Source organism: Hordeum vulgare, chromosome 5H, assembly GCF_904849725.1.
Source record: "Hordeum vulgare subsp. vulgare chromosome 5H, MorexV3_pseudomolecules_assembly, whole genome shotgun sequence".
Lineage (NCBI taxonomy): Eukaryota > Viridiplantae > Streptophyta > Magnoliopsida > Poales > Poaceae > Hordeum > Hordeum vulgare.
In genome coordinates, this window is record NC_058522.1 from 38,759,110 (window position 1) to 38,831,198 (window position 72,089).

Sequence of the window (72,089 nt, forward strand, 5' to 3'; positions counted from 1 at the left end):
CTATCATTCACGAGAAAGGGGCCGGTAATTGGAATGCCCAGTTCCACGCTTAAATCGAAAACATAATTGTAAAACAAGACTCCCCCGGATTGATGTTAGTATGGACGGTACCCGAGGATTTGGCTAGCCGTGGAGTGTGATTGATTGGTGGTGGGGGAGTTAAAACTTTACTTTTCTGTTTGGCAACCGCCTATAGCATGAGTAGCATGGAAGATATTGATAACTCTTGGTCATTGCGTTGACAATGAAAGCATGCCACCCAAAATTATTATCTCTGTTTTCAAAGCTTGAGCTCTGGCGACTCTGCAAATCAATGCTTCCCTCTGCGAAGGGCCTGTCTATTTATTTTCCTGTCGAGTCATCCTCTTCTTATATAAGCACCAATTAGAGAGCACCTCTGTCATCTTAATGCTTTGCTTTTGATTGATATTGAGTATGAGTATGACTGGATCTTCGTTGCTATGAATTACAATGTTTAGTCAGCCCTTGATCTTTGAAAGTGCTCTCCATTTATGTTTTGCGGTCTCAGAAAGAGCTAGCGAGATACCACCTATTCATATTGCTTCATGCTTGTTTTGATTGAAGTGTTGGTATTTGAAACTCATTATTATTTGCTCGTTAGCTGATTATGCCATTGATATTAGTATACCGTGAGACCTTTGTGTCACTTGCTTACGTGGTTAACTTGTGATCTTGCTGAAATTCTGGTTATGAGTTAAACATAGTTGCAACAACAAGATCAAACAGAGTTTGTCAAAGTTTTTCTTTCTCTCTCTCTGTTTGTCAACTTTGTTGCTTGACGACAAGCAAGGTTTTAAGCTTGGGGGAGTTGATACATCTCCATCGTATCTACTTTTCCAAAATCTTTTGCCTTTGTTTTGGACTCTAATTTGCATGATTTGAATGTAACTAACCTGGACTGACGCTGTTTTCAGCAAAATTGCCTTGGTGTTGTTTTTATACAGAAATGGAAGTTCTCCAAACGTCCTGAAAATTTACGGAGATTATTTTTGGAAAATATGAAAAATACCTGCACAAAGAACCACCTGAGGGGGTGGGCGAGTGGGCCACAAGCCCTCTAGCCGCCACCCCCCCTCCCTGGTGGCGGATGGCAAGCTTGTGGGGCCCACGTGTCTCTGCCGCCCCCAATCTCAGCTCTATAAGTTCACTTTCGTCCCAGAAAAAATAAAAAGAGAAGATTTCGTCGCGTTTGCGATACGGAGGCGCCGCCACAACCTGTTCTTCATCTGGAGGGCAGATCTGGAGTCCGTTTTGGGCTCCGGAGAGGGGAAATCGTCGCCATCATCATCATCAACCTTCTTCCCTCTCCAATTCTATGAAGCTCTTCGTCGTTCGTGAGTAATCTATTCATAGGCTTGCTGGGCGGTGCTGAGTAGGATGAGATCTATCATGTAATCGAGTTAGTTTTGACGGGGATTGATCCCTAGTATCCACTATGTTCTGAGATTGATGTTGCTACTACTTTGCCATGCTTAATGCTTGTCACTAGGGCCCGAGTGCCATGATTTCAGATCTGAAATTATTACGTTGTCACCAATATATATGTGTTTTAGATCCGATCTTGCAAGTTGTAGTTACCTACTATGTGTTATGACCCGGCAACCCTGGAGTGACAATAACCGGAACCACTCCCGGTGATGAACATAGTTTGAGGAGTTCATGTGTTCACCAAGTGCTAATGCGTTGGTCCGATTCTTTATTAAAAGGAGGACCTTAATATCCCATAGTTTCCTTTTAGACCCCGCTGCCACGGGAGGGATGGACAATTGATGTCATGCAAGTTCTTTTCCCTAAGCACATATGACGACACACGGAATGCATGCCTACATCACATTGACGAACGGGAGCTAGCCACATAGCTCTCCGTGTTATAATTATTGCATGACGAATATCATCCAAACAAATCACCGACCCATTGCCTACGAGTTTGTCCTACTGTTGTTGTTGCTGTTACTTGCTCTGCTGTTACTTGCTACTGTTGCTACTTGCTACTGATGTTACTTGTCTTGCTCTGCTGCTACTGTTGTTACTTGTTTTGCTCTGCTGCTGTTACTACTGTTGCTGCTGTTGTTACTTGCTACTGTTGCTACTTGCTACTGTTGTTACTTGTCTTGCTCTGCTGCTACTGTCGCTTGCTACTATTGCTAGTTGCTACTACTGTCACTACTGTTGTTCCTTGCCACTACTATTACTCGTTACACTGCTGCTACCTGCTACCATACTTTTTCTCGCGCCGTTGACGGGAAAGAATATTTTCCGTCCACGGGCAATTTCTGGCGCCATTGATACGACAGTTAGGAATAGTCTGCCATCAACAGATCGTTTCTGACACCGTTGTTATCATACTACTTTGCTTGCAGATACTAATCTTTCAGGTGTGGTTGAATCTGATAAATTCAGCTGCTAATGCTCGAGAGTATTCTCTCATCTCCTGTCTAGCGAATCAACAAATTTGGGTCGAATACTCTACCCTCGAAAACTGCTGCGATCCCACGCGCTGGTGGGCCGTCAACAACATTCTTCTAGTTTCGATTGCCGAAGAGTGCTAGCAGCATTCTTTTGGTGCCGTTGTAGGGGAAGGTCTGCTGTCACAGAGTCAATCATCAGTGAAGGTGAGAAAATAACGATATCCGCCGCATGCCTCCACACTCATTGGACTGCACACATCAATATGTATGATTTCCAACAAGTCACTTGCACGCTCCATTGTTGCGGAGAACGGAGTCTTAGTCATCTCGCCCATGAGGCATGGATCGCACGTGTCAAGTGATTCGAAATCAAGTGACTCCAAAAGCCCATCAGCATGGAGTTTCCTCATGCGCTTTACACCAATATGACCTAAGCGGCAGTGCCACAAAAGGTGGCGCTATCATTGTTAACTCTACATATTTTGGTCTCAGTGTTATGTATATGTGTGTCATCACAATCAAGATTCAATATGAACAAACCCCTCAAATTGGGTGCATGACCATAAAAGATATTACTCATAAAAATAGGACAACCATTATTCTCTGACTTAAATGAGTATCGTCTCGCAATAAACAAGATCTGGATATAATGTTCATGCTTAACGCAGACACTAAATAACAATAATTTAAGTTCATAACTAATCCTGATGGTAACTAAAGTGAGACTGTGCCGACGGCAATTGCATCAACCTTGGAACCATTTCCCACGCGCATCATCACTTTATCCTTCGCCAGCCTTCGTTTATTCCGCAGTTCCTCCTTCGAGTTGCAAATATGAGCAAGAGAACCGGTATAAATACCCAGGCACTACTACGACAGTTGGTTAAGTACACATCAATAACATGTATATCACATATACCTGGTTTGGCGTTGGCCGCCTTCTTATCAGCCAAATACTTGGTGCAGTTGCGCTTTGCGTGACACATCCCCTCGAAATAATAGCACTCTATTTCTGGCTTAGGTCCAACCTTGGGTTTCTTTGTCGGATTGGCAACAGTTTTGCCGCTCTTCTTGGAGTTACCCTTCTTGCCTTTGCCGTTTCTCTTGAAACCAGTGGTCTTATTGACCATCAACACTTGATGTTCTTTCCGGAGTTCTGACTCTGCGACTTTCAGCATCGCGAATATCTCGCCGGGTGACTTGTTCATCCCTTGCATGTTATAGTTGAACACAAAGCTCTTATAGCTAGGTGGCAGTGATTGAAGAATTTTGTCAGTGATAGCCTCTTGCGGGAGTTCAATCCCAAGCTCAGCTAGATGGTTTGAGTACCCAGACATTTTGAGCACATGTTCACTGACAGACGAATTCTCCTCCATCTTGCAAGCATAGAATTTATCGGAGGTCTCATACCTCTCGACCCGGACGTTCTTCTGAAAGATAAACTTCAACTCGTGGAACATCTCAGATGCTTGATGACCCACAAGTATAGGGGATCAATCGTAGTCCTTTTGATAAGTAAGAGTGTCGAACCCAACGAGGAGCAGAAGGATCTGACAAGTGGTTTTCAGCAAGGAAATATCTGCAAGCACTGAAATTATCGGTGATAAGTGATTGTGTGGTGAGCACATTCGTAGCAAGCAACAAGTAACAAAAGTAGCAACGGTGCAGCAAGGTGGCCCAATCCCTTTTGTATCAAGGTACAAGCCTGGACAAAGTCTTATAGGAGGAAAAACGCTCCCGAGGACACACGGGAATTTCTGTCATGCTAGTTTCATCATGTTCATATGATTCGCGTTCGTTACTTTGATAGTTTGATATGTGGGTGGACCGGCGCTTGGGTACTTCCCTTACTTGGACAAGCATCCCACTTATGATTAACCCCTCTCGCAAGCATCCTCAACTACGAAAGAAGAATTAAGACAAAGTCTAACCATAGCATTAAACTAGTGGATCCAAATCAGCCCCTTACAAAGTAACGCATAAACTAGGGATTAAGCTTCTGTCACTCTAGCAACCCATCATCTACTTACTACTTCCCAATGCCTTCCTCTAGGTCCAAATAATGGTGAAGTGTTATGTAGTCGACGTTCACATAACACCACTAGAGGAAAAACAACATACAACATATCAAAATACCGAACGAATACCAAATTCACATGACTATTATTAGCATGACTTATCCCATGTCCTCAGGAACAAAAGCAACTACTCACAAAGCATAATCATAATCATGATCAGAGGTGTAATGAGTAGCATCAACGATCTGAACATAAACTCTTCCACCAAGTAATCCAACTAGCATCAACTACAAAGAGTAATCAACACTACTAGCAACCTTACAAGTACCAATCGGAGTCGCAAGACGGAGATTGGTTACAAGAGATGAACTAGGGTTTGGAGATGAGATGGTGCTGATGAAGATGTTGATGGTGACGAGTCCCCTCCGATGAGAGGAGTGTTGGTGATGACGATGGCGAAGATTTCCCCCTCCGGGAGGGAAGCTTCCCCGGCAGGATCGTCCAGCCGGAGCTCTAGATTGGTTATGCTCAAGTTCCGCCTCGTGGCGGCGGCGAAACCACGAAAAAGCTCCTGTCTGATTTTTTTCTGGACGAAACCCTCCATATAGCAAAAGAGGGGGGCCAGTGGGCTGCCCACAAGCCCCCATGGCGCGGCCTGGGGGGTGGCTGCGCCGTGCAGGCTTGTGGGCACCCCCTGGTGCCCCTCCACCACTTCTTCAACCCACTATTTTTTATATATTGGGAAAAAAAATCTCCGTTGATTTTCACGGCGTTTGGAGTTGCGCAGAATAAGTATCTCAACTTTGCTCCACTTTCAGGCCAGAATTCCAGTTGCCGGTATTCTCCCTCTTTATGTAAACCTTGCAAAATAAGAGACAAAAGGCATAAGAATAGTACCGTGAAGTGAAATAACAGCCAAAGAAGTGATAAATATCAACATGAAAACATGATGCAAAATGGACGTATCAACTCCCCCAAGCTTAGACCTCGCTTGTCCTCAAGCGAAAGCCGAGCTCAATAAATATGTCCACATGTTTAGGGAGAGAGGTGTCGACAAAACAAGATACAAACATGCATGCATCATGATCATGATCAGAACAACAATACCAACATATAATCTCTCATGCTAAAGTGATAATTCCTTCACAAAGTAAAGCATGGATCAAGAACCTTACCGAGAAGTAACAACCGGTAGCCTTTAGTCATTGAAGCAATTGCAATTTATCACAACACCAGAAAGAGTCAAGTAAGATCTTGTAAAGCAAATCCACATACTCAATCATTCTTTCGTTCTCTACAATTGCTACAACTCACGTGGTACTCATGAGATCAAAGTTTCAGCTCGACACAGAGAAAGATAGGGGCTCACAATTTTGCCTCCCAACTGCTTACCTCAAGGGTAATGTCAACAATAATAATTCATGAGTACTTACCTCCAAGTTGACATATGAATATAGATCTTTCCCAAGCATGTGACGGTAGCCAAGACAAAGGCAAAATAAGGAATTGGTGAAGATCACCATGACTCTTTCAAGGGTAAAAAGTAAAGGTACAAGATAGGCCCTTCGCAGAGGGAAGCAGAGGTTGTCATGCGCTTTTGAGGTTTGGATGCGTGTCCTCTTAGTGTGGAGGAATGTCACTTTATATTGCCTCCTGTGATAAAGAACTTTATTATGCAGTCTATCGCTTTTATGTCTTCCTCATCACAGGTTCGTATAAAGCTTATTTTCCACACACTAATAGATCATACATATTAGAGAGCAATTTTTATTGCTTGCACCGATGACAACTTACTTGAGGGATCTTATTCAATCCATAGGTAGGTATGGTGGACACTCATGGCAAAACTGGTTTGAAGGTTTATGGATGCACAAGTAGTATCTCTACTTGGTGCGGGAGGTTTGGCTAATATGAGGTGGAAGCAATCGTCACATGCTAAGGGATCTCTAATCATATAACACTGTTCAGAGCCAAGCAAACACAATTCATTACATTGTCTTCCTTGTCCAACATCTACTTCTAGGCATGCAATTGTTTCTTAGACCAATTCTTTCTAGACCTGTTGACAGTCTTTTGCAGAATCAGTTTAATCTCTCTATTACTTAGCTCTACTTGACCACTAGACTGAGGGTGATAGGGAGACGCAATTCTATGGTTGACATCGTACTTAGCAAGCGTTTTACGGAAAGCACCATGAATGAAGTGTGAACCACCGTCGGTCATTAGATATCTAGGGACTCCAAATCTAGGGAAGATAACTTCTTTCAGCATCTTGATAGAGGTGTTGTGATCAACACTACTAGTGGGGATAGCTTCTACCCACTTAGTGACGTAATCAACAGCAACTAAGATATGCGTATACCCGTTGGATTTTGGGAAAGGTCCCATATAATCAAAGCCCCAAACATCAAATGGTTCAATGACAAGTGAATAGTTCATAGGCATTTCCTGACGTTTGCTAATATTACCTATTCTTTGACATTCGTCACAAGACAAGACAAACTTACGGGCATCCTTGAAGAGAGTGGGCCAATAGAAACCTGATTGCAATACCTTGTGTGCCGTTCTATCTCCCGCATGGTGTCCTCCGTAGGCCTCGGAGTGACACTTCTTTAGGATATGTCCCTATTCATGTTCAGGTACACAACGTCTAATAACACCATCTACTCCTTCCTTATAAAGGTGAGGGTCATCCCAAAAGTAGTGTCTCAAGTCAAAGAAGAATTTCTTCTTTTGTTGGTACGTGAAACTAGGTGGTATGTATTTGGCAACGATATAGTTTGCATAATCAGCATACCACGGTGCACTACGTGAAGCATTGACGACATTCAATTGCTCATCGGGAAAGCTATCATCAATAGGTTGTGGGTCATCAAGAACGTTCTCCAACCTAGACAAGTTATATGCTACTGGGTTATCAGCACCCTTTCTGTCGACAACGTGCAAATCAAATTCTTGTAGTAAGAGAACCCATCTGATAAGTCTAGGTTTAGCGTCCTTCTTCTCCATGAGGTACTTAATAGCAGCATGACCAGTGTGAATAGTGACTTTGGAATCAACTATGTAAGACCTGAACTTTTCACATGCAAACACGACTGCTAAAAATTCCTTCTCCGTAGTGGCATAGTTTCTCTGGGCACTGTATAGAGTCTTAGTAGCGTAGTGAATAACATTCAACTTCTTATCGACTCTTTGCCTTAGAACAGCACCAACAGCATAATCACTAGCGTCACACATGATCTCAAAAGGTAAGTTCCAATCAGGTGGTTGAACAATAGGTGAAGTTATCAAAGCCCTCTTAAGTATTTCGAAGGCTTCCTCACAATCATCGTCAAAGACAAAAGGGATATCCTTTTGCAAGAGATTGGTAAGAGGCCTAGAAATCTTAGAGAAGTCTTTGATGAACCTTCTATAGAAACCAGCAGGACCAAGGAAACTTCTTATCCCTTTGATATCTGTGGGGTATGGCAATTTCTCGATTGCATCAACCTTAGCCTTATCGACTTCAATACCTCTTTCAAAAAAATTATGTCCCAAGACGATGCCTTCATTAACCATAAAGTGGCACTTCTCCCAATTCAAGACAAGATTGGTGTCTTTACATCTCTGCAAGACTCGATCAAGGTTGTTGAGGACATCATCAAAGGAAGACCGGTAAATGGAGAAGTCATCCATGAAAACCTCGACAATCTTTTCACAAAAGTCAGAGAATATAGCCATCATACATCTTTGAAAGGTGGCAGGTGCATTACATAAGCCAAAAAGCATACGTCTATAAGCAAAGGTACTGAAAGGGCAGGTGAAAGTGGTTTTCTCCTGATCAGATTGTGCAACTGGTATTTGGGAGAAACCAGAATAACCGTCTAGAAAGCAGAAGTGTGTGTGTTTGGACAGCTTTTCTAGCATTTGGTCGATAAAAGGCAAAGGGTAATGATCTTTCCTAGTGGTTTTATTCAATTTCCTAAAATTGATCACCATCCTATAGCCAGTGATAATCCTCTGTGGGATCAATTCATCCTTATCATTAGGGACAACGGTAATGCCTCGCTTCTTAGGAACGCAATGCACCGGACTCACCCAATCGCTATGAGCAACAGGATAAATGATACCTGCTTCCAGGAGCTTTAGTATTTCCTTTCTCACTACTTCTTTCATCTTAGGATTCAATCTCCTTTGATGATCAGCAACTGGTTTGAAGTCAGGATCAGTTTTAATCTTGTGTTGGCATAGAGTGGTACTAATGCCCTTAAGATCATCAAGAGTATATCCAATAGCAGCACGGTGCTTCCTCGGAGTTTTTAGTAACTTATGTTCTTCATGCTCTGAGAGGCTAGCACTAATAATAACAGGATATATCTCCTTTTCATCAAGATAGGCATACTTAAGAGTATCAGGCAACTGTTTAAGCTCGAACACAGGATCACCCTTTGGTGGGGGTGGATCCCCAAGCAGTTCAACTAGCAAGTTATTCTTAAGGATAGGATATTGTTCTAAGACAACTCTATCTATCTCATCCCTTTCATCCATATGCATATCATTTTTATGCTCAAGCAAGTATTGCTCTAAGGAATCAGTAGGAGGCACAGCAATAGAGGCTAAGGCAATAGTTTCATCCCTACTAGGCAACTCCTTTTCATGAGGTTGTCTACCAAACTTAGAGAAATTGAACTCATGTGACACACCTTCAAAGCCAACAGTGACAGTTTGCTTCTCACAATCAATATGAGCATTGACAGTATTGAGAAAGGGTCTACCAAATATGATGGGACAAAAGCTATCTTTTGCGGTAGAAAGAACGAGGAAATCCGTAGGATACTTCGTTTTACCACACAAGACTTCAACATCCCTAACAATTCCCATAGGGCAGATAGTATCTCTATTGACAAGCTGAATAGTGACATCTATAGGTTCTATCTCAACAGGTGCAATCTCATCTTTGACTTCATCATATAAGGATTGAGGTATTGCACTAACACTAGCACCCAAGTCACATAAGCCATGATAGCAATGATCTCCTATCTTAACAGAAACTACAGGCATGCCAACAACAGGCCTATGTTTGTCTCTAGCGTGAGGTTTAGCAATTCTAGTAGCATCTTCACAAAAGTGAATATTGTGTCCCTCAACTTCCTCAGACAGAATATCTTTGATAATAGCAATGCTAGGTTCAACTCTAGTTTGCTCAGGGGGTGTAGGTGTTCTAATATAGCCTCTACGTATCACAGTTGAAGCTTTAGAATGATCCTTTATCCTAACAGGGAAAGGTGGTTTCTCAATGTAAGCACTGGGAACAACAGGATCATTATAGGCAATGACTTTCTCTTCAACTGGAGTGGGTTTAACTACATTGACTTCTAAAGGGGGATGATATTTAAACCAATTCTCTTTGGGGAAATCAATATGAGCAGCAAAAGATTCACACAATGAAGCTACTATCTCAGAGTCAAGTCCATACTTAGCGCTAAAGTCACAAAAAGTATTTGCCTCAACAAAGGATTTGACGCAATCAAAAGTGAAATTCATACCCGAATCCTTACCTTCTTCAAGCTCCCAATCTTTAGAGTTGCGTCTAATTCTCTCTAATAAATTCCATTTGAAGTCAATATCTCTCTTCATAAAAGAACCGGTATAATAAGTGTCAAGCATGGTGCGATCATCATGAGAAAGCCGAGCATAGAAGTTCTGAATGATAATTTCTCTCGAGAGATCATGATTGGGGCATGAATATAGCATTGATTTAAGCCTCCCCCAAGCTTGAGCGATGCTTTCTCTGTCATGAGGCCAAAAATTGTAAATATAGTTTCGATCACGGTGTACTAAATGCATAGGATAAAACTTTTGATGAAATTCCAATTTCAACCGATTGTAGTCCCATGATCCAGTATCATCACATAGCCTATACCATGTCAACGCCTTATCCTTCAAAGATAAAGGAAAGACCTTATTCTTGACCTCATCCTCGGTCACACCTGCAAGCTTAAATAAACCACAAGCTTCATCTACATAGATCAGATGCAAGTCTATATGTGATATTCCATCTCCTGTAAAAGGATTAGCCAGCAGTTTCTCAAGCATACCCGAAGGAAATTCAAAGAAAATATTTTCAGTAGGTGCAGCAGGTTGAGGAGAAACCATTCGTGCTTCCGTTCGAGGTGAAGATACCCCGAACAAGCTCTCAAAGGATTAGTTTCCATAGTGACAAGTGACAATAAATTTCAGCACACTATATGAATGTTTCCTTACCAAGTTCCACTTACCAAAGGCGCTTCACTCCCCGGCAACGGCGCCAGAAAAGAGTCTTGATGACCCACAAGTATAGGGGATCAATCGTAGTCCTTTCGATAAGTAAGAGTGTCGAACCCAACGAGGAGCAGAAGGATCTGACAAGTGGTTTTCAGCAAGGAAATATCTGCAAGCACTGAAATTATCGGTGACACGTGATTGTGTGGTGAGAAGATTCATAGAAAGCAACAAGTAACAAAAGTAGCAACGGTGCAGCAAGGTGGTCCAATCTCTTTTGTAGCAAGGGACAAGCCTGGACAAAGTCTTATAGGAGGAAAAATGCTCCCGAGGACACACGGGAATTTCTGTCATGCTAGTTTCATCATGTTCATATGATTCGCGTTCGTTATTTTGATAGTTTGATATGTGGGTGGACCGGCGCTTGGGTACTGCCCTTACTTGGACAATCATCCCACTTATGATTAACGCAAGCATCCGCAACTACGAAAGAAGAATTAAGACAAAGTCTAACCATAGCATTAAACTAGTGGATCCAAATCAGCCCCTTACGAAGTAACGCATAAACTAGGGTTTAAGCTTCCGTCACTCTAGCAACCCATCATCTACTTACTACTTCCCAATGCCTTCCTCTAGGCCCAAATAATGGTGAAGTGTTATGTAGTCGACGTTCACATAACACCACTAGAGGAAAAACAACATACAACATATCAAATTACCGAACGAATACCAAATTACCGAACGAATACCAAATCCCACTTGAGATGGTGCTGATGAAGATGTTGATGGTGACGAGTCCCCTCCGATGAGAGGAGTGTTGGTGATGACGATGGCGACGATTTCCCCCTCCGGGAGGGAAGTTTCCCCCGCAGGATCGTCCTGCCGGAGCTCTAGATTGGTTCTTCTCAAGTTCCTCCTCGTGGCGGCGGCGAAACCACGAAAAAGATCCCGTCTGATTTTTTTTCTGGACGAAACACTCCATCTAGCAAAAGAGGGGGGCAGTGGGCCAGTGGGCTGCCCACAAGCCCCCATGGCGCGGCCTGGGGGTGGCCGCACCGTGCAGGCTTGTGGGCACCCCCGGGTGCTCCTCCGGCACTTCTTCGGCCCAGTATTTTTTATATATTGGGAAAAAATCTTTGTGGATTTTCACGGCGTTTGGAGTTGCGCAGAATAGGTATCTCAACTTTGCTCCACTTTCAGGACAGAATTCCAGTTGCCGGTATTCTCCCTCTTCATGTAAACCTTGCAAAATAAGAGAGAAAAGGCATAAGAATAGTATCGTGAAGTGAGATAATAGCCAAGGAAGCGATAAATATCAACATGAAAACATGATGCAAAATGGACGTATCAATGCTCCATGACGTTCATAGCATCGTTGAAGTCCCGGTTCCAAGCCATACAAGACTGCACATTGAACTACTGAGTAGTCCTCCTTATGTGATTGCCAAGCGTTCAGAACATCTTGGTCAGACGTAGCGGGTGGTTCATCTCCTAGCGCAGCATCAAGGACATAATTCTTTTTCCCAGCTTGTAGGATGAGCCTAAGATTACGAGCCAAGTCTACAAAGTTGCTACCATCATCTTTCAGCTTAGCTTTCTCTAGGAACGTATTGAAATTCAGGGTCGCTATTGCGTGAGCCATTGATCTACAACATAAAAAATTACAAAGTGGACTTAGACTATGTTCAAGACAATTAGAGTTTAACTAATCAAATTACTACTAAACTCCCACTCAAATAGACATCCCTCTAGTTACTTGAATGTGGCATGATCCAAATTCACTAACTCAAATCTAATCATCACGTGAGTTGAGCGTAGTTTCAGTGGTAAACATCTCTATGCTAATCATATCAACTATACGATTCATGCTTGACCTTCGATCTCTCGTGTTCCGAGGCCATGTCTGCACATGCTAGACTCGTCAAGTTTAACCCGAGTGTTCCGCGTGTGCAACTGTTTTGCACCCGTTGTATGTGAACGTTGAGTCTATCACACCCGATCATCACGTGGTGTCTCGAAACGACGAACTGTCGCAACGGTGCACAGTCGGGGAGAACACAATTTTATCTTGAAATTTAGTGAGGGATCACCTTATAATGTTACCATCGTTCTAAGCAAGATAAGGTGCATAAAAGGGTTAACATCACATGCAATTCATAAGTGACATGATATGGCCATGATCTTGTGCTTCTTGATCTCCATCACCAAAGCAGCGGCATGATCTTCATCATCACTGGCGCCACACCATGATATCCATCATCATGATCTCCATCATCGTGCCTCCATCGAGGTTGTCGTGCTATCTATTCTATTACTACTAAAGCTACAACCTAGCAATATAGTAAACGCATCTGCAAACACAAATGTTAGTTTAAAGACAACCATATGGCTCCTGCCGGTTGCCGTAGCATCGCGTGTAAGTCGATATTAACTATTACAACATGATCATCTCATACATCCAATATATCACATCATGTCTTTGGCCATATCACATCACAAGCATACCTTGCAAAAACAAGTTAGATGTCCTCTAATTTGTTGTTGCATGTTTTACGTGGCTGCTATGGGTAACTAGTATGATCATTTCTTACTTACGCACAAACCACAACGGAGATGTGCAAATTTATATTTAACCTCTCTCCAAGGACCACCTCGGTCAAATCCAATTCAACTAAAGTTGAAGAAACACGCACCCGCCAGTCATGTTTATGCAACGAGTTGCATGTTAGTCGATGAAACCAGTCTCTCGTAAGCGTACGAGTAATGTTGGTCCGGGCCGCTCCAATCCAACAATACCGTTGAATCGAGAATAGACTAAGGAGGGCAGCAAATCGAACATCAACACCCACAAAAACTTTTCTGTTCTACTCGAGATTACATCTACGCATGAACCTAGCTCATGATGCCACTGTTGGGGAACGTTGCATGGGAAAGAAAAAATTTCCTACGCACACGAAGACCTATCATGGTGATTTTCATATACGAGAGGGAGATCCGATCCACATACCCCCTGTAGATCGCTAAGCGGGAAGCATTAAGAAACGCGGTTGATGTACTGGTACAACTTCCTGATTCAAATCACCGTCGTCCCACGATGCGTTCCAATCTAGCGCCGTACGGACGACACCTCCGCGTTCAGCACACAGACAGCTCGATGAGGATCTACGCCTTCTTGATACATCAAGAGAGACAGGGAAGTAGATGAGTTCTCCGGCAGCGTGAGGGTGCGCCGGTGATGGTGATGATCTTTTCCTGCAAGGTTCCGCCCGAGCTCCGCAGAAAACCGATCTAGAGAAAGAACTACGAAGTAGAGGTTTGAGTTGCACGTGGCAAAATTATGTCTCAAAAACCCTAAAACCTCTAGTATATATAGGAGTAGGGGAGGGGCTAGCCTTGGGGCTCAATAGAGACCCAAGGGCATGGGCCGAAAGGAGGAGGAGGAGTCCAACTCCAATTCGGGTTGGGGAAGGAGGAGTCCTCCTCTTCCTTCCCACCTCCTTTTTTTCTTTTGGTTTTCTTTTCCTAGCGCCATAGCCCACTTGGGTTGGCCTCACCATCCCACTAAGGGCTGGTGGGCCACCATTGGAATATTGGGCGCACTCCCGGTTGGGTGGGCCCCTCCCGGTGAAAACCCGCAATCCATTCGTCACTCCCGATACAGTGATGGTAATGCCCGAAATCTTTCCGGAGACCAAACGAAACCATCCTATATATCAATCTTCGTTTCCGGACCATTCCGGAAACCCTCGTGACGTCCGTGATCTCATCCAGGACTCCGAACAACCTTCGGTCACCAACACCTATAACTCAACTATACCAAAACGTGACCAAACCTTAAGTGTGTAGACCGCGCGGGTTCGAGAACTATGCAAACATGACCTGAGACACTCCCCGGCCAATATCCAATAGAGGGACCTGGATGTCCATATTGAATCCTACATATCTACGAAGATCTTATCGGTTGAACCTCTGTGCCAAGGATTCATATAATCCCGTATACCATTCCCTTTGTCCTTCGGTATGTTACTTACCCGAGTTGATCGTCGGTATCCTATATCTATTTCAATCTCGTTACCGGCAAGTCTCTTTACTCGCCTGTGTGAAGGGGCAGCAGTTTGACGAATTAAACAGCGGGACCTACTATACGGCGCTACACGCGGCCGTTTGGGCTCCAGACGCGTGCAGCGCCTTGTTATGGGCCGGCCCATCAAACATTGCTTGGCGCCCTTGGTAGGGTGTAAAAAAAGTTCATTAATTTTTGAAAAATAAAGTTCACGGATTTTGCAAAAAAAAATCTTCAAAATGGAAAAAATGTTCATATATTTTGAGAAAAATCATAATCAAAATTTTAAAATGTTTATCACATTTGATAAAGTGTCATCAATTTTTATAAAAAATTCAATGCTTTTCAAAAACGTTCATCAAATTAGAAAAAAAAGTTAATCGGTTTTCGAAAAAAGTTCACCAAATTAAAAAGAGCTCATCGAATTTGAATTTTTTTTTCACCAAATTAAAAAGAGCTCATCGAATTTGAAAAAAAGTTCATCAATTTGAAAAAAAGTTCATTGAGTTTTATAAAAAGTTCACCAATTTTAAATAAAATTCATCGACTTTTTAAAAACGTCCACCAATTTGAAATAAATGTTCATCGTATTTTAAAAAAATTCACAAGTTTGGAAAAAAGTTCATCGATTTTGAAATTAATTTGATCAATTTTCATAAAAGTTCATGAATTTAAAAATGTTCATAAGTTATGAAGGAAATTGACAAATTTGCAAAAAACCCATGAATATTGAAAAATTATTGAATTCAAAAAAGTTCATCGAATTTGAGAAAAATCATCTAACTTTTAAAAGTTCATCATTTACAAAGAAAGATACACGAATTTAAATGAAAATCCATGCATTTAAACAAGACATATTTAAAGAACGAACGGAAGAAGGAAATAAAAGTATTCAGCTAAAGCAATTTGCACTAGTAGGCTGATGATGTGATGGTTCCATGAGAGGACTCGCAGCGAAATGGTCTCATGTTCGAATTCTCTGCATGCACAATTTTTGCTATACCTGAAAAGAGAAAATAAATGGGCCAGCCCAGCAGAGGTGCTGCATGCGCCGGTTAGCAAAAATTGGCTATAATCGGCGCCTGTGGTGCTAAACAGGAATCGCCTTGAACGGCAAATAGGCTTTTCCATTTGACCGGGTTTCTTTGTTTTCTCTATAAGCCCGTTATCTTGTTGCAGGGAGGATGGGCTGGGCCCTTTTTTCAGTTTGTTTGTTTACTGGAGGGATTTGGATGTCGATCTCCAATCCATTAACCCCCCCCCCCCCCCCCCCCCACCCTCCAAAAAAAACAGTGAAGGCTCCTTGTGAAATCTTGGTTCCTTTACTAGAGCAATGTCACGAGTGTTGTCGCAGAACAGAGTTATTGGATTTAGTGCGCTCGGCACAACTCCAAGATCCGTCATGAACTGTTTCATCCACACCGGAACAAAATTCGAATTTTATAAATATAATTAGCAAATTTAAAAACTAAGTTTTCCAAAATGAAAAAAAACTGGTTTCCAAAACCGGAGGCGTTGGAATAATTAAACGGTCTGCCGGTTGCGTTGTTGCTCAGTCACTCGTCTGTGTGAAGGGGCAGCAGTTTGACGAATTAAACGACGGGACCTGCTATACGGCGCTACACGCGGCTATTGTGGCTCCTGGCGCCTGCAGCGCCTTGTTATCGGCCGGCCCATAAAAAATTGCTTGGCGCCCTTGGCAGGCTGTAAAAAAAGTTCATTGATTTTCGAAAAATAAAGTTCACGGATTTTGCAAAAACAAATTCTTCAAAATGGAAAAAATGTTCATATATTTTGAGAAAAATCATAATCAAAATTTTAAAATGTTTATCACATTTGATAAAGTGTCATCAATTTTTATAAAAAGTTCAATGCTTTTGAAAAACGTTCATCAAATTAGAAAAAAAAAGTTAATCGGTTTTCGAAAAAAGTTCATTGAATTTCAAAAAAGTTCATCGAATTCGAAAAAAATTAATCACATTTTTAAAAAAGTTCATCAAATTAAACAAGAGTTCATCGAATTTGAAAAAAAGGTTCATCAATTTGAAAAACAATTCATTGAATTTTATAAAAAAGTTCACCAATTTTGATAAAATTCATCGACTTTTTAAAAACGTCCAACAATTTGAAATAAATGTTCATCGTATTTTAAAAAATGTTCAAAAATTTGGAAAAAAGTTCATCAATTTTGAAATTAATTTTATCAATTTTCATAAAAGTTCATGAATTTAAAAATGTTCATAAATTATGAAGAAAATTGACGAATTTGCAAAAAATCCATGAATATTGAAAATTTTATTGAATTCAAAAAAGTTCATCGAATTTGAGAAAAATCATCTAACTTTTAAAAGTTCATCAATTTACAAAGAAAGACACCCGAATTTAAATGAAAATCCATGCATTTAAACAAGACATATTTAAAGAACGAACGGAAGAAGGAAATAAAAGTATTCAGCTAAAGCAATTTGCACTAGTAGGCTGATGATGTGATGGTTCCATGAGAGGACTCGCAGCGAAATGGTCTCATGTTCGAATTCTCTGCATGCACAATTTTTGCTATACCTGAAAAGAGAAAATAAATGGGCCGGCCCAGCAGGGGTGCTGCATGCGCCGGTTAGCAAAAATTGGCTATAATCGGCGCCTGTGGTGCTAAACAGGAATCGCCTTGAACGGCAAATCGGCTTTTCCATTTGACCGGGTTTCTTTGTTTTCTCTATAAGCCCGTTATCTTGTTGCAGGGAGGATGGGTTGGGCCCTTTTTTTCAGTTTGTTTGTTTACTGGAGGGATTTGGATGTCGATCTCCAATCCATTAACACCCCCCCCCCCCCACCCCCCAAAAAAAACAGTGAAGGCTCCTTTTGCTCAAAGAGAAAACAGTGGAGACTCATTTCCCTGAATTATCTTCTTTAATGTCAGCATGGCAACAGATGAATTATCTTCTTGTCACATGGAAACATTTTTGTAATGTCCACATGGCAAACAAATCATTATTAGATGGTAAAATTAGAATTATTTGGTTTTTAAGACATGGATTTTATTGGAAACGTTTCTAATAGTCATATGGGAAATTTTAGATTTTAAGTTTGGATCAAATTAACAATTATTGCATTTTTTTGGTCTCATGTCACTTGTTATATGTGACAATTCTGGTTGAAACTTGCCCCATGACAATTTTAGACATGACAAATGACATGGTGATATCTTTTTTTTGTCTTTCTAACCATGGAAATTTGTAGGTCTTTTTGTAATGCTCCCATTACAAGCTTTAGGAATTTTCTACCTTATTCATGAAACTATTGGGAATGTTCCTACTTTGTTACATGTCAATTTTAGATTAGTACTTTTTATTTTTCTAAAAAAATTTGTTTTCGACACATTACATTTTTTGTTAAATCTTGATATGTAATGGAAACAAAAAAAAATTCTAAGTAAAGTATACACACATATCGCCACCCCCCCCCCCCAAACACACAATCCCATAATTGTTGGTTTGCTTTTTCTAAGTAAAGTTGTTTCTACAAATGGAAAATTTAGAAATAATTCTCTTTTTCTCACACGGTAATTTCATATCTTGTTTTGTTTTCTATACATGACAAATTTATATTTTTTGGTAATATCCACATGGCAAATTTAAGAATCTTTCAAACTTGTCACATGAATTTTTTTACACTTTTTGTAATGTCCACATGGCAAAAAGAATCATGGTTGGATAGGAAAATTTGGATTATTTGGTGTATATAAGACATGACAAAAAAATTGTATTGTTTTCTAACAGTCATATGACAAATTTTAGATTATGTTTTGCCTTTTCTAAGAAATGTTGTTTCTACACATGCAAATATAGAAAATAATTATCCTTTCTCACATGGCAAAGCCATATCATCTTTAATCATGGCAAAACACTTTTTTTCCTTAATGTACGCTTGGAAATTTATGAATTTTCAAACTTTTCCCATGGGAACATTTTGGTAATGTTCACATGGCGAAAAAATCATGATTGGATGGTAAAATTTGAATTATTTGGTTTATAAGGCATGTCAATTTTCTAGAAATGTTTCTAGTAGTCACATGTCAAATTTTAGATTTTGACATTATAGCAACTTAAAAATCATTGCATGATTTTTTGTCTCATGTCACTTGTTATATGTTAAAATTCTGATTGAAACTTCTGACGTGACAATTCTAGACATGAGAAATCACATGGAAAAATCATTTTTTTTCTTTCTAAACATGAAAGTTTTTAGGTCTTTTTGTAATGATCCTTCTAAAAGCACTAGAAAATTTCTACCTTATTAATGACAATTTTGGCAATGTTTCTACTTTGTCACACGTCAATTTTAGATTGTTGTTTTTTGCATTTTCCTAAGTAAAATTGTTTTCTACACATTACAATTTTTGTATGCCAAACATATTGTTTCGACCATGGCAAGTTTCTTTATACACACCATGGAAAATTTCATTGCGCACAACACTATTTTTTTTTATTTTGAGCATAACCATGGTAAGTTGTTTTTGGACAATGACAAATTTGTTTTACACCATGGACTTTTTTTTTCAACAAACCACGTTAGACAAATTTGAGTAGCATGGCAATTTATTTTGAACATATCATGGCAAACTTGTTGGCCATAACACCATGCAATTTATCTTGCCATTATCTTATGAAACAAGTTCTTTTTAGTAAATCTTGCTATGTAATGGCAACAAACAGTTTTCAAATTTATAATGCTATTTTAAGAAACAATCCCCCCTTTAATTTGCCATATGACAATTTTTTCTAAATCTTGCCATGATTTATTAGTAAAAACAACTTTTGTTTATGACCATCCTAATTTTTATAATTTTTCCATGAGCTAGATAAGCATTTCCTTCTATTTAAAGTTGCCACCGGAGACCGGACTATTCTTGTTGTTTACAAATTAGACCTTGGTATTTCTTACTGCAGATACCTTGACATAATTATTGAATGTACTTTGGTAAAACTTTAAATTAGAGGACGACATTTTATAAATTAGAGCTTGGTATAGAGTATAGCATGGTAATTTTTATTTTTAGGGCGTCATAATTGTAAATTTTTGTTTTCTATGCCTTTCATGTATGAAGAGTGTTTTTTTATTTTCTGTTGATGACATTTTTTGTGTGCCTACCACGCTTTACATGGGACCTGCTTTCTGTGTGTGTGTGTGGGGGGGGGGGGGATGCGGCGCAAACACCAACGAACGTTCAAAGGGAACTAGGATGGTTCGCTCGATCAAACCTCTTAGGACAAACAAATCGTTTGTTCCGGTCCCTAACATATGTGACGTCAAGTCTAATTGGTGTCCTACTACAATAATAAGTATTTTATAACTATAGAATAATCAGTTGAAGATCAGATCGTAGTTGCAAAGCTTGAAGATTGATGAAAATGTCACCTTATACTAAAAGAATGATCTGCATAAGAACATCTCCAATAGATGATGCAAATTTTGGAGATGTAAAAGTTTACATCTTCATAGAAATCATTTTTGCAGCTCCACAAAAGTCTCAACTCCAACAGATGATGTATTTTGGAGATGTAAAAGAACAATTCCAACATATGATGCAAATGGGGCGGCGGCGAGCGAACGGGGTGGCAATGGCGGCGCGGGGTCCGGGCGGAGAGGGGCGGCGATGGGAGTGGGACAACGATGGGGCTGGGAGGCGGACGAATGGGGTCGGGGCGATCGAAGGGGGTCGGGGCGGAGCGACGGAGGACTAATCTGAGCCGTAGGACGGCGGGCAGCGGGTGTTGAGGTGCGGAATCGGTGACAGAGGGAGGAGGGTCAGGCGGAGGTGGATCCGCGGCAGGCCGATGGCCATACGGGGTTGGGGCGGAGCTGAGCGACGACGGCCCGATCGTAGCTGTATGATGGGGGGCGAAATCGGCGATGGGTGTGAGGCTTAGGTGGATCCGCGGCGGGGCAGCGGCGGCGGGCGGCGGTGCGGCAAAGGCTGAGCGGGAGGAGGAAGATTGGGCGCGTGGAAGTGGAATGAACGGCCGTTGGCGGTTGGCGGTTGGCAGGAGACTGGTGGTTTTACATCTTCTGCATTCGGAGATGTAAATTTGCAGCTCGAAATGGTATAGTAGTTTATATCTTCGAAAGTCGGAGATATAATTTCTTTGCATCTACATCATCTATTGAAGACAGTTTTTTTGCCTCTGAAAATACAAAAGTTAAGTATTTTTGCATCTGCATTGTCTATTAAAGATGCTCTAATAAGATAGAAAAGCGCCAGACGTGGGTTTGATCTATGATAGGTTGGATGTACCACTGCCTTATACTTGCCATCGAACAACTGTTTGGTTCTCGTGCTTCTTAATACTTATTCAATAAATATTTTTCAACTATAGGAGTATAACATATAGGCATATAATATGTACTTTTAGTTTTTGTATTAATTAAAATATAAACTTTTCATACAATGAAATCTCATTTAAATATACCGCAACCGATTGCCACAACAAGCGTGGGAGAGGTATCATTCGATTTGACAATTCTTGAGATACATACATACAGAGGAGCAAATTACAGTCCCTATTCGTCGAGCTAGCTACTAGTTAGCTACTCTACTTAGTACATGATACCACTGTAGGCTGAAAGAGGCAGGTTGAGCTAATCGTCCTTGTCTCCACCGTCGCTGATCAGATCATCGTCATTGCCGATGTCGTCGAGCACATCGAACAAATCTTTTGCTATCACGTCGTCTCCTCGCTCGTCAACCACCAAATCATCCAGTGATGCGAGATGGATAAATGAGAAACAAGTGATTGCAGATACTGTTCAGTAAATAAATTTTCAGTGAGTTTTCTCAACAAGTGATAAATGCACTCAAAAGTTTACTGAGAAAATGCAGATGCTATTCACTTGTTACTGAAAGTTTTCTGGAGTGATCAACGATAAAGGCACTGAAAGGTTTACTCACATGCTACTCACTTGTTACTGAATATTCAAGTTTACTGAATTTTTACAAAAAATTCAGTTAGCAGTGAGCAGTAGCACGGCCAAATACTCAACCAAATGCTGTTTTGATAAAAACAAGGGAGGTTAGTGTACTCATTCTACCAAACTAAAGCAGTTTTTTGCTTTTTGTCAGATGGAGACTCTGCTGGACATATGTGAAATGTGGGTGTGGCAAAAACTAACCACTGAACATACTAACAGAACAGAGTATGCATGGTTCCAAAAGAAAAGAAAATAACATATGAACAGTAAGCAAAATGTTATGGCTGAAATTGAAAAATCAGTCAGCAAAGTGTACAAATATTACTTTGTACAATACAGTGTCTAGAACCACTGCAATAATTCAGATAAACAAAGCACTGTTAATTTGCAAAGTTTACAAAACCTGTTAATTTGCAAAGTTAAAATTCAGTTCATTTGCAAAGGTCAGTTTGCATTGCAAAATTCAGAGTTGGAATAACCTGTCTCTAAAGTCAGACCTGGAATAAATAGCAATTTGAATAAATGGGCAATACATTTGTCTTTCAATGATCATGACAACCCACTCAGATTTAGAAGTTATACTAGTAACTTAGCAGAAATAGTTTAAAACAATAAAAAAGAAATAAAAATAGTGACTTAGAATTGATAGTGACTAATGTAAAGCATAAGTAAATGCAAGCTGAATCAAACTGAATTCAGTACATTGCTTCTTGTAGTTTAAACTAAGCATGCTGGAATATTTCTTTATTTTCAGTTGAACTAAGTTTATACAAAAACTTCATGATTATACAGATTTTAGACACATTTTTGTTTATACAGAAACTTCATGAAGTTTATACAGTTGTCATTGTGGAGTTAAAAAAATTGTCATTCTCATACTCGTTTATACAGTTAATACAGTACATATGACAAGTGTCAATACACCATTTGATGATAACAGCAGGCTTGCTGTGAACATACATGAGCCATAACACAGCGAAGACAGAGCATGACACGGCCATACATGAGCCATACTGCAATTATTTACTGCAAAAAAATTAAGCATCAGCCGTACGGGAAACAAAGGTAGTATCATTAGCTTGACCATTTTCGAGATACGTACATACAGAGGAGCCAATTACAGTTTCTGTTACAAGGAGCAAAATTACAGAGGAGCAAATTAGCTACTACTCAGTACATGATACCATTGTAGGCCGAAAGAGGCAGGTTGAGCCAATCGTCCTTGTCTCCACCGTCACTGATCAGATCATCGCCATTGCTGATGTCGTCGAGCACATCGAACAAGTCTTGTGCTATCAAGTCGTCTCCTCGCTCGTCAACCACCAAGCCATCCAGTGACCTCGCATGCTCATGTTCGTGCTCATGTTGGCCTTCTTGTTCATCTTGGACGTGCAGTTCGCTGTTCTCTGGCAACTCTTCTGCGTCGGCATCAAACCAGCTCAACAGGTCGCTCATGTCGACCTCTTGCGGCTGCGACTCCAGCCTGCTGGCCAGCTCGTCTTCGCTAGCTTCTTCTTGGATCGTGCTCTGGTGGCCTCCTTGTTGGATGGTGCTCTGGTCAGCTGCCACTTCAAGATCGGTCTCCAATGACCTCGCGAAGTCGTCCATGTCCTTTGTCAGCGAGTGATTTGATTTACGAGTGTTCATCGTCGCGTGGTGCTGAGGCGGCGGCGCCGACAGGAAAGCCGGTGGGTGCGAAGACGGTCGCTTCATAGAGTTACACCCATCGATGGCTTGTCGAACTGCCGCGTTGACAGCCGACAGTGCTGCGGATGCGGGGACAGCAGCGCGGATCCGCTTGGGGCGCGGTGGCTCGGCGATGGGATGCGCCGGCCGCTTGGGCGCTTGCTGCGTGGACGTGGTGGTCACCGCGACGCGACGTTTATCAAGGGCACGCGGCACTGGCTTCTGGATCGTTGCTTCTTGCAGACGCGGCGGCGCTGGCTTGTGGAACACCTGCGGCTGCCTTGCTTCTTGCGGACGCGGCGGCGCTGGCCTCTGGATCACGTGCGATTGCCGTGGTTCTTGTGGTGGTCGAGGCGTTTGCTGCTGCACGGCCATCGTGGCATGTGCTCCGGCAACTCCACTTCCAGCAAGAAGACGATCCCCTGCTTCAGATTGCTGGAGCGTGACGGACCCCGGCTTCAAACCAGGCGAGACGTAGACCTTGCAGAGGACGCACTCCTCCCCGTCGACGACGGCGAACTGGTCCAGGCCGCAGATGTGGTATTCCTCCATCAACCAATCCGACTCTCTGCTCTCGTCCTTGTACGAGTAGCGAAGGTTCTCGCGGAAGCCGATCTTCTCGCCGGCGTTGTTCTCGATCACCTTCTTGCCGTTCGAAGTCCAGCCGCCGGCGCCGGCGGTGCGCGAGATCTTGTGGCCGCGCCCGGCTTTCTGCCGCTTGCACGTCGTGAAGAAGAAGCGCTCATGGGTTCCGGGAAGCCGAGGGAACGCTGCCGCGAGGTCCTTGGGCTCCGATCCGTAAACCCTCGCCTCGTGGATGAGGCCGGCTGTGTCCGGCAGCGGCTGGCCGAGGACCCGGCGCCGGAGGTAGAAGTCGACGGCGTCCTTGGGCGTAGGGTTGAACTTCATGCCGACGCGGAGCGCAGCGTGGGTGGCGGCGGCTGTGGCCATGGTAGGAGGTTGGTCGTAGAGCTAGCAGGAGCAGGTTGGTGGCTTTGGCCCCTGCTGGGTAAATTGCGTACTGTATTTATTTACAGATGCATGCATGGATCGCCTTCATCACGTAGTAGCTTGATCCGATTCGTGTACGGATTGGAGTCCGGCGCCATTCCGTAGCCTGGTTGTGTAGTTCGGTTTTTTTATACAAGCACCTAAATGCACATCATGTCATGATCCACGAAAAAAAAGGTCGATCTATTTGTATTGTAAATCTCGTGCAACTCATGTGTTCTGGTTAGGTCGTTCTGTTCTGTATTGCGCTTTGCTTCTTTCATCATGACCAATTGTTTAACCCGGGAGCTCCTACCTGTCACACTTTATCGCAGGTTGTCGTTCGCATGCACAGGGGACGTATGACTGGGCCGGTCCGATCAAGAACTGGTTCTGGTCATTATATTCTGTAGTGCGCTTCCCTCCTTTCGTTACGACTAGTTGTTCGACCGGGGAGCTCCTACCTGTTGCTCTTCGTGACAAGTTGTCGCTCGCACGCACGGAGGATGTAAGATTGGACCGGCCCGATAAAGAACTGTAGCTCAAAAATAAACGTTTCGTCACGACCAGTTGTTCGGGGAGCTCTTAATCGGCGCTTTAAGCGCCGGTTTGGCCAACTGACGCCTACAACGCCATGCAACGGGCCGCGACCCATTAAGTAAATTCATTACCGCTTGGTTTTTGTAGGCTCGTTGTTTTTTTCAGATGAGATATGCTATTGGTTCAGAAAAAAGACCGGTTTTGGTTTTTTATAATTTTGAATATGTTGTGTAAATAAAAAAGTTCATAGATTTATTAAGAAAATGTAAAAGTTCACGAATTTAAAAAAAGTTTAGTTGAATTTGAAAAAAGTTCATCAACTCCGAATTTTTTTTATCGTTTCTAAATTTCTTTTTACCGTTTTTAGAAAAAAGTTCATCCGTGTCAACTCCCCAGGCGCAAGCATCCGTGTGGAGCTCCTTCCTCGCCGTCCCTTCCCAAAGCTGTGGCTCCTCACAACATGCACTTCTTCATTTTTTGCGGGCAAAAACTTTTGACTGAGGCCTTGTTTGTTTCAGAAGTCTCGAGACTTCTTTTAGTTCCAACTACAAAGTCCTTAGTCCTTACTCATTTGTTTTCATGGACTAAATAGGTACTAGAGGTCATTAAATGACATGCATAAAGACCATGTTACCCCTAGTAATGTAGTAGTAGTTATTAAATGAAATGTTAAAAGTAGGGGCACTGTTGAAAAAAGTGTCAAAGAAGTCCCAAAGAGACCCTCCCATAGGGACTTCTTCTTTTAGTTTCAAATACCCCCTTTTAGTCCCTAAAAGTCCCTCATGTTTGTTTCACATGGGACTAAAAGGGATTTTTTTTAGTCCCTACATCAAAAAGTCCCTCGAAACAAACCCTCCCTGATTTTTATCTTTTATCGGTTCATCTTTTATGTTCTATATAAGCAGTAGTAATATAATGGAGCATGAAAAATATAGCTACGGGCCGAAGCAATTAGATGGTTCATCATATGATAACGTAGCATCAGGGATGGAGCTAGAAAAAAAGTTAGCTATGGTCATGTCTATGACAATGGGATCATCTTCAATAAAAAGATAGTGTTTAGTAAAAAACCAATGAATGATTTCTTTGCTTCATTGATTGAGGTCAATTGACCGCGCCCCCGTGCTGGCCGAATCGTTCGGTTGGTCATGCGCGGGCCGCCCGATCCGCCAGTTGTACGCGGGCTGCATCGATCTCCATGCAACATTATTCTTTCGATGCAATAAATTTTGTTCACGATGCAGCAATTTTCGTCCATGATTGCAATAAAAATATAGTTATAGCAAAAAAAAAAATATCAACGTGGTCGTAACAAAAAAACGAAGCTGATGATGCGTGATAGCAAAACAAAAAAAGATTGTAGCAAAACAATCCGGTGAACTCCTTTCATCACGGACAACACCGTGCGCCGGCGTGTTGGCCGAATGTTTTTGGCTGGTCTGCCCCCAGCTGTCTGATCTGCTATGCGACGTCGTCAGATTAAAGTTCCTCTGCTTTGCTCTTTTCATCACGACCAGTTGGTTAACCCGGGAGCTCCTACCTGTCACACTTTATCGCAGGTTGTCACTCGCATGCGCAGGGGACGTATGACTCGGCCGTCCCGATCAAGAACTAGTTCTGGTCATTCTGTTCTGTAGTGCTCCTTTCATCACGGACAACACTGTGCGCCGGCGTGTTGGCCGAATGTTTTTGGCTGGTCTGCCCCCAGCTGTCTGATCTGCTATGCTAACCCGGGAGCTCCTACCTGTCACACTTTATCGCAGATTGTCACTCGCATGCGCATGGGACGTATGACTCGGCCGTCCCGATCAAGAACTAGTTCTGGTCATTCTGTTCTGTAGTGCGCTTTCCTCCTTTCGTCACGACCAGTTGTTTGACCGGGAAGCTCCTACCTGTTGCTATCCGTGGCAGTTTGTCGCTCGCACGCACGCACGAATGAAGTAAGATTGGACCGGCCCGATCAAGAATTGTAGCTCAAAAATAAATGTTTTGTTCCTTTCGTGACGGGAGATGAAATCGAACCTACAACCTCATCACAACTGCTATGCTGCACTCACCACTCGGCCATGGGCAGATGTGAATATTCACATCAACCTTTGACTAGTCAACTATTGGATAAAAAAAGAAAAAAATCATGAAATAAAAAATATTTATGGACTTTAAAAAACATTCACAAACTTCAAAACAATGAAAAATTTAGTCAAACAACATCAAATTTAAAAAACTTCATAAATTTTAGAAGAAATTATCGAATTTGAGAACAGTTCATCAATTTTGAAAAAAGCTCACCAAATTTGAAAAAAGTTCATCTGATTTTAAAAAAGTTCATCAATTTTAAATAAAATCATTGAAAATTTAGAAGTTCGTCAAATTTGAACAAAAACAATTCATTTATTTCAATAAAAGTTCATGAATTTTAAAATATGTTCACTCATTTTCAAAAAAGTACACCGATTTTCAAAAAAAGTTCATGATTTAGAAAAGAGTTCAGAAATTTCAAATTATTGGAAAAAGTTTTGAAAAGTTAATGGATTTTAGAAAAGTTCATCGTTTTTGAAAAAGTTCATCATTTTTGAAAAAGTTCATCAAAATTGAAAAAAAGATTTAAAAAGTCCTTCAGATATGAAAATGGTTCATCAAAATTGAAAAAATGGATTAAAAAAAGTCTTTCAAATCTGAAAATAGTTCATCAAACTTAAAAAATGTTAAACAAAACTGAAAAAATTGATTCATGGAATTTGAAAATAGTTCATGAAGTTTGAAAAAAATTCATCAAAAATTATGAAAACAAATCATCGAATTTGAAAAAACATACATCAAATTTGAAAAAAAGTTCATCAATTTGAAAGAAAACAATTCTTGGAATTTGAAACAAAATAATCATACGAGAAAGAAGAAGGAAAACAAGGAAAGAGAATAAACATAAATAAAAAAAGGAAAAGGAAAGAAAGGAAAAGACAAAGGAAGGAAGTAATAAGAAAAGGATAAAAATATGACAATTAGCGTATAAGTGGTGGTGGCGTGATGGTTCCCTCGTCCATGGCCCATGGCGAGGTTGCGTGTTCGAACCACAGCATTATTTCCTTTTCAGGTTGGGAAAGCCCGAAGATGGGCCGGCTTGGTGCGTGAACGCTACAGGCGCCAACGGGCGCGTGTAGCGCCAAATAGGAAAAGCCCACGACTAGTTGTTCGATCGGAGAGTTTCTACCTGTCGCCCACACGCACGGAGAACGTAAGATTGGGCCGGTCCGATCAAGAACTGTAGTTCAAAAATAAAGGTCCAATCGATAACTGTAGCTCAAAAATTAAAGCGCTGAGTGGGGATCGAGATGAGGATCTCATCCAAACGTCAATGCACTACTACCAGAAGAGCTACGAAGTTTTAGAGCCTGTTTGAGATTGCTCTGCTCTAGAAAAGACAAGCCAAACGGGGTAGCTCCAGGTATGCCGCTCCGCAAAAAAACTAGAATCTGGGATACAACTTCAAAGTTTTTATGAAGCTCCTCACACGGTGCTTCAAAAAACTCTAGAAACTGGAGTTGGGGGGAAATTACCCACCACTGCCACCAGTAAGTGAATACCCCTTCGTTTCTTTCCCCTCAATCAATCAAATAGATTCTTTCCATCAAATTTTCTATTTTTGAAGCTCGAGCTAGATGAAAGCTAAACATTCTCTTGATAGTGCTATAGCTTCTGCATGAAACTGCTCCAAAGTGAATTTGATGGAGAAAAGCTGATTTTGGTGAATTGAAATAGTCCAATGCTTGCAATAGATCGCAAAACTTTAAGAATGAACTACTGATCGCAGATCTGATATATAGTTTTTAATTTCGAACGCATTTTTCAAAATAAAAACCAGAATGTTTTGTGAAACGCAATTACTTTTGAATACCATGGACTATTTTTTTAAACTGCCATATTTTTGAAAGTCATGAACATTTTTTAGAAACTAGGAAATTTTTGCACTTCCAAAGAAAATTGAAAAGGTGAAAAAAAATTCCCTACAAAAATTTAAAACATTTTCTTTTTTGAAATTCGAAACTATTTATCAAATAGGAACGTTATTTGCAAATCCTGAAAAAATGGCAAGAAGAACAATTTTTAAATATTTTGAACAATTTTCGAAAACAGGAACATTTTTTAAAAGGCACAAACAATTTTCAAGTTACGAACATTATGTTGACAAATGTGAACATTTTATGAAAAAAACAAAACTTTTCCGGAAATAAGGAAATAAATTTTGAAGTTATTGTTTGAATATATGAACCAAATTATAAAATTATGAACATTTTTCAAATTGTGAGCAATTTTTAAAATCATGGAAATTTCAGAATCCTGAACAAATTTTAAAACATGAAAAAAAAATCGTGAACAAAGTTATAAAATTGTGAATTGTTTTGAATTTTGAACATATTTTTAAACAACGCACATTTCTTGAATTGTCAACAAATTATGAAACATGAAAAATTAAATTCATGAACAAAATTATAAAATATTGAACATTTGTCGAATTGTGAACAAATTTTAAAACATGAACAAATTTGAAAATCACGATTTTTTTCAAATTGTTAAAAATTTATAAATGACAAACATTTCTCAAATTGTGAACAAATTTTGAAATATGAAAAAATTTCAGTTTGTGAAAAAATTATAAAATTGTGGACATTTTTTAAATTATGAACAAATTTTGAAACCGTCAACATTTTTTGAATTGTGAAAAAAATAAAAACCATAATTTTTTTTAATTGTAAACAAATTTTTATTTTTTTAAAATAATGAACAAACTTTGAAACTATGAAACATTTCTAAAAAATAAAGTTTACAAAAGTAAAAGATATAAAAAGAAAAAGGAAAAAGAATGCAAAATAGGAGAGGAAATAAAAAATAATATAAAACAGGAAAGCGAAAAAAAATGTAAACATATTCAGAAAACCTTATAGAAGTTTCCCAAAAGGGCACTCCCGCCCGATGCAGCTAGCCCCGTCGTTCGATCTGCGTTGACTTTTTCATCTCTTTTTTCCTTTTTTGAGCGTAACCCCGCCCTGCCCCGCGCTGCTGGAAGCCGCCCATCCCCATGGCAGCGCCGCAAATCGCACCCCACAGCGCCGCAAGCCACCCGTCCTCGCCGCTGGTCGCCGTCCTTGCAGCTCGTGCCATGGCCGCCCCCCATCATTGTTAAGAAAAGCTTCAACCATGAAAAAAAAGCTTCAACCGACGTTAAGAATAGCTTCAACCGGTGTGAAAAAATGTGCGATTGCCGTGGTTCTTGTGGTGGTCGAGGCGTTTGCTGCAGCACGGTCATCGTGGCATGTGCTCCGGCAACTCCACTTCCAACAAGAAGACGATCCCGTGCTTCAGATTTTTGGAGCGTGACGGACCCCGGCTTCGAACCAGGCAAGACGTAGACCTTGCAGAGGACGCGCTCTTCCCCGTTGACGACGGCTCCAGGCCGCAGATGTGGTATTCCTCCATCAACCAATCCGACTCTCTCCTCCTGTCCTTGTACGAGTAGTGAAGGGTCTCGCGGAAGCCGATCTTCTCGCCGACATCGTTCTCGATCACCTTCTTGGCGTTCGAAGTCCAGCCGCCGGCGCCGGCGGTGCGCGAGATCCTATGGCCGCGCCCTGCTTTCTGCCGCTTGCACGTGGTGAAGAAGAAGCGGTCATGAGTCCATACTGCAATTATTTAAAACACCGAAAAACGTTCGACGATAAACCGATGATGGTCCTCGACCGTTCGGGTATGAAACGAACTTCGATTGCGATGAAATTTGGCAGACGACCTATCTGCACTAAAACAAGACCGCACGCCAAGTCCCGGCCCAATCTGATAATGATTTATACAAGGTTACTAAAACAAGGATTTAACGATGTCGCGGGGGCGTGCGTGTGTGGTTGGACTCAAAACGGTCAAAACAAAAACGGAGAGAACCGACAACTAATAACGGATGCAGGTTTTTAAAAATGGCGGCAACAGAGTGCTGATGCAATGCAGATGATGTGCATGATGCGATGATGAATGCGACAACCAACTAATCACACGGCAGCAACAAAATAAGAGGGGAATCTTCTAAGGCATCGGTCTCGGGTAGTCACACCGCCCAAAGCTTAAAAACAAAGCAACAACAGCTCTAGGACGAACAAGATACTATCAATAACACGTGGACCAAAATCCTAGCGAACGTAGAAGAATACGGCACAGAATTGCCGGACTAGAAGAAATAATAACCGCGCCAACGACTGCTCCCACAGTTCAACGATGAGGCCCGAGAACATGTGTCCCCCCGACGCACCGACTACGACCAGCATGATCGGCCACCCAGAGGGCCCGATAGAACGACGGGAGAGAACGGGTATAAACCCAAACCTCCGCGACGAAAAGGTAAAGAGCATATGTACCATGGGGACACACCCGACCCACGATTTGATAAATCGGGTCACAACAGGTCCATCTACGGATCCAGGAGGTACTCTCCCACTAGATGGGATGATGAACCACCTGTTGGTGAACGTGGCATGGAAAACAAAAAATTTCCTACGCACACGAAGACATATCGTGGTGATGTTCATCTACGAGAGGGAGATCGGATCCACATACCCTTGTAGATCGCTAAGCAGGAAGCATTAATAAATGCGGTTGATGTAGTGGTACAGCTTCGTGATTCAAATCACTGTCGTCCCACGATCCGTTTCGATCTAGCACCGAACGGACGTCACCTCCGCGTTCAGCACACGTACAGCTCGATGACGATCTCTGCCTTCTTGATCCAGCAAGAGATACGGGGAAGTGGATGAGTTCTCCGACAGCGTGACGGCGCGACGGTGATGGTGTTGATCTAGTCCTGCACGGCTCCGCCCGAGCTCCGCAGAAAACCGATCTAGAGGAAGAACTACGAAGTAGAGGTTTGAGTTCCACGTGGCAAAGTTGTGTCTCAAAAACCCTAAACCTGTAGTATATATAGGAGGAGGGGAGGGGCTAGCCTTGGGGCTCAAGAGAGCCCCAAGGGCGCCGTCCGAAAGGAGGAGGAGGACTCCAACTCCAATTCGGTTTGGGGAAGGAGGAGTCCTCCTCTTCCTTCCCACCTCCCTCTTTTTTTTGGTTTTCTTTTCCTAGCGCCATAGCCCACTTGGGCTGGCCTCACCAGCCCACGAAGGGCTGGTGCGCCACCCTTGGACTATTTGGCCTCCCGGTGAAAACCCGGAACCCATTCGTCACTCCCGGTACACTGTCGGTAATGCTTGAAATCTTTCCGGATACCAAATGAAACCATCCTATATATCAATCTTCGTTTCCGGACCATTCCGGAAACCCTCGTGACTTCCGTGATCTCATCCGGGACTCCGAACAACCTTCGGTCGCCAACACCTATAACTCACCTATACTGAAACGTCACCAAACTAGTGTGCAGACCATGCAGGTTCGAGAACTATGCAGACATGACCTGAGACACTCCCCGGCCAATATCCAATAGCGGGACCTAGATGTCCATATTGGATCCTACATATTCTACAAAGATCTTATCGGTTGAACCGCTGTGCCAAGGATTCATATAATCCCGTATACCAGTCCCATTGTCCTTTGGTATGTTACTTACCCGAGATTTGATCGTCGGCATCCTATACCTATTTCAATATCGTTACCGGCAAGTCTCTTTACTCATTCCGTAATACAAGATCCCATGACTAACACTTCAGTCACATTACTTGCAAGGCTTATATGTGATGTTGTATAACCGAGTGGGCCCCGAGATACCTCCCCGTCACACGGAGTGACAAATCCCAGTCTTGATCCATGCTAAGTCAACGGACACCTTCGGAGATACCTTAGAGCTCCTTTATAGTCACCCAGTAACGTTGCGATGTTTGATATACACAAGGTATTCCTCTGGTGTCAGTGAGTTACATGATCTCATGGTCATAGGAATGAATATTTGACACGCAGAAAACAATAGCAACAAAATGACACGATCACATGTTACGTTTATAATTTGGGTATTGTGCATTACATCATTCTCCTAATGATGTGATCTAGTCATCAAGTAACAACACTTGCATATGGTCAGAAAACCTTAACCATCCTTGATCAACTGGCTAGTCAACTAGAGGCTTACTAGGGACATTGTTTTGTCTATCTATCCACACATGTATCTATGCTTTCATTCAATACAATTATAGCATGGATAATAAACGATTATCTTGAAACAGGAAATATAATAATAACTATTTTATCATTGCCTCTAGGGCATATTTCCAACAGTCTCCCACTTGCACTAGAGTCAATAATCTAGTCTCACATCGCTATGCGATTTACGTTGGAATGAATCTAACACGCATACAGTTCTGGTGTTGATCATGCTTCGCTCGTGGAAGAGGTTTAGTCTGCGGATCTACAACATTCACATTTGTGTGCACTTTGCAAATATTTACGTCCTCTCCTTCGACATAGTCACGGATGAGGTTGAAGCGTCGTTTGATGTGTCTGGTCTTCTTGTGAAACCTTGGTTCCTTTGCTAGAGCAATGTCACTACTGTTGTCACAGAACACAATTATTGGATTTAGTGCGCTCGACACAACTCCAAGATCCGTCATGAACTGCTTCATCCAGACACCCTCCTAAGTTGCCTCCGAGGCAGCCATGTACTCCGCTTCACATGTAGAATCTGCTACGACGCTTTGCTTGGAACTGCACCAGCTTACGGCACCCCCATTAAGAATAAATATGTATCCGGTTTGAGACTTAGAGTCATCCGGATCAATGTCAAAGCTTGCATCGACGTAACCCTTTACGACGAGCTCTTCGTCACCTCCATAAACGAGAAACATTTCCTTAGTCCTTTTCAGGTACTTCAGAATATTCTTGACCGTCGTCCAGTGATCCACTCTTGGATTACTTTGAAACCTGCCTGCCATACTTATGGCCAGGCTGACGTCCGGTCTTGTGCATAACATTGCATACATGATAGACCCTATGGCTGAAGCATAGGGGACGCTACTCATCTTTTCTCTATCTTCCGCAGTTACTGGACACTAAGTCTTACTCAACTTTATACCTTGTAATACTGGCAAGAATCCCTTGTTGGACTGCTCCATTTTGAACTTCTTCAAAACTTTATCAAGGTATGTGCCTTGATCTATCCCTATAGATCTTAATGCCTAATATGTAAGCAGCTTCTCCTAGGTCTTTCATTGAAAAACATTTGTTCAAGTAATCCTTTACGCTCTCTAAAAACTCCACATTGTTTCCAATCAGCAATATGTCATCCACATATAATATTAGAAATGCTACAGAGCTCCCACTCACTTTCTTGTAAATACAAGATTCTCCAACAACTTGTATAAACCCAAATGCTTTGATCACCTCATCAAAGCGTTTATTCCAACTCCGAGATTCTTGCACGAGTCCATAAATGGATCGCTGGAGCTTGCATACTTTGTTAGCATTCTTTGGATCGACAAAACCTTCGGGTTGCATCATATACAACTCTTCCTTAAGAAAACCATTAAGGAACACCGTTTTGACATCCATCTGCCACATTTCATAATCGAAAAATGCAGATATTGCTAACATGATTCGGACGGACTTAAGCATCGCTACCGGTGAGAATGTCTCTGTTGGAAATATGCCCTAGAGGCAATGATAAAAGTTATTATTATATTCCCTGTTTAAGGATAATCATTTATTATCCATGCTATAATTGTATTGAATGAAAACATAGATACATGTGTGTATACATAGACACAACAATGTCCCTAGCAAGCCTATAGTTGGCTAGCCAGTTGATCAAGGATAGTCAAGGTTTTCTGGCTATGTGCAAAGTGTTCTTGCTTGATAACTGGATCACATCATTAGGAGAATCATGTGATGGACTTGACCCAAACTATGAACGTAGCATATTGATCGTGTCGTTTTATTGCTATAGTTTTCTGCGTGTCAAGTATTTGTTCCTATGACCATGAGACCATATAACTCACTGTCACCGGAGGAATGCCTTGTGTGTATCAAACGTCAAAACGTAACTGGGTGCCTATAAAGGTGCTCTACAGGTATCTCCGAAGGTGTCAGTTGAGTTAGTATGGATCAAGACTGGGATTTGTCACTCCGTGTGACGGAGAGGTATCTCGGGGCCCACTCGGTAATACAACATCACACACAAGCCTTGCAAGAAAATGTGACTAAGTGTAAGTCACGGGATCTTGTATTACAGAACGAGTAAAGAGACTTGCCGGTAACGAGATTGAAATAGGTATGCGGATACCGACGATCGAATCTCGGGCAAGTAACATATCGAAGGACAAAGGGAATGACTTACAGGATTATATGAATCCTTGACGCTGAGGTTCAACCGATAAGATCTTCGGAGAATATGTAGGATCCAATATGGGCATCTAGGTCCCGCTATTGGATATTGACCGTGGAGTACCTCGGGGCATGTCTACATAGTTCTCAAACCCGCAGGGTCTGCACACTTAAGGTTTGGCGATGTTTTAGTATAGTTGAGTTATATGCGTGGTTACCGAATGTTGTTCGGAGTCCCGGATGGGATCACGGATGTCACGAGGGTTTCCAGAATGGTCCGGAGACGAAGATTGATATATAGGATGACTTCATTTGATTACCGGAAAGTTTTCGGGCATTACCGGGAATGTACCACGAGTGACGAATGGGTTCCGGAAGTTCACCGGGAGGGGGGCAACCCTCCCGGGGGAAGCCCAAAGGACTTATGGGTGGCACACCAGCCCTTAGTGGGCTGGTGGGATAGCCCAATAAGGCCTATGCGCCATAAGATTGAAACCAAAGAAGAAAAAAAGGTGGGAAGGAAGAGAAGGACTCCACTTTCCAATCCTAGTTGGGCTAGGATTGGAGTAGGACTCCTCCTCCTCCTCTTGCCGGTGCAACTTGGGGGCTTGGTCCTCAGGGCAAGTCCCCTCCCCTCACTCCTATATATACTGGTGATTTAGGGCTAATTTGAGACAACTTTGCCAGGTGCAACTCAGATCTAGACACCATAGTTTTGCCTCTAGATCGTATTTCCGCGGAGCTTGGGCGGAGCCCTGCAGGAGTAGATCCTTCACCACCACCGTTGCGTCGTCACACTGCCGGAGAACTCATATACTTCTCCGTCTTTCTTGCTGGATCAAGAAGGCTGAGATCATCGTTGAGCTGTACGTGTGCTGAATGCAGAGGTTTCGTCCGTTCGGCACTAGATCAGAGCGGATCTTGGGACGGATCGCGGGACGGTTCGTGGGACGGTTCACGGGGCGGATCGAGGAACATGAGGATGTTCCACTACATCAACCGCGTTTCTTAAGGCTTCCTGCTGTGCGATCTACAAGGGTACGTAGATCCAAATCTGCTGCTTTGGTGATCGAGATCAAGAAGCACATGATGATAGCCATATCATGTCACTTATAAATTGCATGTGATGTTAATCCTTTTATGCACCTTATTTTTCTTAGAACGACGGTAGCATTATGAGGTGATCTCTCACTAAAATTTCAAGACCAAATTGTGTTCTCCCCGACTGTGCATCGTTGCTACAATTCGTCGTTTCGAGACACCACGTGATGATCGGGTGTGATAAACTCAACGTTCACATACAACGGGTGCAAAACAGTTGCACACGCGGAACACTCGGGTTAAGCTTGACGAGCCTAGCATGTGCATACATGGCCTCGGAACACATCAGACCGAAAGGTCGAGCATGAATCGTATAGTTGATATGATTAGCATAGAGATGCTTACCACTGAAACTATCCTCAGCTCACGTGATGATCCGACTTGAGCTAGTGAAATTGGATCATGTACCACTCAAATGACAAGAGAGATGTACTTTTTGAGTGGGAGTTTAGCAAGTAATTCGATTAGTTAAACTCTAATTATCTTGAACATAGTCTAAGTCCACTTTGAAAATATTTGTGTTGTAAATCAATGGCTCACGCGACAGTCACCTTGAATTTTAATACGTTCCTAGAGAAAGCTAAGTTGAAAGATGATGGAAGCAACTTCATAGACTGGGCTCATAATCTAAAGTTGCTCCTGCAAGCTGGGAAGAAGGATTATGTCCTTAATGCTGCGCTAGGAGATGAACCACCCGCCGCGGCTGACCAAGATGCTAAGAACGCTTGGTTAGCACGTTGATACGTCCATTTTGCATCATGTTTTCATGTTGATATTTATCGCTTCTTTGGCTGTTATTTCACTTCACGGTACTATTCTTCTGCCTTTTCTCTCTTATTTTTGAAGGTTTACATGAAGAGGGAGAATACCGGCAAATGGAATTCTGGCCTGAAAGTGGAGCAAAGTTGAGATACCTATTCTGCGCAACTCCAAATGCCGTGAAAATCAACGGAGATTTTTTCCCAATATATAAAAAATACTCGGCCGAAGAAGTGCCGGAGGGGCACCAGGGGGTGCCCACAAGCCTGCACGGCATGACCACCCCCCATGCCGCGCCATGGGGGCTTGTGGGCAGCCCAATGGCCCACTGCCCCCCTCTTTTGCTATATGGAGGGTTTCTCCAGAAAAAAATAGACGGGAGCTTTTTCATGGTTTCGCCGCCACCACGAGGTGGAACTTGAGCATAACCAATCTACCCGGAGGGGGAAATCGTCGCCATCTTCATCACCAACACTCCTCTCATCAAAGGGGACTCGTCACCATCAACATCTTCATCAGCACCATCTCATCTCCAAACCCTAGTTCATCTCTTGTAACCAATCTCCGTCTCGCGACTCCGATTGGTACTTGTAAGGTTGCTAGTAGTGTTGATTACTCTTTGTAGTTGATGCTAGTTGGATTACTTGGTGGAAGAGTTTATGTTCAGATCCTTGATGCTACTCATTACACCTATGATCATGATTATGATTATGCTTTGTGAGTAGTTACTTTTGTTCCTGAGGACATGGGATAAGTCATGCTAATAATAGTCATGTGAATTTGGTATTCGTTCGGTATTTTGATATGTTGTATGTTGTTTTCCTCTAGTGGTGTTATGTGAACGTCGACTACATAACACTTCACCATTATTTGGGCCTAGAGGAAGGCATTGGGAAGTAGTAAGTAGATGATGGGTTGCTAGAGTGACAGAAGCTTAAACCCTAGTTTATGCGTTACTTCGTAAGGGGCTGATTTGGATCCACTAGTTTAATGCTATGGTTAGACTTTGTCTTAATTCTTCTTTCATAGTTGCGGATGCTTGCGAGAGGGGTTAATCATAAGTGGGATGCTTGTCCAAGTAAGGGAAGTACCCAAGCGTCGGTCCACCCACATATCAAACTATCAAAGTAACGAACGCGAATCATATGAACATGATGAAACTAGCATGACAGAAATTCCCGTGTGTCCTCGGGAGCGTTTTTCCTCCTATAAGACTTTGTCCAGGCTTGTCCCTTGCTACAAAAGGGATATGGCCACCTTGCTGCACCGTTGCTACTTTTGTTACTTGTTGCTTGCTACGAATCATCTCACCACATAATCACTTGTCACCGATAATTTCAGTTCTTGCAGATATTTCCTTGTTGAAAACCACTTGTCAGATCCTTCTGCTTCTCGTTGGGTTCGACACTCTTACTTAACGAAAGGACTACGATTGATCCCCTGTACTTGTGGGTCATCACACGCAAGGAGGACTACTCAGTAGTTCAATGTGCAGTCTTGTATGGCTTAGAGCCGGGACTTCAACGTCGCTTTGAGCATCATGGAGCATATGAGATGTTCCAGGAGTTGAAGTTTATCTTTCAGAAGAACGCACGGATCGAGAGGTATGAGACCTCCGGTAAATTCTATGCTTGCAAGATGGAGGAGAATTCGTGTGTCAGTGAACATGTGCTCAAAATGTCTGGGTACTCGAACTGTCTAGCTGAGTTGGGGATTGAAATCCCGCAAGAGGCTATCACTGACAGAATTTTTCAATCACTGCCACCAAGCTATAAGAGCTTTGTGTTGAACTATAAGATGCAAGGGATGAACAAGTCACCCGGCGAGTTATTCGCAATGCTGAAATTCGCAGAGTCAGAACTCCGTAAAGAGCATCAAGTGTTGATGGTGAATTAGACCACTAGTTTCAAGAGAAACGACAAAGGAAAGAAGGGTAATTCAAAGAAGAGCGGCAAGCCTGTTGCTAATCCGACGAAGAAACCCAAAGCTGGACCTAAGCCTGAAACGGAGTGCTATTATTGCAAGGGTATGGGTCACTGGAAGCGCAAGTGCCCCAAGTATCTAGATGATAAGAAGGTGGCCAAAGAAAAATCATGTATATTTGATATACATGTTATTGATGTGTACTTAACCAGCTCTCGTAGTAGTGCCTGTGTATTCGATACCGGTTCTGTTGCTCATATTTTCAACTCGAAACAGGAACTGCGGAATAAGCGAAGGCTGGCGAAGGATGAAGTGACGATGCGCGTGGGAAATGGTTCCAAGGTTGATGCAATCTCCGTCGGCACAGTTTCACTTCAGTTACCATCAGGATTAGTTATGAACTTAAATAAATGTTATTTAGTGTCTGCGTTAAACATGAACATTATATCTGGATCTTGTTTATTGCGAGACGGTTACTCGTTTAAGTCAGAGAATAATGGTTGTTCTATTTCTATGAGTAATATCTTTTATGTTTATGCACCCAATGTGAGAGGATTTTTCATATTGAATCTTGATAATGATAATACAGATATACATAACATTGAGACCAAAAGAGTTAGAGTTAACAATGATAACGCCATGTTTTATGGCACTGTCGCTTAGGTCATATTGGTGTAAAGCACATGAAGAAACTCCATACTGATGGACTTTTGGAGTCACTTGACTTTGATTCACTTGACACGTGCGAACCATGCCTCATGGGCAAGATGACTAAGACTCCGTTCTCTGGAACAATGGAGCGTGCAAGTGACTTGTTGGAAATCATACATACCGATGTCTGTGGTCCGATGAGTGTAGAGGCGCACGGCGGATATCGTTATTTTCTCACCTTCACTGATGATTTAAGAAGATATGGTTATGTCTACTTGATGAAGCACAAGTCTGAAACGTTTGAAAAGTTCAAGCAATTTCAGAGTGAAGTCAAAAATCATCATAACAAGAAGATCAAGTTCCTACGGTCTGATCGTGGGGGTGAATATCTGAGTTTCGGGTTTGGTGCTCACTTAAGACAATGTGGAATTGTTTCACAGTTGACACCGCCTGGAACACCACAGCGTAATGGTGTGTCTGAAGGTCGTAATCGTACTTTATTAGAGATGGTGCGATCTATGATGTCTCTTACTGATTTGCCGTTATCGTTTTGGGGATATGGATTAGAAATAGTTGCATTCACTTTAAATAGGGCACCATCAAAATCCGTTGAGACGACACCATAAGAACTGTGGTATGGCAAAAGACCAAAGTTGTCGTTTCTTAAAGTTTGGGGATGTGATGCTTATGTCAAAAAGCTTCAGCCTGAAAAGCTGGAACCCAAAGCGGAAAAGTGCGTCTTCATAGGTTACCCAAAGGAGACGGTTGGGTATACCTTCTATCTCAAATCCAAGAGCAAAGTGTTTGTTGCTAAAAGCGGAGCTTTTCTTGAGAAGGAGTTTCTTTCGAAAGAATTGAGTGGGAGGAAGATAGAACTTGATGAGGTTATCAAACCTCTAATTCGTCTTGATGGTGGCGCAGGGCAAGGAAACCCCTGTTGCTGCGGCACCGATTGAGGAACAAGTTGATGATGATGATCATGAAACTTCGGATCAAGTTACTGTCGGACCTCGCAGGTCGACAAGATCATGTACTGCTCCTGAGTGGTACAGTAATCCTGTCTTAACGATTATGTTGTTGGACAACAATGAACCTGCGAATTATGAAGAAGCAATGGTGGGCCCGGATTCCAACAAATGGCTGGAGGCCATGAATTCCGAGATAGGATCCATGTACGAGATAGAAGTACTACCTGAAGGCTGCAAGGCTATTCAGATCAAATGGATCTATAAGAAGAAGACAGGCGCAGACGGTAATGTGACCGTTTATAAAGCTCGACTTGTGGCAAAGGGTTTTTCACAAGTTCAAGGCATTGACTACAATGAGACTTTCTCACCGGTAGCGATGCTTAAGTCTGTCTGAATCATGTTAGCAATAGCTGCCTTTTATGATTATGAAATCTGGCAGATGGATGTCAAAACGGCGTTCCTTAACGATTTTCTTAAGGAAGAGTTGTATATGATGCAACCCGAAGGTTTTGTCAATCCAAAGAATGCTAACAAAGTATGCAAAATCCATCGATCCATTTATGGACTGGTGCAAGCATGTCGGAGTTGGAATAAGCGCTTTGATGAGGTGATCAAAGCATTTGGGTTTATACAAGTGGTTGGTGAATCTTGTATTTACAAGAAAGTGAGTGAGAGCTCTGTGGCGTTTCTAATATTATATGTGGACGACATACTGCTGATTGGAAACAACGTGGAGCTTTTGGAGAGCATAAAGGATTACTTGAATAAAAGTTTCTCTATGAAGGACCTAGGAGAAGCTGCTTACATTCTAGGCATTAAGATCTATAGGGATAGATCAAAACGCGTGATAGGACTTTCACAAAGCACATACCTTGATAAAGTTTTGAAGAAGTTCAAAATGGATCAGTCCAAGAAAGGGTTCTTGCCAGTATTACAAGGTATAAAATTGAGTAAGACTCAGTTCCCAGCAACTGCGGAAGATAGAGAACAAATGAGTTCCGTCCCCTACGCTTCAGCCGTAGGTTCTATCATGTATGCAATGTTGTGCACTAGACCAGACGTCAGCTTGGTCATAAGTATGGCAGGTAGGTTTCAGAGTAATCCAGGAGTGCACCACTGGACGGCGGTCAAGAATATTCTGAAGTACCTGAAAAGGACTAAGGAAATGTTTCTCGTGTATGGAGGTGACAAAGAGCTCGCCGTAAAAGGTTACGTCGACGCAAGTTTTGACACCGATCCGTATGACTCTAAGTCACAAACCGGATAGATATTTATTCTTAATGGGGGTGCGGTAAGCTGGTGCAGTTCCAAGCAGAGCGTCGTAGAAGATTCTACATGTGAAGCGGAGTACATGGCTGCCTCAGAGGCCACAAAGGAGGGTGTCTTGATGAAGCAGTTCATGACAGATCTTGGAGTTGTGCCAAGCGCACTAGATCCATTGACTCTGTTATGTGACAACACTCGTGGCATTGCCTTAGAAAGGAACCAAGGTTTTACAAGAAGACCAGACACATCAAACGACGCTTCAACCTCATCCGCGACTACGTCGAAGGAGAGGACATGAATATTTGCAAAGTGCACACGGATCTGAATGTAGCAGACCCGCTGACTAAACCTCTTCCATGGGCAAAACATGATCAACACCAAAACTGTATGGGTGTTTGATTTATTACAATGTAGATCGCATGGCGATGTGAGGAGTAGATTATTAAATCTAGTGCAAGTGGGAGACTGTTGGAAATATGCCCTAGAGGCAATGATAAAAGTTATTATTATATTTCCAGTTTAAGGATAATTGTTTATTATCCATGCTATAATTGTATTGAATGAAAACATAGATACATGTGTGGATACATAGAGACAACAATGTCCTTAGTAAGCCTCTAGTTGGCTAGCCAGTTGATCAAGGATAGTCAAGGTTTTTTGGCTATGTGCAAAGTGTTGTTGCTTGATAACTGGATCACATCATTAGGAGAATCATGTGATGGACTAGACCCAAACTATGAACGTGGCATATTGATCGTGTCGTTTTATTGCTATAGTTTTCTGTGTGTCAAGTATTTGTTCCGATGACCATGAGATCTTATAACTCACTGTCACCGGAGGAATGCCTTGTGTGTATCAAATGTCACAACGTAACTGGGTAAATATAAAGGTGCTCTACAGGTATCTCCGAAAGTGTTACTTGAGTTAGTATGGATCAAGACTAGGATTTGTCACTCCGTGTGACAGAGAGGTATCTCGGGGCCCACTCGGTAATACAACATCACACACAAGCCTTGCAAGCAAATGTGACTAAGTGTAAGTCACGGGATCTTGTATTACGGAATGAGTAAAGAGACTTGCCGGTAACGAGATTGAAATAGGTATGCGGATACCGACGATCGAATCTCGGGCAAGTAACATACCGAAGGACAAAGGGAATGACATACGGGATTATATGAATCCTTGACACTGAGGTTCAACCGATAAGATCTTCGGATAATATGTAGGATCCAATATGGGCATCCAGGTCCCGCTATTGGATATTGATCGAGGAGTACTGCCACTGCAACAAAAGACCTTCCAGTGGCGCCAGAAACAAGCGTGCTGACGGGAGACTATTCTTGTCTTGATACTCCTCAGCAACGGCGTCAGGAATCCTTCTGCTACGGCTACACCTTTAGGGACTTCATTGGCAAATATGCAAAGGATTCCCCCCCCCGTGGCCTTGGAGCCTTGCGTTGGTCTTCCCTCGAAACGGAAAGGGTGATGTAGCACAGCGGCGGTATGTATTTCCCTCAGTTTTGAGAACCAAGGTATCGATCCAGTGAAGGATTGTGTCAAGTCACAAGTACCTGCACAAACAAAAAGAGCTTGCACCCAACGCTATCAAGGGGTTGTCAATCCCTTATAGATTGTTTGCAAAGTGAGAACTGAAAGCAAAAAGGAAACAAAGCAAAGTAAAAGTGAAAGTGGAAACAATAGTTGTGAATAGACCCGGGGGCCGTAGTGTTCACCAGTGGCTTCTCTCATGAAAGCAAGTAGACCATGGGTGAACGAATTACTGTCGAGCAATTGATAGAACCACACAAAGTCGTGACGTTATCTAAGGCAATGATTATATCTATAGGCATCACATCCAAAACAAGTAGCCCAATACTTTCTGCATCTACTACTATTACTCCACACGTCGACCGCTATCCAGCATGCATCTAGTGTATTAAGTTCATGAGAACAGAGTAACGCTTTAAGCAAGATGACATGATGTAGATGGACAATCTCATATCTACGATAAAAGCCCATCTTGTTACCCTTGATGGCAACAACACGATGCGTGCCTTGCTGCCCCTTCTGTCACTGGGAAAGGTCACCACACGGTATGAACCCAAAACCAAGCACTTCTCCCATTGCAAGAATCATAGATCTAGTTGGCCAAACAAAACCCAAGACTCGGAGAGACTTACAAGGATATCAAATCATGCATATAAGAAATCAGCAAAGACTCAAATATAATTCATAGATAATCTGATCACGAATCCACAATTCATTGGATCTCGACAAACACACCACCAAAGAGGATTACATCGGATAGATCTCCATGAAGATCATGGAGAACTTTGTATTGAAGATCCAAGAGAGAGAAGAAGCCATCTAGCTACTAACTACGGACCCGTGGGTCTGAAGTGAACTACTGACGAGTCATTGGAGAGGCGATGATGTTGATGTAGAAGCCCTCCAACTCCAAAGTCCCCTCCGGTAGGGCACCGGGAAGGGTTTCCAGATGAGATCTCGCGGAAACGGAAGCTTGCGGCGGTGGAAAAGTGTTTTCGTGGATGCCCTGATTTTTTCTAGGATTTTAGGGAATTTATAGGCCAAAGAGCTAGGGCAGGGGAGTGCCAGGGAGGCCACAAGCCTGGTAGCCACCGCCCCCTGGTGGCGGCTACAGGGTTTGTGGCCCCCCTGTGGCTCTCCTGCCTTGGCCCTCAAGTCCCCCAATCTTCTTCTGTTCTGGAAAAATTTATTTCGGGGATTTTATTCCATTTGGACTCTGTTCCAAAATCAGATCTGGAAAGAGTCAAAAACACAGAAAAACAGGAACTGGCACTTGGCACTGAATTAATAAGTTAGTCCCAAAAAAGATATAAAAGGTATATGAAACATCCAAAGTTGACAAGATAACAGCATGAAACCATCAAAAATTATAGATACGTTTGAGACGTATCAAGTACCTCAGGGCATGTCTACATAGTTCTCGAACCCGCAGGGTGTGCACACTTAAGGTTTGGCGATGTTTTAGTATAGTTGAGTTATATGCGTGGTTACCGAATGTTGTTTGGAGTCCCGGATGAGATCACGGACGTCACGAGGGTTTTCGGAATGGTCCAGAGACGAAGATTGATATATAGGATGACTTCATTTGGTTACCGGAAAGTTTTTGGGCATTACCGGGAATGTACCGAGAGTGACGAATGGGTTCCGGAAGTTCACCGGGAGGGGGGCAACCCTCCCGGGGGAAGCCCAAAGTACTTATGGATGGCGCACCAGCCCTTAGTGGGCTGGTGGGACAGCCCAATAAGGCCTATGCGCCATAAGAGAAAAAACAAAGAAAAAAAGAAAAGGTGGGAAGGAAGAGAAGGACTCCACTTTCCAATCCTAGTTGGACTAGGATTGGAGTAGGACTCCTCCTCCTCCTCTTGGCCGGTGCAACTTGGGGGCTTGGCCCTCAAGGCAAGCCCCTCCCCTCCCTCCTATATATACCGGTGATTTAGGGCTGATTTGGAACAACTTTGCCACGTGCAACTCAGATCTAGACACCATAGTTTTGCCTCTAGATCATATTTCTACGGAGCTCGGGCGGAGCCGTGCAGGAGTAGATCCTTCACCACCACCGGAGCGTCGTCACGCTGCCGGAGAACTCATATACTTCTCCGTCTTTCTTGCTGGTTCAAGAAGGCTGAGATCATCGTCGAGCTGTACGTGTGCTGAATGCGGAGGTGCCGTCCGTTCAGCACTAGATCGGAGCGGATCGTGGGACGGATCGCGAGACAGTTCATGGGACGGTTCGCGAGGCGGATCGAGGGACGTGAGGACGTTCCACTACATCAACCGCGTTCTTAACGCTTCCTGCTGTGCGATCTACAAGGGTACGTAGATCCAAATCTCCTCTCGTAGATGGACATCACCATGATAGGTCTCCGTGTGCGTAGGAATTTTTTTGTTTCCCATGCAATGTTCCCCAACAGTCTCATCATAGTCAACTCCTTGAACTTGTGAAAAACCCTTTGCCAAAAGTCGAGCTTTATAAACGACACATTACCGTCAGCGTCCGTCTTCTTCTTAAAGATCCATTTGTTCTGAATAGCCTTACGACCTTCAGGTAATACTTCCAAAGTACACACTTTGTTTTCATACATAGATCCTATCTCGGACTTCATGGCCTCCAACCATTTGGTGGAATCCGGGCACACCATTGCTTCTTCATAATTCGCAGGCTCATTGTTGTCTAACAATATGATAGATAAGACAGGATTCCCGTACCACTTAGGAGCAGTACGTGATCTTGTTGACCTGCGAGGTCCAATAGTAACTTAATCTGAAGCTTCATGATCATCATCATTAGCTTCTTCCTCAACCGGTGTTGCCTCGACAAAGATTTCTCTCTGCCATGCGCCACCATCTAGAGGGAGCAGAGGTTCCACAACCTCATCAAGTTCTATCTCCCTCCAACTCAATTCTTTCGAGAGAAACTCCTTCTCAAGAAAAGCTCCATTCTTAGCAACAAACAATTTGCCCTCGGATCTGAGATAGAAGGTGTACCCAACTGTCTCTTTTGGGTAACCTATGAAGACACACTTTTTCGCTTTGGGTTCTAGCTTTTCAGGCTAAAGCTTTTTGACATAAGCATCACATCCCCAAACTTTAAGAAACGACAACTTTGGCCTCTTTCCATGCCATAGCTCATATGGTGTCGTCTCAACGGATTTTGATGGTGCCCTATTTAAAGTGAATCCAGCTGTATCTAATGCATAGCCCCAAAACAATAACGGCAAATCGGTAAGAGACATCATAGATCGCACCATATCTAACAAAGTACGATTACGACGTTCGAACACACCATTACACTATGGTGTTCCAGGCGGTGTCAACTGTGAAACGATTCCACATTGTCTTAAGTGAGCACCAAACTCGAAACTAAGATACCCACCCCCTCGATCAGATCGTAGGAACTTGATCTTCTTGTTACGATGATTTTCAACTTCACTCTGAAATTGCTTGAACTTTTCAAACGTTTCAGACTTGTGCTTCATCAAGTAGATATATCCATACCTACTCAAATCATTGATACGTCTCCATCGTATCTACTTTTCCAAACTCTTTTGCCCTTGTTTTGGACTCTAATTTGCATGATTTGAATGGAACTAACATGGACTGGCGCTGTTTTCAGCAGAATTGCCTTGGTGTTGTTTTTGTGCAGAAATGAAAGTTCTCCAAACGTCCTGAAAATTTACAGAGATTATTTTTGGAACATATGAAAAATACCTGCGCAAAGATCCACCTGAGGGGGTGGGCCAGTGGGCCACAAGCCCTGTAGCCGCCACCCCCTGGTGGCGGATGACAAGCTTGTGGGGCCCACGTGGCTCTGCCGCCCCCAATCTCAGCTCTATAAGTTCACTTTCGTCCCAGAAAAAAATAAAAAGAGAAGATTTCGTCGCGTTTGCAATACGGAGGCGCCGCCACAACCTGTTCTTCATCTGGAGGGCAGATCTGGAGTCCGTTTTGGGCTCCGGAGAGGGGAAATCGTCGCCATCGTCATCATCAACCTTCTTCCCTCTCCAATTCCATGAAGCTCTTCGTCGTTCATGAGTAATCTATTCGTAGGCTCGCTGGGCGATGATGAGTAGGATGAGATCTATCATGTGATCGAGTTAGTTTTGACGGGGATTGATCCCTAGTATCCACTATGTTCTGAGATTGATGTTGCTACTACTTTGCCATGCTTAATGCTTGTCACTAGGGCCCGAGTGCCATGATTTCAGATATGAAATTATTATGTTGTCACCAATATATGTGTGTTTTAGATCCAATTTTGCAAGTTGTAGTTACCTACTATGTGTTATGACCCGGCAAACCCGGAGTGACAATAACCGGAACCACTCCCGGTGATGACCATAGTTTGAGGAGTTCATGTGTTCACCAAGTGCTAATGCGTTGGTCCGGTTCTTTATTAAAAGGAGAACCTTAATATCCCGTAGTTTCCTTTTGGACCCCGCTGCCACGGGAGGGATGGACAATAGATGTCATGCAAATTCTTTTCCCTAAGCACGTATGACGACAGACGGAATGCATGCCTACATCACATTGATGAACGGGAGCTAGCCACATATCTCTCCGTGTTATAACTGTTGCATGATGAATATCATCCAAACAAATCACCAACCCATTGCCTACGAGTTTGTCCTACTGTTGTTGCTGCTGTTACTTGCTCTGCTGTTACTTGCTACTGTTGCTACTTGCTACTGCTCTTACTTGTCTTGCTCTGCTGCTACTGCTATTACTTGTTTTGCTCTGCTGCTGTTACTACTGTTGTTGCTGCTGTTACTTGCTCTGCTAATACTTGCTACTGTTGCTACTTGCTACTGTTGTTACTTGTCTTGCTCTGCTGCTACTGTCGCTTGCTACTGCTGTCACTAATGATGTCACTACTGCTGTTCCTTGCCACTGCTATTACTCGTTACACTGCTGCTACCTGCTACCATACTTTTTCTCGCTCCGTTGACGGGAAAGAGTATTTTCCGTCCACGGGCAATTTCTGGCGCCATTGATACGACAGTTAGGAATAGTCTGCAATCAACAGATCGTTTCTGACACCGTTGTTATCATACTACTTTACTGCTGATACTTTGCTTGTAGATACTAATCTTTCAGGTGTGGTTGAATCTGATAAATTCAGCTGCTAATACTCGAGAGTATTCTCTCACCTCCTGTCTGGCGAATCAATAAATTTGGGTCGAATACTCTACCCTCGAAAACTGCTGCGATCCCACGCTCTGGTGGGCCGTTAACAATATTCTTCTAGTTTCGATTGCCGGAGAGTGCTAGCAGCATTCTTCTGGTGCCGTTGCAGGGGAAGGTCTACTGTCACGGAGTCAGCATTTTTCTAGCGCCGTTGCCGGGGAGGTATTGCTATATTCTCTGAGTCACTTGGGATTTATATCTGCTGATCACTATGAAGAATCTGAAGGATCCAAAAACCAAAGTCTTGCCCTCAACTACGAGGGGAGGTAAGGAACTGCCATCTAGCTCTGCACTTGATTCACCTTCAGTTATGAGTAAGTTTGCGACATCACCTCCTGCTAGAAATCTTGATATGTCGCCTGTGCTTGATGATGCTTATGATGCTACTGCTAGAGATACTATGCCTGATGATGCTATGTTTGATACTGCTAGAGATACTATGCCTGACGATGCTATGCTTGATACTGCTAGAGACACTACTTTGCCTGATGTTCCACTAGGGGTGTTCCTTGATGCTCATATTGCTAGAGTTACTGCCAATGCTCGTGATGCTTCTGAAACTGCCGATACTATTGAGATAGAACCTGCTTTTGCTCCTGTTAGATCTAGCTCTCCTACATATGAATTGCGTGATATACCTGAGGGTTACGTTATGGAGGGAGAGATAGCTGAGGATTTTCTTGCGTGTAAGGATGCCTATGACGCTGAGAAATTACTTCTCAAGTGGAAGGAAAAATCTCTTAAAGCTAGGATGAAATACGACCTGAAGTTTGCCACTTCAGCTATCTTTATCACCGATAAGGATTATAAATTCTCTGTCGATCCTGAGATAATCTCTCTAGTCGAATCTGATCCTTTCCACTGTTATGAGTCTGAGACGGTCATAGCCCATCTTACCAAACTACACGATATAGCCACCCTTTTCACTAGTGAGGAGAAGATCCGCCACTACTACATCCTTAAGCTGTTTCCTTTCTCTCTAAAGGATGACGCTAAAGCCTGGTTCACCTCTCTTGCTCCTGGATGTGTGAGTAGTCCCCAGGATATGGTCTATTACTTCTGTGAGAAATATTTCCCTGCCCATAAGAAGCAAGCTGCCTTGCAGGAAATATACAACTTTGCTCAACTCCAAGAAGAGAGTCTCCCACAAGCTTGGGAGAGGCTCGTCCAGCTACAAAATGCTTTGCCTGATCACCCTCTTAAGAAGAACAAGATACTTGATATCTTCTATAACGGACTTACCGATGCCTCTAGAGACCACCTAGATAGTTGTGTCGGTTGTATTTTTAGGGAACGAACTGTAGAACAAGGTGAGACCCTACTGAATAACATCTTGATCAATGATAATGCTTGGACTATTCCCGAACCACCTCCTAAGCCAACTCCAAAGAAAAGAGGTATTCTATTCCTCATTCCCGAAGATATGCAAGAAGCCAAGAAATCTATGCAAGAGAAAGGCATTAGATTTGAAGATGTCAAAAATCTACCACCTATCGAAGAGATCCATGGTCTCGATAACCCGATACAGGTAGTAGAAGTAAATTCTCTGCGTAGGTTTGATGAGAGTGATATTCCTTTTGACAAACATGCTAGCCTATGCTTTGATGAATTTGACAACTTTGTTGCCAAACAACAAAGTTTCAATGATTATGTTATCAGACATTTGGAACAAAGTACTCGTATGATTAGCCATTTAAGTGCTTGTGTAGACAGAAATGTCAATGATCTGAAGCTTCTGAGTAAACATGCCTCTATGATTACTACTCAGGTAGAACAAGTACTTAAAGCTCACAATGACTTGCTCAATGAATTAAATGACAACTCTGTTAGAGTCATTACTAGAGGAGGCAAAATGACTCAGGAACCTTTGTATCCTGAAGGCCATCCTAAGAGAATTGATCAAGATTCTCAAGGAATCAATGCTGATACACCTAGTCATCCTAAGGAGAAGAAGAAGGATGATAGAAACCTACATGCCAGTTCACCAAATACTATCACAACTGAAGAACCTAATGATATTTCTGCGTCTGATGCAGAAACACAATCTGGAGATGAACATGAACCTGGTGACAATATGGACAGTGATGTTCATAATAATGCTCAACCAAGCAATGATGAGGATGTGGAGATTGAACCTACGGTTAATCCTGATAACCCACAACCTAAGAAATATGATAAGAATGATTTCACTGCTAGGAAGCATGGTAAAGAAAGGGAGCCATGGGTTCAGAAATCTATGCCCTTTCCTCCTAAGCCATCCAAGAAAAAGGATGATGAGGATTTTGAGCACTTCGTTGAGATGATAAGACCCATCTTTCTGAAGATGTGGTTAACTGATATGCTCAAGATGTCTGTGTATGCCAAGTACATGAAAGATATCGTGACTAATAAACGGAAGATACCAGATCTTGAGATCTCCACCATGCTTGCCAATTTCACTTTCAAAGGTGGAAATCCTAAGAAACTTGGTGATCCCAGAGTGCCCACTATACCTTGCTCCATTAAAGGAAACTACGTAAGAACTGCCTTATGTGACCTTGGAGCCGGTGTTAGTGTTATGCCGCTCTCTCTTTATCGTAGACTTCAATTGGATAAGTTGACACCCACTGAAATTTCTCTGCAAATGGCCGACAAATCAACTGCTTTCCCTATCGTCATTTGCGAGGATGTGCCTGTTGTGGTTGATAACACCACTATCTTAACAGACTTTGTTATCTTGGATATTCCCGAGGACGATGCCATGGTTGTCATCCTCGGAAGACCCTTTTTAAACATTGTAGGGGCTGTTATAGATTGCAACAAAGGCAATGTCACTTTCCATGTCAACGGTAATGAGCACACAGTGCACTTTCCGAAGAAACGATATCAAGTACATTGCATCAATGCTATCGAAAAAGCTTCATCGATTCTCATTGGGAGCTTTGAATGCCCTATTCCTCGTGTCAAGATGAAGTATGATTTGCTTTTTGGGGAGATACATATCCCCATTGAGGTGACTTAGTGGCTATTCGAAAATTCTCCGTTTTCTCTTGCGATTCGAGAAGGTTTTGTCATGAGGACTTGATCAACCCCATTGACGGATTTCTTTTGATGATCATGAAATGGATGAATCAAAGAGTCACATACCTCTGTTTTGAGCTTTCATTTTCTTTTGCGTAGAAGAAAAATGATAGAATTAGTTTATTTTTTCCTGTTTTCTGTTTTAGCATCCCGGAGAAAAATACCCCAAAAATAAAAGTTCTCCGATGGTCTTGAAAATTTAGTATGATTTTTTCTGGAATATTTGAAAATTATTGGGCCTGAGAGCTGGCCTGGGGGCCTGACCAGTGGGCCACAAGTCCTGCCACCGCCACCCCCTGGTGGCGGCTAGCAAGCTTGTGGGGCCCACAGGGACTCCCTCCACTCATTCCATCTCCCATCCTCTTATTCCACCTCCAGAAAAAATTGTTTCGCAGCTCAAACCCGTGTTCTTGCTCTTTTGGATGTCATTTTCGATCTCCTTGCTCAAAGCACCATTCTCCGAACCGTTTTGGGGAAATTACTCCTTGGTAAGTGACTCCTCCATTGGTCCAATTAGTTTTTGCTCTAGTGCTTTATCCTTCGCGTATTCTTGCTACCTTGGTGACCCTGTTCTTGAGCTAGAAATGTTGATTTTAGCTGGTCCCAAGTAGTTTTAGCGCATGATACGGTCTCTAGGCACTGGTAGGAGTAGTTGCTATAAGTTGGGTTAATCTTTATTCACTTTTCTTTCGAAGTTTCTAAAAATTTCAGAATTTTTCAGAGCTAGAAAAGGGAAAAGACGAGGAGGTTCTTGAGAGGCTCTTCAAGTCGTAACCCCAAGGAGGATGAGAGGAACCACCCCAAGTACGTAGTCCCTCGAGTCACAGAAGTTCGAGCGTGCGAGTGGCCAAGTGATGAATTTTTGCGCGCCGCTGGGCTTTATGAAGACTTTTATTACTTGGTGGAGAACGCAGGTCTTACTGCGTTCGTTGAAGATAAGTGCTCACAATACCTCCTCCTCACCAATATTTTCGTTCAAAGCTTCAACTTTTATCCAAGGAAGAATCCTCCCATGGTTGAGTTCATGATATACGATGTCCCCCGGTGCATGACGCTACAGGATATTTGCAATGTATGCAAATTAACTTATGTTGGGGATATCCGTGACCCTCGTCCACGGGACTTGGAGGATTTCATTGGTGCTATTGCTGTTGGAGAGGAGAGAGGAATGTCTCACGCTAGAACTGCTAGCATACATTTTCCTGTGCTTCGGTACTTCTCATTATTTGTCGGAAAATGTTTGATTGGCCGTGGGGAGGCTGGATCACTTAGTTCTCCAGACCTTGCGGTTTTGCACGAAGGCCTTTATAATGATAAGACTTATAGCCTAGGTGCTATAGTGGCCCAGTGCTACTGCAACAAAAGACCTTCCAACGGCGCCAGAAATAGGCACGTCGACAGGAGAATACTTGGCTTGATCTTTCTGTTGCGGCTACGCCTTAAGGGACTTCCTAGGAAAGTATGCAAAGGATTTCCCCCGTGGCCTTGGAGCCTTGCATTGGTGTTCCCTCGAAGCGGAAAGGGTGATGTAGCGTAGCGGTGGTAAGTATTTCCCTTAGTTTGAGAACCAAGGTATCAATCCAGTGGAGGAGTATCTCAAGATCCTGCACAAACACAAAAACTTGCTCCCAACGTATGAAGGGGTTGTCAATCCCTTATAGATTGTTTCCCAAGTGAGAACTAAAAGCAACAAAGTAACAAAGCAAAGTAAAAGCGGAGATGTAAACGATGGATGTGAATAGACCCGGGGGCCGTAGTGTTTACTAGTGGCTTCTCTCATGAAAGCAAGTAGACGGTGGGTGAACAAATTACTGTCGAGCAATTGATAGAACCGTGCAAAGTCGTGACAATATCTATGCAATGGTTATTTCTATAGGCATCACGTCCAAAACAAGTAGACCGATACTGTCTGCATCTACTACTATTACTCCACACGTCAACCTCTATCCAGCATGCATCTAGTGTATTAAGTCCATAAGAACAGAGTAACGCCTTAAGCAAGATGACATGATGTAGAGGGATAATCTCAAACCAATGATAAAAACCCCATCTTTTTACCCTTGATGGAAACTACTTGATGTGTGCCTTGCTGCCCCTGCTGTCACTGGGAAAGGTCACCACATGGCAGAACCCAAAACCAAGCACTTCTCCCATTGCAAGAATCATAGATCTAGTTGGCCAAACAAAACCCAAGACTCGGAGAGACTTACAAGGATATCAAATCATTCATATAAGAAATCAACAAAACTCAAATATATATCATAGATAATCTGATCACAAATCCACAATTCATCGGATCTCGACAAACACACCGCCAAAGAAGATTACATCGGATAGATCTCCATGAAGATCATGGAGAACTTTGTATTGAAGATCCAAGAGAGAGAAGAAGCCATCTAGCTACTAACTACGGACCCGTTGGTCTGAAGTGAACTACTCACGAGTCATTGGAGGGGCGATGATAATGATGAAGAAGCCCTCCAACTCCAAAGTCCCCTCCGGCAGGGCGCCGGGAAGGGTCTCCAGATGAGATCTCGCAGAAACGGAAGCTTGCGGCGGCGGAAAAGTATTTTCGAGGCTCCCCTGGTTTTTTGCTGAATTTTTGGGAATATATAGGCCAAGGATCTAGGTCAGGGGGCGGCCAGGGAGGCCACAAGCCCTGACACCGCCGCCTCCCCCTGGTGGCGGGGTGGGAGCTTGTGAGCTCCCTAGAGCCCACCTGGCTTGGCCCAGAGGCCCCCTGATCTTCTTCCGTTCGGGAAAAAAACGATTTCGGGGTTTTTATTCCATTTGGACTCCGTTCCAAAATCGGATCTGAAAAGAGTCAAAAACACGGAAAAAACAGGAACTGGCACTTGGCACTCAATTAATAAGTTAGTCCCAAAAAAGATATAAAAGGTACATAAAACAACCAAAGAAGACAAGATAACAGCGTGAAACCATCAAAAATTATAGATACGTTTGAGACGTATCAAGCATCCCCAAACTTAACTCCTGCTCGTCCTCGAGTAGGGAAGTGATAAAGAATGAATTTTTGATGCTTTCATGCTACCTAGCATAGGTGTCCTTTGTAATTCCTCTTATGTGACGTGAATGTTCAGATCCATTAGATTCAAAACAATAGTCTGCTATTGACGTGGAAACAATAATAATTCAAGCAAACTAGCAAGGTAATCATGGACTTTCAAAATAACAAGACCAAAAGAAAGTTATCCCTACAAAAGCATATAGTCTGGCTATGCTCTATCATCATTGCACAACGAATTTAAATCATGCACAACCCCGGTATTGGCCAAGTAATTGTTTCACACCTTTACTTTCTCAAACCTTTTCAACTCTCACGCAAGACATGAGCGTGAGCCATGGTTATAGCACTATAGGTGGTGTGGAATGTAGTGGAGGTTACAAGACATAAAAGGAGAAGATAGTCACATTAACTAGGCATATCAATGAGCTGTGGAGATGCTCATCAATAGATATCAATGTGAATGAGTAGGGATTGCCATACAAATGATGCACTAGACCCACGAGTATGTGAAAGCTCATAAACAAAACTAGTGGGTGTGCATCCAACTTGCTTGCTCACGAAGACCTAAGGCAATTTTGAGGAAGCCTATCATAGGAATATACAAGCCAAGTTATATAATGAAATTTTCCCACTAGCTATATGGTGGTGACAAAACGAGAGACTCTCAATCATGAAGATCATGGTGCTTAATATGCACAAGTGTGGAAAAAGTGCTAGCATTGTCCCTTCTCTCTTTTTCTCTCATTTTTTTTATTTCGGTGGGCTCTTTGGCCTCTTTTTTTTATTTTGGTGGGCTTCTTTGGCCTCTTTTATTTCCTCACATGGGACAATGATCCATTAATTATGATCATCACACTTTCAACTCAAAACTTAGAGTAACGATGACTCTATATGGAATGATTTCGGTAGTGTACCGTGGCAATGATCTAGCATGGCATAGACATCAATGGAAACATCATGCTAGCTATCTTACGATCATGCAATGGCAATGTAGACGTGGTGGCACATGTCATGGTGGTAGTTGCATGGCAATATATCTCAGAATGGCTTTGAAAAAGCCATAGTAGGTAGGTATGGTGGCTGTTTTGAGGGAGGCTAATGGTGGGTTTTGTGCACCGGCGAAAGTTGCACGGCACTAAGAAGATAGTGATGGTGGAAGGTGAAAGTGCATCTAAACCATGGACTCAACATTAGTCATGAAGAACTCATATACTTGTTGCAAAAGTTTTATTAGTAATCGAAACAAAGCATTCAACGCATACTCCTAGGGGAAGGGTTGGTAGGTATAAACCATCGTGCGATCCCGACCGCCACGCAAAGGATGACAATCAATATACTAATCATGCTCAGATTTCATCACAAAGAGGTTCACCATACGTGCATGCTACGGGAATCACTAACTTCAACACAAGTATTTCTAGATCCACAACACCTTACTAGCATGACTTCAATATTACCATAACCACAACTCAAAACTAATTGAGATGAATCAAACTTCTCTAACTATTCAATGCACATGAAGGTGGAAGTTTTCGTATCCCTCTGGATAACTACCCCTTTTGAGACTACTTTCAAAGCATAGATCAACTACCAACCCACGCACCGCTGTGCTCTAAAAGATATAAGTGAAGCACATAGAGCAAAAGTATCTAGCTCAAAAGATATAAGTGAACTACATGTGAGCTGAATTGTCTACCAAAGGATAAATGTGAAGCTCGACAAAATCATGGTGTGTGCATGTATCTCTATCTAGGTGTGCAGCAAGGATTATTGTGACACAAAAAAAAAATTACTCCTACGATACAAGTCGCTCCAAGCAAAAACACATAACATGTGGTGAATAAAAATATAGCCCCAAGTAACGTTACCGATGGATTGAAGACGAGAGAGGGGATGCCTTCCCGGGGCATCCCCAAGCTTAGGCTTTTACGGCATCCTTGAATCTCTTGGGGTGCCTTGGGCATCCCCAAGCTTGAGATCTTGACACTCTTTATCTCTTTGTCCATAAGGACTTCACCCAAAACTTGAAAACTTCACAACACGAAACTTAAACAGAAACTCGTGATAACATTAGTACAAGAAAGCAAACCACCACTTCCTTAGGTATTGTAGAAAACTTAAATTCTACTTGTGCGGATGTTGGGTTACTGTAATTTCAATCTTCCATGGCTAATACCCCCCGATACTATCCATAGTTTCATCAAAATAAGCAACCAACACAACAAAAACAGAATCTGTTAACAGCAGACCAGTCTGTAGGAATCTGTATATTTTGTATACCTCTGGTACTCCAAAAATTCTGAAAAATTACGACAGTCTGAAGAATTTGGGTAGAAATCAGCAGCAAAATGAATCAACTCAAAATCTATTACAGAAAAAAACGAAAATTCTTTTCGTGAGCAGGAAGTTTCTGTCTTTTCCAGCATGACCAAACGATCACCCCAAGACTAATCATAACGGTTTTGCTTGGCACAAACGCAAAAAGAAACACAAAAAACACAATCATAACAGAATTATGAAAGTGTGGAAAACACAAAACAGAAAGAAAAAAGGATAGATTCGTTGGGTTGCCTCCCAACAAGCGCTTTTGTTTAACGCCCTTAGCTAGGCGAAAGTGATGGAATCACGTATAGTCATCTTTGGTGCTCAAACCATAGGTATCCCTCATCATAGATTCATAAGGCAATCTTATTTTCTTTCTAGGAAAGTGCTCCATGCCCTTCTTTAAAGGAAATTGAAATCTAATATTCCCTTCCTTCATATCGATGATAGCACCAATAGTCCTTAGGAAAGGTCTACCAAGAATAATGGGACATGAAAGATTGCAATCTATGTCAAGTACAATGAAATCCACGGGTACATAGTTCTTATTTGCAACAATAAGAACATCATCGATCCTTCCCATGGGTTTCTTGACAGTAGAATCCGCAAGATGCAAATTAAGAGAACACTCTTCAATCTCATGAAAACCAAGAATATCACATAAAGACTTTGGAATCGCGGAAACACTAGCACCCAAATCACACAAAACATTGCACTCATAGTTTTTGATCTTGATTTTGATAGTAGGTTCCCACTCATCATGAAGTTTTCTTGGTATAGAGACTTCTAGTTCGAGCTTCTCTTGAAGAGATTTCATCATAGCATCTACGATATGCGTGGTAAAGGCTTTGCTTTGGCTATAAGCATGTGGAGAGTTTGCAATGGATTGCATCAAAGAAATGCATTCAAACAAGGAGAAATTATCATAATTGAATTCCTTGAAATCCAAAGTGGGAGTTTCATTACTACCCAAATTTTTGACTTCTTCTAATCCACTCTCCACACCTTTATCATCAAGATAGGTGGATTCCGAATCATTGGGGCATTTTTTAACCAAAGTGGATTCATATCCAGCCCCTCCATAAGTAGGTTTGACACGCGAAAACAAAGATGCAAGAGGAGACACACCAAGCATTTTAAGATCTTCATGATTTGCATCACTAGAACGCACCCTTTTAAACCATTCATGTCTAGCGCGAATTTGGGCGGTTATTTCTTTGCTCTCATTCATAGAGATACACATAGCTTTCAAAGTTTCATCCAAGTTGACCTTGGGAGGAGCGCATCTAACTTTCAAAGCATCAATATCACAAGACATCCTATCAACGCTCTTAGCCAAATCGTCTATTTTGAGTAGTCTTTCCTCTATGGACGCATTGAAAATCTTTTGAGAGTTAATGAACTCTTTGATATTACTCTCTAAATCAGAGGGTAATTTGTTGTGATTTCCATAAGTGTTGCCGTAGGAATTGCCATAATTGTTAGAGGAGTTACTAGGAAAAGGCATAGGAACATAGTTTCCTCTAAAAGCATTGTTGTTGCCAAAATTGTTCCTACCAACAAAATTCACGTCCAAACTAGCGTTGCTACTCTCAATCAAAGAAGATAGTGGGATGTCATTAGGATCTACGATAGCTTTTCTACTAGCAACCAAATTCATCAACTCGTCCATCTTAGCACTAAGCGAGTTAATCTCTTCTATAGCGTGCACCTTTTTGCTAGCATGCGACCTTTCAGTGTGCCACTGAGAGTAGTTGGTCATGATATTGTCTAGGAGTTTTGTAGCGTATCCTAACGTGATTTCCATAAACGTTCCACCTGAGGCAGAGTCCAAGATATTGCGAGAAGCGAAATTCAAGCCAGCATAAAAGATATGTATAATCATCCACAAACTCAAGCCATGAGCGGGACAATTTCTAATCATAAGCTTTATCCTCTCCCAAGATTGTGCAACGTGTAAGCATCTTTGGATATGTAAGGAGATGATCTTAGCCGGCGGAAAATACTTGGATATGTAAGCATCTTTGCACTTATCCCAAGAATCGATACTATTTTTACGCAAAGAAGAAAACCAAGTTTTTGCGCGATCTCGCAACGAGAAAGGAAAAAGTTTCAACTTAATCACGTCATTATCCACATCTCTTTTATTTTGCATATAACAAAGCTCAATGAAGGTATTGAGATGGGATGCGGCATCTTCACTAGGAAGGCCAGAGAATTGCTCTTTCATAACAAGATTCAGCAAAGCTGCGTTGATTTCATACGATTCTACACTAGTGGCGGGAGCAATGAGAGTACTAATAAAATCATTATTATAAGTGCTCGAGAAGTCACAAAGTTTGGTGTTTTCAGCCATGATGACTTCAACAAACAAACAAGCACACAAGCAAGCAAGAGAACCGGCAAAGGGAAACGGCAAAGGCAAAAGAAAACGGCGAACGAGAACGGCAAATGTGAAGTGGGGGAGAGGAAAACGAGAGGCAACCGGCAACAAAAGTAAATGCAAGAGATGAGTTTGTGAGACCTACTTGGATAGATCTTGATTTATCCTCCCCGACAACGGCGCCAGAAATACTTCTGCTACTGCAACAAAAGACCTTCCAACGGCGCCAGAAATAGGCACGTCGATGGGAGAATACTTGGCTTGATCTTTCTACTGCGGCTACACCTTAAGGGACTTCCTAGGAAAGTATGCAAAGGATTTCCCCCGTGGCCTTGGATCGTTGCGTTGGTGTTCCCTCGAAGCGGAAAGGGTGATGTAGCGTAGCGGTGGTAAGTATTTCCCTCAATTTGAGAACCAAGGTATCAATCCAGTGGAGGAGTATCTCAAGATCCTGCACAAACACAAAAACTTGCTCCCAACGGTATGAAGGGGTTGTCAATCCCTTATAGATTGTTTGCCAAGTGAGAACTGAAAGCAACAAAGTAACAAAGCAAAGTAAAAGCGTAAATGTAAACGATGGATGTGAATAGACCCGGGGGCCGTAGTGTTTACTAGTGGCTTCTCTCATGAAAGCAAGTAGACGGTGGGTGAACAAATTACTGTCGAGCAATTGATAGAACCGTGCAAAGTCGTGACGATATCTATGCAATGGTTATTTCTATAGGCATCACGTCCAAAACAAGTAGGCCGATACTGTCTGCATCTACTACTATTACTCCACACGTCAACCTCTATCCAGCATGCATCTAGTGTATTAAGTCCATAAGAACAGAGTAACGCCTTAAGCAAGATGACATGATGTAGAGGGATAATCTCAAACCAATGATAAAAACCCCATCTTTTTACCCTTGATGGAAACTACTTGATGTGTGCCTTGCTGCCCCTGCTGTCACTGGGAAAGGTCACCACATGGCAGAACCCAAAACCAAGCACTTCTCCCATTGCAAGAATCATAGATCTAGTTGGCCAAACAAAACCCAAGACTCGGAGAGACTTACAAGGATATCAAATCATGCATATAAGAAATCAACAAAACTCAAATATATATCATAGATAATCTGATCACAAATCCACAATTCATCGGATCTCGACAAATACACCGCCAAAGAAGATTACATCGGATAGATCTCCATGAAGATCATGGAGAACTTTGTATTGAAGATCCAAGAGAGAGAAGAAGCCATCTAGCTACTAACTACGGACCCGTTGGTCTGAAGTGAACTACTCACGAGTCATTGGAGGGGCGATGATAATGATGAAGAAGCCCTCCAACTCCAAAGTCCCCTCCGGCAGGGCGCCGGGAAGGGTCTCCAGATGAGATCTCGCGGAAACGGAAGCTTGCGGTGGCGGAAAAGTATTTTCGAGGCTCCCCTGGTTTTTTGCTGAATTTTTGGGAATATATAGGCCAAGGATCTAGGTCAGGGGCGGCCAGGGAGGCCACAAGCCCTGACACCGCCGCCTCCCCCCTGGTGGCGGGGTGGGAGCTTGTGGGCTCCCTGGAGCCCACCTGGCTTGGCCCAGAGGCCCCTGATCTTCTTCCGTTCGGGAAAAAAACATTTCGGGGTTTTTATTCCGTTTGAACTCCGTTCCAAAATCAGATCTGAAAAGAGTCAAAAACACGGAAAAAACAGGAAATTGCACTTGGCACTGGATTAATAAGTTAGTCCCAAAAAAGATATAAAAGGTACATAAAACAACCATAGAAGACAAGATAACAGCGTGAAACCATCAAAAATTATAGATACGTTTGAGACGTATCACCGAGCGGTTGAACACCAACCGTTCCAAGGGTGTCGTCTATGGAGGTATCTATGCTACCCGTCTTGCCAGACACTTTGAGATACCCATTAGACTGGGAGAGGAAGGAGAGATGCTCCTCCCTGAGAAATATCTGGATTATGACAACATGGTTTCCCATGATTTTCTGGATAGAGATGCTAGTAGACGGATGATTTATAACCTGATATTTAGTAAGGGTACTCGAGAGACTATTACTTTGCCTGCTCCTTCTTTGTTCGATCTTCATGCAGGCAGGTACACTATTATGCCCTCGGACACCTACGCATATTGGGGCTTGGCCCAACCACAGGTGCCCGTGCCCGAGCCGCCAGTCGAGTACCAGACGCCAGTTTATCAGTGGGAGCCAGAGGAGCTCACACAGCAGTGGCATCCACAGTCTTCTCCAGAGTATCTCGGAGCTGGTTATTTCCCACCATGGGAGTAGACCAATCTAGGCCAAAAGCCTAAGCTTGGGGGAGTACGTGTTCTCACCGACTTTACATTCATGCTTATGCTTTCACTTTGTTAGCCAGTGTTTACACTTTGCCACTGTATTATCCATGCTAGTTTATTTTTGTTTTCTTGTTTTGTGTCCTTTTGAGAAAACCCAAAAATATTTTCCTTTCTTCTTTTTGCTTGTTGGGAGCTTTCCCATGTAAATAGTTTTCTTTTTCTTTGGGTCAAGGTAGAAGATATTGGTTACGATGTTTAGTGGTTCTTGCATGCATGCCTGTTTAGCTTTCAAAGAGCCATATTACTTTGTCTTCTCCTTTGTGTTTGCCTGCAGATTCAGCTTATTCCAATGCTCTTATTATTGTTCACATTTTTCGATCGTGCAAATGAAAGGCAATAATGATGATATATGATGAAGTGACTGAGACTTGAAAAGCTGGTATGAACTCTATCTATTTTGTTTTTGTAAATATGACTAGCTTGTCAAACCAGATTCAGCTTTGTTGTGAGAGAACCATGTTTGCAATGACAACTTAGAGATCATAGTTTCTGATGCCATGCTTATTTAGTTGAGAGCTTATAATGGTTTGTCTGGAATGCCAACATAGATTTTGAGATGCTATGATGTAGTATGATAGGATGGTATTCTCCTTTGAATGTTTCAAGTGGCTTGACTTGGCGCATGTTCATGCATGTAGTTGAAACAAAATCAACATAGCCTCTATGATGTTCGTGTTCATGGTGATTTATATCTTGTTCATGCTTGCATTCAATGTTAGTCAAACACATTGCATCTTGATGACTGTTGTCGCTCTCTAGTTGGTCTCTTCCTAGTCTTTTGCTAGCCTTCACTTGTACTAAGCGGAATACTGCTTGTGCATCCACTTCCATAAACCCAAAAAAATTCCATGAGAGTCCACCATACCTACCTATTTGCGGTATCTGCGTGCCGTTCCAAGTAAATTTGCATGTGCCACTCTCTAAACCTTCAAGAAATAATCTGTTTTGCATGCCCGAACTGCTCATGTGGTGACAGGGGGCTATTGGTATCTTCCATGCTAGGAGTGTTATCCTCGACATGTGTTTATTCACTGTCATTCACGAGAAAGGGGCCGGTAATTGGAATGCCCAGTTCCACGCTTAAATCGAAAACATAATTGTAAAACAAGACTCCCCCGGATTGATGTTAGTATGGACGGTACCCGAGGATTTGGCTAGCCGTGGAGTGTGATTGATTGGTGGTGGGGGAGTTAAAACTTTACTTTTCTGTTTGGCAACCGCCTATAGCATGAGTAGCATGGAAGATATTGATAACTCTTGGTCATTGCGTTGACAATGAAAGCATGCCACCCAAAATTATTATCTCTGTTTTCAAAGCTTGAGCTCTGGCGACTCTGCAAATCAATGCTTCCCTCTGCGAAGGGCCTGTCTATTTATTTTCCTGTCGAGTCATCCTCTTCTTATATAAGCACCAATTAGAGAGCACCTCTGTCATCTTAATGCTTTGCTTTTGATTGATATTGAGTATGAGTATGACTGGATCTTCGTTGCTATGAATTACAATGTTTAGTCAGCCCTTGATCTTTGAAAGTGCTCTCCATTTATGTTTTGCGGTCTCAGAAAGAGCTAGCGAGATACCACCTATTCATATTGCTTCATGCTTGTTTTGATTGAAGTGTTGGTATTTGAAACTCATTATTATTTGCTCGTTAGCTGATTATGCCATTGATATTAGTATACCGTGAGACCTTTGTGTCACTTGCTTACGTGGTTAACTTGTGATCTTGCTGAAATTCTGGTTATGAGTTAAACATAGTTGCAACAACAAGATCAAACAGAGTTTGTCAAAGTTTTTCTTTCTCTCTCTCTGTTTGTCAACTTTGTTGCTTGACGACAAGCAAGGTTTTAAGCTTGGGGGAGTTGATACATCTCCATCGTATCTACTTTTCCAAAATCTTTTGCCTTTGTTTTGGACTCTAATTTGCATGATTTGAATGTAACTAACCTGGACTGACGCTGTTTTCAGCAAAATTGCCTTGGTGTTGTTTTTATACAGTAATGGAAGTTCTCCAAACGTCCTGAAAATTTACGGAGATTATTTTTGGAAAATATGAAAAATACCTGCACAAAGAACCACCTGAGGGGGTGGGCGAGTGGGCCACAAGCCCTCTAGCCGCCACCCCCCTCCCTGGTGGCGGATGGCAAGCTTGTGGGGCCCACGTGTCTCTGCCGCCCCCAATCTCAGCTCTATAAGTTCACTTTCGTCCCAGAAAAAATAAAAAGAGAAGATTTCGTCGCGTTTGCGATACGGAGGCGCCGCCACAACCTGTTCTTCATCTGGAGGGCAGATCTGGAGTCCGTTTTGGGCTCCGGAGAGGGGAAATCGTCGCCATCATCATCATCAACCTTCTTCCCTCTCCAATTCTATGAAGCTCTTCGTCGTTCGTGAGTAATCTATTCATAGGCTTGCTGGGCGGTGCTGAGTAGGATGAGATCTATCATGTAATCGAGTTAGTTTTGACGGGGATTGATCCCTAGTATCCACTATGTTCTGAGATTGATGTTGCTACTACTTTGCCATGCTTAATGCTTGTCACTAGGGCCCGAGTGCCATGATTTCAGATCTGAAATTATTACGTTGTCACCAATATATATGTGTTTTAGATCCGATCTTGCAAGTTGTAGTTACCTACTATGTGTTATGACCCGGCAACCCTGGAGTGACAATAACCGGAACCACTCCCGGTGATGAACATAGTTTGAGGAGTTCATGTGTTCACCAAGTGCTAATGCGTTGGTCCGATTCTTTATTAAAAGGAGGACCTTAATATCCCATAGTTTCCTTTTAGACCCCGCTGCCACGGGAGGGATGGACAATTGATGTCATGCAAGTTCTTTTCCCTAAGCACATATGACGACACACGGAATGCATGCCTACATCACATTGACGAACGGGAGCTAGCCACATAGCTCTCCGTGTTATAATTATTGCATGACGAATATCATCCAAACAAATCACCGACCCATTGCCTACGAGTTTGTCCTACTGTTGTTGCTGCTGTTACTTGCTCTGCTGTTACTTGCTACTGTTGCTACTTGCTACTGATGTTACTTGTCTTGCTCTGCTGCTACTGTTGTTACTTGTTTTGCTCTGCTGCTGTTACTACTGTTTCTGCTGCTGTTACTTGCTACTGTTGCTACTTGCTACTGTTGTTACTTGTCTTGCTCTGCTGCTACTGTCGCTTGCTACTATTGCTAGTTGCTACTACTGTCACTACTGTTGTTCCTTGCCACTACTATTACTCGTTACACTGCTGCTACCTGCTACCATACTTTTTCTCGCGCCGTTGACGGGAAAGAATATTTTCCGTCCACGGGCAATTTCTGGCGCCATTGATACGACAGTTAGGAATAGTCTGCCATCAACAGATCGTTTCTGACACCGTTGTTATCATACTACTTTGCTTGCAGATACTAATCTTTCAGGTGTGGTTAAATCTGATAAATTCAGCTGCTAATGCTCGAGAGTATTCTCTCACCTCCTGTCTAGCGAATCAACAAATTTGGGTCGAATACTCTACCCTCGAAAACTGCTGCGATCCCACGCGCTGGTGGGCCGTCAACAACATTCTTCTAGTTTCGATTGCCGAAGAGTGCTAGCAGCATTCTTTTGGTGCCGTTGTAGGGGAAGGTCTGCTGTCACGGAGTCAATCATCAGTGAAGGTGAGAAAATAACGATATCCGCCACATGCCTCCACACTCATTGGACTGCACACATCAATATGTATGATTTCCAACAAGTCACTTGCACGCTCCATTGTTGCGGAGAACGGAGTCTTAGTCATCTCGCCCATGAGGCATGGATCGCACGTGTCAAGTGATTCGAAATCAAGTGACTCCAAAAGCCCATCAGCATGGAGTTTCCTCATGCGCTTTACACCAATATGACCTAAGCGGCAGTGCCACAAAAGGTGGCGCTATCATTGTTAACTCTACATATTTTGGTCTCAGTGTTATGTATATGTGTGTCATCACAATCAAGATTCAATATGAACAAACCCCTCAAATTGGGTGCATGACCATAAAAGATATTACTCATAAAAATAGGACAACCATTATTCTCTGACTTAAATGAGTATCGTCTCGCAATAAACAAGATCTGGATATAATGTTCATGCTTAACGCAGACACTAAATAACAATAATTTAAGTTCATAACTAATCCTGATGGTAACTAAAGTGAGACTGTGCCGACGGCAATTGCATCAACCTTGGAACCATTTCCCACGCGCATCATCACTTTATCCTTCGCCAGCCTTCGTTTATTCCGCAGTTCCTCCTTCGAGTTGCAAATATGAGCAAGAGAACCGGTATAAATACCCAGGCACTACTACGACAGTTGGTTAAGTACACATCAATAACATGTATATCACATATACCTGGTTTGGCGTTGGCCGCCTTCTTATCAGCCAAATACTTGGTGCAGTTGCGCTTTGCGTGACACATCCCCTCGAAATAATAGCACTCTATTTCTGGCTTAGGTCCAACCTTGGGTTTCTTTGTCGGATTGGCAACAGTTTTGCCGCTCTTCTTGGAGTTACCCTTCTTGCCTTTGCCGTTTCTCTTGAAACCAGTGGTCTTATTGACCATCAACACTTGATGTTCTTTCCGGAGTTCTGACTCTGCGACTTTCAGCATCGCGAATATCTCGTCGGGTGACTTGTTCATCCCTTGCATGTTATAGTTGAACACAAAGCTCTTATAGCTAGGTGGCAGTGATTGAAGAATTTTGTCAGTGATAGCCTCTTGCGGGAGTTCAATCCCAAGCTCAGCTAGATGGTTTGAGTACCCAGACATTTTGAGCACATGTTCACTGACAGACGAATTCTCCTCCATCTTGCAAGCATAGAATTTATCGGAGGTCTCATACCTCTCGACCCGGACGTTCTTCTGAAAGATAAACTTCAACTCGTGGAACATCTCAGATGCTTGATGACCCACAAGTATAGGGGATCAATCGTAGTCCTTTTGATAAGTAAGAGTGTCGAACCCAACGAGGAGCAGAAGGATCTGACAAGTGGTTTTCAGCAAGGAAATATCTGCAAGCACTGAAATTATCGGTGATAAGTGATTGTGTGGTGAGCACATTCGTAGCAAGCAACAAGTAACAAAAGTAGCAACGGTGCAGCAAGGTGGCCCAATCCCTTTTGTATCAAGGTACAAGCCTGGACAAAGTCTTATAGGAGGAAAAACGCTCCCGAGGACACACGGGAATTTCTGTCATGCTAGTTTCATCATGTTCATATGATTCGCGTTCGTTACTTTGATAGTTTGATATGTGGGTGGACCGGCGCTTGGGTACTTCCCTTACTTGGACAAGCATCCCACTTATGATTAACCCCTCTCGCAAGCATCCTCAACTACGAAAGAAGAATTAAGACAAAGTCTAACCATAGCATTAAACTAGTGGATCCAAATCAGCCCCTTACAAAGTAACGCATAAACTAGGGATTAAGCTTCTGTCACTCTAGCAACCCATCATCTACTTACTACTTCCCAATGCCTTCCTCTAGGTCCAAATAATGGTGAAGTGTTATGTAGTCGACGTTCACATAACACCACTAGAGGAAAAACAACATACAACATATCAAAATACCGAACGAATACCAAATTCACATGACTATTATTAGCATGACTTATCCCATGTCCTCAGGAACAAAAGCAACTACTCACAAAGCATAATCATAATCATGATCAGAGGTGTAATGAGTAGCATCAACGATCTGAACATAAACTCTTCCACCAAGTAATCCAACTAGCATCAACTACAAAGAGTAATCAACACTACTAGCAACCTTACAAGTACCAATCGGAGTCGCAAGACGGAGATTGGTTACAAGAGATGAACTAGGGTTTGGAGATGAGATGGTGCTGATGAAGATGTTGATGGTGACGAGTCCCCTCCGATGAGAGGAGTGTTGGTGATGACGATGGCGAAGATTTCCCCCTCCGAGAGGGAAGCTTCCCCGGCAGGATCGTCCAGCCGGAGCTCTAGATTGGTTATGCTCAAGTTCCGCCTCGTGGCGGCGGCGAAACCACGAAAAAGCTCCTGTCTGATTTTTTTCTGGACGAAACCCTCCATATAGCAAAAGAGGGGGGCCAGTGGGCTGCCCACAAGCCCCCATGGCGCGGCCTGGGGGGGTGGCTGCGCCGTGCAGGCTTGTGGGCACCCCCTGGTGCCCCTCCACCACTTCTTCAACCCACTATTTTTTATATATTGGGAAAAAAAATCTCCGTTGATTTTCACGGCGTTTGGAGTTGCGCAGAATAAGTATCTCAACTTTGCTCCACTTTCAGGCCAGAATTCCAGTTGCCGGTATTCTCCCTCTTTATGTAAACCTTGCAAAATAAGAGACAAAAGGCATAAGAATAGTACCGTGAAGTGAAATAACAGCCAAAGAAGTGATAAATATCAACATGAAAACATGATGCAAAATGGACGTATCAACTCCCCCAAGCTTAGACCTCGCTTGTCCTCAAGCGAAAGCCGAGCTCAATAAATATGTCCACATGTTTAGGGAGAGAGGTGTCGACAAAACAAGATACAAACATGCATGCATCATGATCATGATCAGAACAACAATACCAACATATAATCTCTCATGCTAAAGTGATAATTCCTTCACAAAGTAAAGCATGGATCAAGAACCTTACCGAGAAGTAACAACCGGTAGCCTTTAGTCATTGAAGCAATTGCAATTTATCACAACACCAGAAAGAGTCAAGTAAGAGCTTGTAAAGCAAATCCACATACTCAATCATTCTTTCGTTCTCTACAATTGCTACAACTCACGTGGTACTCATGAGATCAAAGTTTCAGCTCGACACAGAGAAAGATAGGGGCTCACAATTTTGCCTCCCAACTGCTTACCTCAAGGGTAATGTCAACAATAATAATTCATGAGTACTTACCTCCAAGTTGACATATGAATATAGATCTTTCCCAAGCATGTGACGGTAGCCAAGACAAAGGCAAAATAAGGAATTGGTGAAGATCACCATGACTCTTTCAAGGGTAAAAAGTAAAGGTACAAGATAGGCCCTTCGCAGAGGGAAGCAGAGGTTGTCATGCGCTTTTGAGGTTTGGATGCGTGTCCTCTTAGTGTGGAGGAATGTCACTTTATATTGCCTCCTGTGATAAAGAACTTTATTATGCAGTCTATCGTTTTTATGTCTTCCTCATCACAGGTTCGTATAAAGCTTATTTTCCACACACTAATAGATCATACATATTAGAGAGCAATTTTTATTGCTTGCACCGATGACAACTTACTTGAGGGATCTTATTCAATCCATAGGTAGGTATGGTGGACACTCATGGCAAAACTGGTTTGAAGGTTTATGGATGCACAAGTAGTATCTCTACTTGGTGCGGGAGGTTTGGCTAATATGAGGTGGAAGCAATCGTCACATGCTAAGGGATCTCTAATCATATAACACTGTTCAGAGCCAAGCAAACACAATTCATTACATTGTCTTCCTTGTCCAACATCTACTTCTAGGCATGCAATTGTTTCTTAGACCAATTCTTTCTAGACCTGTTGACAGTCTTTTGCAGAATCAGTTTAATCTCTCTATTACTTAGCTCTACTTGACCACTAGACTGAGGGTGATAGGGAGACGCAATTCTATGGTTGACATCGTACTTAGCAAGCGTTTTACGGAAAGCACCATGAATGAAGTGTGAACCACCGTCGGTCATTAGATATCTAGGGACTCCAAATCTAGGGAAGATAACTTCTTTCAGCATCTTGATAGAGGTGTTGTGATCAACACTACTAGTGGGGATAGCTTCTACCCACTTAGTGACGTAATCAACAGCAACTAAGATATGCGTATACCCGTTGGATTTTGGGAAAGGTCCCATATAATCAAAGCCCCAAACATCAAATGGTTCAATGACAAGTGAATAGTTCATAGGCATTTCCTGACGTTTGCTAATATTACCTATTCTTTGACATTCGTCACAAGACAAGACAAACTTACGGGCATCCTTGAAGAGAGTGGGCCAATAGAAACCTGATTGCAATACCTTGTGTGCCGTTCTATCTCCCGCATGGTGTCCTCCGTAGGCCTCGGAGTGACACTTCTTTAGGATATGTCCCTATTCATGTTCAGGTACACAACGTCTAATAACACCATCTACTCCTTCCTTATAAAGGTGAGGGTCATCCCAAAAGTAGTGTCTCAAGTCAAAGAAGAATTTCTTCTTTTGTTGGTACGTGAAACTAGGTGGTATGTATTTGGCAACGATATAGTTTGCATAATCAGCATACCACGGTGCACTACGTGAAGCATTGACGACATTCAATTGCTCATCGGGAAAGCTATCATCAATAGGTTGTGGGTCATCAAGAACGTTCTCCAACCTAGACAAGTTATATGCTACTGGGTTATCAGCACCCTTTCTGTCGACAACGTGCAAATCAAATTCTTGTAGTAAGAGAACCCATCTGATAAGTCTAGGTTTAGCGTCCTTCTTCTCCATGAGGTACTTAATAGCAGCATGACCAGTGTGAATAGTGACTTTGGAATCAACTATGTAAGACCTGAACTTTTCACATGCAAACACGACTGCTAAAAATTCCTTCTCCGTAGTGGCATAGTTTCTCTGGGCACTGTATAGAGTCTTAGTAGCGTAGTGAATAACATTCAACTTCTTATCGACTCTTTGCCTTAGAACAGCACCAACAGCATAATCACTAGCGTCACACATGATCTCAAAAGGTAAGTTCCAATCAGGTGGTTGAACAATAGGTGAAGTTATCAAAGCCCTCTTAAGTATTTCGAAGGCTTCCTCACAATCATCGTCAAAGACAAAAGGGATATCCTTTTGCAAGAGATTGGTAAGAGGCCTAGAAATCTTAGAGAAGTCTTTGATGAACCTTCTATAGAAACCAGCAGGACCAAGGAAACTTCTTATCCCTTTGATATCTGTGGGGTATGGCAATTTCTCGATTGCATCAACCTTAGCCTTATCGACTTCAATACCTCTTTCAAAAAAATTATGTCCCAAGACGATGCCTTCATTAACCATAAAGTGGCACTTCTCCCAATTCAAGACAAGATTGGTGTCTTTACATCTCTGCAAGACTCGATCAAGGTTGTTGAGGACATCATCAAAGGAAGACCGGTAAATGGAGAAGTCATCCATGAAAACCTCGACAATCTTTTCACAAAAGTCAGAGAATATAGCCATCATACATCTTTGAAAGGTGGCAGGTGCATTACATAAGCCAAAAAGCATACGTCTATAAGCAAAGGTACCGAAAGGGCAGGTGAAAGTGGTTTTCTCCTGATCAGATTGTGCAACTGGTATTTGGGAGAAACCAGAATAACCGTCTAGAAAGCAGAAGTGTGTGTGTTTGGACAGCTTTTCTAGCATTTGGTCGATAAAAGGCAAAGGGTAATGATCTTTCCTAGTGGTTTTATTCAATTTCCTAAAATTGATCACCATCCTATAGCCAGTGATAATCCTCTGTGGGATCAATTCATCCTTATCATTAGGGACAACGGTAATGCCTCGCTTCTTAGGAACGCAATGCACCGGACTCACCCAATCGCTATGAGCAACAGGATAAATGATACCTGCTTCCAGGAGCTTTAGTATTTCCTTTCTCACTACTTCTTTCATCTTAGGATTCAATCTCCTTTGATGATCAGCAACTGGTTTGAAGTCAGGATCAGTTTTAATCTTGTGTTGGCATAGAGTGGTACTAATGCCCTTAAGATCATCAAGAGTATATCCAATAGCAGCACGGTGCTTCCTCGGAGTTTTTAGTAACTTATGTTCTTCATGCTCTGAGAGGCTAGCACTAATAATAACAGGATATATCTCCTTTTCATCAAGATAGGCATACTTAAGAGTATCAGGCAACTGTTTAAGCTCGAACACAGGATCACCCTTTGGTGGGGGTGGATCCCCAAGCAGTTCAACTAGCAAGTTATTCTTAAGGATAGGATATTGTTCTAAGACAACTCTATCTATCTCATCCCTTTCATCCATATGCATATCATTTTTATGCTCAAGCAAGTATTGCTCTAAGGAATCAGTAGGAGGCACAGCAATAGAGGCTAAGGCAATAGTTTCATCCCTACTAGGCAACTCCTTTTCATGAGGTTGTCTACCAAACTTAGAGAAATTGAACTCATGTGACACACCTTCAAAGCCAACAGTGACAGTTTGCTTCTCACAATCAATATGAGCATTGACAGTATTGAGAAAGGGTCTACCAAATATGATGGGACAAAAGCTATCTTTTGCGGTAGAAAGAACGAGGAAATCCGTAGGATACTTCGTTTTACCACACAAGACTT

General features: G+C 42.4%; 1 protein-coding gene across 1 annotated transcript; it reads right to left on the reverse strand.

The window, feature by feature from the left end:
* Positions 1-22,886: 22,886 nt before the first annotated feature.
* On the reverse strand, positions 22,887-24,353 carry LOC123399439. Its single transcript, XM_045093850.1, has 2 exons — positions 23,658-24,353; positions 22,887-23,621 (listed from the first exon to the last, which is right to left on the reverse strand). The coding sequence occupies exons 1-2, from the start codon at positions 24,351-24,353 to the stop codon at positions 22,887-22,889; spliced, it is 1,431 nt and encodes a 476-aa protein (XP_044949785.1).
* Positions 24,354-72,089: the final 47,736 nt, after the last annotated feature.

Bases quoted from the DNA above. Each gene is read 5' to 3' on its own strand.
- LOC123399439 (XM_045093850.1), bottom strand. From the start codon at position 24,353: ATGGCCACAGCCGCCGCCACCCACGCTGCGCTCCGCGTCGGCATGAAG. The intron at 23,622-23,657 runs GCGCCGCCGCGT...ACGATCCAGAAG, and splicing joins CGCAGGTGTTCCACAAGCCA to CCAGTGCCGCGTGCCCTTGA.